This window comes from Centruroides vittatus, unplaced genomic scaffold, assembly GCF_030686945.1.
Source record: "Centruroides vittatus isolate TY-2023 unplaced genomic scaffold, ASM3068694v2 contig_359, whole genome shotgun sequence".
NCBI classification, from domain to species: Eukaryota; Metazoa; Arthropoda; class Arachnida; order Scorpiones; family Buthidae; genus Centruroides; species Centruroides vittatus.
Window position 1 is genome coordinate 77973 of NW_027122182.1, and position 65130 is coordinate 143102.

Below are 65130 nucleotides of genomic sequence, written 5' to 3' on the forward strand. Positions count from 1 at the left end.
GTTATTTTAGTTTGCCATTGTTATGTTTATTGTGATACTTGGATGGTATGGAATGACACAATTTTATTGCTCGTGTGGACAGAAACCGATGTTTTTCAACAGAAAATTATTGTTGAATTCTGTCTGCATGAGAATACAATTCAAGACACCCAAATTTTTTTCTAATATTAACTCTAATTTCTGATTCAGAACTAAATATGAAACGATAATTGGACCGAATATTTAATCGTGACACACTCAAAAACCATAAAATCATTTTCTGCTCACTGGTAACTTTGTATTAGTATTAAGTAATTTTTCTATTTGAATACTACTATCCTGCTAGTCAGATAGAAAGACTTAGTATAGGCAAAAATATTTTCAGATTCACAAGTGAAAACACAATGAAGTGAAGTTCTTATTTATATATGGTAGCTTTTGTCTCATTCTGTAATATAAATATCTCAAAAGTAGCTGTTTGCTTTAAAAACATTTTTAATATAGTTCTTCATAAAACTGTTTATATGGGCTGTCCATAAATTATGATCATATTTTTCTTGAAATTTTTACTCCCCCTTCCCCCATTGTCCCAGTTTGTCCAAGTTTCCGTAAACCCAACAAAACTCAATCCTCCTCAAAATCTTTATACATTTTATTATTCATAAAGTGATAAACTGTGTAAAATTTAATGAAATAAAACAGTGTCCATTGGAGTTCAATCCCTCCCCCTCTCTTCCAGTGTGGATGACATTTATGGACAGCCCTACATTGTTTACTGACAATTAACATCAAACTTGTCTGTAAAGTTGTTTGACAGAAATTCACATAACTTCCAAATAAAAATGTTTATATTTTTATTACATACAAGTAAATTATGTTAAATTATTAATTATAAAAGTCTTTTATATTTTAACAGTAGTCCTGTGATATCTTGCAAGAATATACCTAAACTTCACTTACAAGCATGGAAAGAGAAGAAATAAAATTATTTAAAAATAATTAAAGTACAATTTTCACTATTTTTTATAATTTTTATTTATCATTATTTACATTTCAATATAATATAATCATCACTTAAAACTTTTTTAAACACAAATTCTCAAATCTTTGTCATATATTTATGATAATAGCATGTCCTACTATTATCAATTTATTAATTGCTGGAATTGTTAACAAAATGACTTAGTCATGGTATAACTTTGTTGTTATCAGGAAAAGTATGATGTACAGTACAGGGGCAAGACACTACTAAAATCGAGAGCATATACACAGTGCTGTAACTAGGGTGGTGCCCAGGTACGGGGCGCAGACCCTGGAGGGGCATAGAAATGTCCTGGACCAAGTTTTATATCATAGTTTTGGGGCGTATAAAAGACTAATTATGACACTGCATATACAGTAGAGTCCCGCACAACGCGGGAGATTCGTTACGCATTATAGGAAATCGCGTTATCGAAACCTGCATTATCACGTGATTTATGAAAGTTTAAACCTTGGCCTATAAGTTAAAAAAAAGAAAACGTATATCTCTGATCGACAAAATTCGAGGGATGTTGCTTGCTTCATTTGCGCGTTGTATGGGACTCTACTGTATTTTAAATTGTGACAATGCCAGGCTACAACTTTTAATGTCATAATAACTTTTGTTCATTATTGCATGTGTTCCTGTGATGTGTTCATTGAAGAAGGAAGGAAAAAAAAAAAACACATCAGTACACAGCAAAATTTGTATTTGTTCATTTATTAATATTATAAAATATTGCATGATATGATACAATTACAAATAATGGAATGTATATTTACAATGTAATTTTATTATAAAATTACATATAATAGATTAAATTATCAAATTACTGACTGTCAAAGTTCCTTAAAAATATTACAATATTGCATTATCAAATAAATTGCAACTGGTTTATTATAAACAGGTTATTTATGTACACAATAAAAATTCATTTACAATAATATGAATTATACTTATCTATACAATTTCTGTTTGTATCCTTGTTTGTATTCTATCTAGAAAAAAAAAGTATGTCCAATAGAGATAAAATAACCAAGCTAGATAATGTTCTTTTTTAAAATTTGGTTATGTTAAGATCCTTTTATGGATACTTTGTCTATATTGGTGTATTAATAATAGAAAATAAAGAACCTATTATTGTTGTAAACATGTCAAAAATGCAAAAACAAAGTGTACAGATGAAAATAACGATATTTTGTTTCGACTTTTTGACTAAGATCTCCTTTATTTGCTAACTGAAACTACATCAGTGTAATAAGTCCTATTAATAAACAAGATCCAAAGTAGACAAAGATACAAACAGAAATTGATAACAGTAAGAACGTAGAGGCAAAAAGAATTTAAACTTATCTAGAATTTAGGAATAAATTATATATTAAATAGATTGAAAATAAATTTATTTATCCTTTTTTATTAAAAATGGCAAAATGAGTATCTTGTTAATTTTGCTCGACTGCATAAAATAAATAATGCAATTCTCTAAAGCAGCAATTCCCAGCCTCATCCCCCATTCACAAAAAGAAATGGTCATATGTCTCTAAACATAAATTGAAGACATTTAAATGCTATAAACAATTTTGAATGTTTTTATTCAAATTTAGTTTAAATTTGAAAAATTTCCAATTTAAATTTACATTTAGCAACCATTGCAAACTTCCTTTGCTAGCTCTAGTGTTGGGTTTCGTAACTTTTTTGTTCCTCGGACCCCTTTACCAGTCGGACAAAGGTCGCAGACCCCTTCTTGGATAATATTTTTAAATGCATAAAATAAAATTACAAAAGAAACTGATTAGGTAGAAATACTTTTATTAAAATAAAAAACATAAGAAAGCTCATATATTACTATATCATAACACAATAATTAACAATTTTTGCACAGCGACACAAAATTAAGATAATAGAGAGGTTGAGGCCGAAGTTTCAAATGCGAAAATGTGTATGTTGGACATTCGGCGCCACTTTCCTGTAAGCCTAAAAGTTTGACAATGGTGTTTGGACAATCAGTGGAATCATGCTTGACATTCCAAACACCATTGTCAAACTTCTAGGCTTACAGGAAAGCGGCGCCGAACGTCCGACGTATACGTTTTTGCGTTTAAAACTTTGGCCTCAACGTCGCTAATAAGTTGATTTGTACCCTTCCAAGCCCAAGAAGTACTGCTCTGAACAAACTGATAAAAAGTTTGTTATAGATTTATATACAGAAATCTTGTTAAAGTCAAATATTTGATTAATTATTACAATAATTTACAATTCTTTTATAAAAATTGCTGCAAAATAGCACCTAATTACTCGAAAAATTTGTACACAAATCGGAATTAATAGCATTATTAATTAAAAAGTTGTATTTCAAATTTGTGTCTTTATCTATCTGTACAGTTTATAATGATGATGGCAATGTGGTAATCTAATTGCATGGCTGACAAACATAAAAATAATGAGGAGTGTCATTTTTATAATTTACTTAAATTATTTCCTAAAGAACAAAGTTTCCCTAACAAGTCTTACAGAGACCCACGTCGGGTTCTAGGCAGAAGGGAAGACTTATGGCAACCAGGACTGATTAACAGAAAAAAAATGGTCTAATAATACCTGTAATGACAGTTGACTAGATGTTGAGAGAGAAAAGTCTGGCATAACTATGTTATAGTTAATTAATTATAAGTGCTCCAATGATTCTTAACAGACTACAGGTGAAGAAAACAAGTCAGTTTCTAAAGGAACTGTTAAAATTTTAAACTAGTACGAGAGTTGTGTGATTTTTCTTTGTAATTAACAGTGTTAGACTATTAAATCAATTGAGATAAAACATAAGGGAGTATAAAAAACTTTGGCAATTATAAAGGTCAAATGGCCAAGAAGTTGTTAAATTTTGAAATATGTTTTAGCCAACATAACATTTGGACCATAGTAAAAAACAACTTATATTTTTTGTATTTATTACACTCAATAACAGCTTAAGTTTATCTATATCCACCATACTCAACCTTTTTTTTTTTTTATCAGGCCACATACACATGTGGCCCTGAAGTGTAGTAGCTATCAAGATAACGATTATAATGAAAAATGTACGTAATTTCTCACTCATCCTAGAAAATTAGTGAGACTGTTGACATTGTGGACATTTTTTTTTGCAATTTCATTTAAATCAGGCTTGTAACTGCTACACGCTACTCATAAAACGGCATCCAGGTGTGAATCAGTAAGCTGATTTCTATATGTATTTTTTGCATATTTCCATTTTGAGTATGACGTTTCACATAGATACGTTGATGTGAGCAATGTAAGTAAAATTTGAGCACATTTTTTACAGTCTTATATTGTTTGGACACTATTTTCTGGAAGTCAACGTAATTATTTTCCACTCTCTTTTGTTCAAAAATAGCTTCCAGGTGTGTATTGTTCTTCATCTCAATAAATTCATCAAATAGCTCTGTGTAATTACGTCCCAATGTATCAGCCAGTTCTGATATTATTGCCGGTTCCAAAAGCCAGAGATTTTCAATGAGCAACAGTATATTTTTTTATTTTTCTTAATCATGAAATCTATGTTTAAATTCCTCAGATAGCACAGTTAAATAATTTGAAAAAATTGTATAGTTTTACTGGAGAAATATTAATATAGTCTTGTTTAGCTTTTGTCACGGTTGGAAAATTTTGCAGTATTTTGTTTTGTATTTCTCGGTAATAAATGTTTAATTTTTCTTCGAAGGCAAATATTTTATTCGCTATCTGTGAAATTACAGGGTGAAAATAAAATAAACCAGTATTGAGACTGTTAAGCTTCTCTGTAATGTCGCACAGAAACGCTACAATACACCACCACTCATCATTTTGCAGTTCACTGTAAATTTTATTATTTTGCCGTAAAAAACAGCATTATTTCTTTTCGCAAAGAAAAAAAAATCTTTCCAGAACTTTTCCCCTGCTAAGCCACTTACCGAGGTATGTGAAAAGTATAAAGGAATGGTTACTGGAACTGTATAAGAAGAAGTTAAATAAATTTACACCTTTCACGGGTCTAGCAGAACATTTAACATTTTTATTATAGAATTAAATGTTCTGCTGGACCCATGAAAGGTGTAAATTTATTTAACTTGTATGTGAAAGAACATCACTGTATTGACTACCCACTTCCTCTATAAGACTTAAATTTTTTCTGTGGTTCGGTTCTCATGCTCGGATATAATTCACTATATTTATGACAGTTTTCATCACAGTATCTACTTCAGAATTAGCAATAAGTGAAGCCAAGTTTTCCTGATGAATGATGAAATGAAATGTTATTAGATTTGTCAAATTATAATCTGTTTCAGTAGAGAAATAAATCCATTTTCGGATCCAGTCGTCAAAGGACAGCCATCAGTACACACACAAACTAATTTTTATATCTATCTTGTTCTGTTCTAGAAAATTGCAAATAGTATCGAGATAATCTTTGCCCCTGGTCTGGCCCTTCATTCAAAGGAATTTAAAAAAATCTTTGCAAATAGAATTTTGTTCTGTACAATATCTAACAAAACCCAAGCATTGTGATGTTGCTGAAATATCCGTAGCTTCTGCACGGATATTTCAGTCTTCAATTACGTTATCACAAATATAGTTTGCAGTATCTTCAATATGTCTAACACGGGTAGAATCTGAAAGCTGGATTTTTTTTATTTCCAAAATTATTTAACTTTTGTTACTGAATTTATCAAACAGTACATTGGAAGTGCTTAAAAAACATTCTTTCACAATTTCAGCTTCAGTAAATGGTTTCATATGTTTACCAAGTATGTAACAAATTTCATACGATGCCTTTGTTACAGCTGCATCTTGTGCTATTGCCACAGACATAATATTTTGTCGATGTTGCTATGACTTTTTAAAAAAAGCCAATTTCTCGCATCTTACGAGAGATCCCGGAAGAAAAGTATCATTGAACGATTTGTGTTTAATGTTAAAATGACGAGCAATATCATATTTTTTTTAATATAACACTTTCACGACAGATCAAACAAGTTGCTAAACCGTATTTGTTTCGCACTACAAAACAGTCAGCTTCCCATTCGTCTTGAAACAATCTATTTTCGTCAAACATTTTTCGTTTGTATTTGGAAGACACTCCTGACATGGTTGACAATAATTATAAATTACAGCTTCTCAAATAAAATGGTCGCTAATTCAATGTGATTTATTGTTTACTCAATTATAACTCTTAAGGTACTTCAACAATTACAGTGTCACATGACACAAGCAAAACAAAGTTATGACCCGTTATGACTTACGATTTTAAAATCACGTGTAGGCGCTATGAGTCTCAGTAAATTACTAAGTCTAGCTCTACTTTTACCGTCCCTTGTGGATCGCCGCCTGATGGCTACCACATGTTCACAATGCTCAGACATCTGGCGATGAAAACTTTCTAAGGAAGGAAGGACAAAAGGGACTTAGCGGTGTGGGTGGAACGACTGAATATATTTTTTGCTGCGAAAATTTCAAAATTTATATTTTGACTGCATTATTTACGAATCGCATCCAGGCAACTCACAAAAAGCTAAGTGGCCGCATGTGACTAGTGGGTTGTAGGTTGAGTATGGTGGATCCATACATAACAATAATTCTTGAATTCATTTTAAAAACAGTAAAACAATAAAATATATAAAGTAAAACAAACAAATGTTAAAAAATATCAAGAAAGTAATCATATTTATAAATTTTTAGTGGAAGAAAATTTGAAGATAAAAATTTTTTCAAACTAGAATATGCTTAATATAATCATTTTTGGACTTATCAGGTGTTATAAAATTGTAATTATTTACACTAAGGTTTACTGAAAGGTTATCAACTTATTAATATAGCCATCTTCAGATTTTGAACTAAAATTAAAACTTATTCCGAAATAAAACATTGTTTAAATAACATTTATTTTTTCTGGACTGTTTCTGCTCCGCGGGAACTAAGAAGACCTTTTTGTGGTCTAGGTAAGGCCCACTACTGGGCAACCAGGTGGTGAGGGAGAGAGTCCAACTTATCTGCGACAGATCCCCCCTCAAAAAATTCCTACTGTTGACCACTCGGATTTGATCTCGAGTCCTCCGGAGCAGTAGGCCGACTGTCTTAACAGCCACTGCACTCTAGCTGGCTCAATTAATAACTTGTCCAGTGTATAACTGAAGTAATAAATGCCAGCATAAACTGTATTGGAAGCAAGTAATGATTAAACACAATTGATATTTAATGTTAAAATAGTCATCGATCTTAATTAGTGATTTAAAATTATCAGCCATTTGTTGAGTCTGATAATGTGGAAAATACTCTAGCTTAAAAATATCTCATTATTTGAACAGGTATACATTTAAAATAGGATTTTGTCCTGATGCGCTGGCATCCAATGAGGCATATACAACTGGTTGAAGAAATGTTGCATAGAAAATCATTTATGGTAAAATGATTCTGAATATTAGATGTTATTGTTATGTAAGATACAATAAAATATACAATAATATATGAAAAAATATGCATTCACTCTGAATTGTTATCATGTTTCTATTTATTGCATTGGCTTGCACGTTTTTTGCAAAGTCACAGGTTCTCCTAATTCTTTTCACTAATGCACATGCACATGTTAGAAATGCACTACATAAATAGGATGATGATATAGTTTCTCTTACAAGTCAGTTGATTATTGTGAAAATGATTAGTGTAAATTGGCACAAAATTGTAATTTTATGCCAATTTTCTAATCATTTTCAAAGTCAGATGAGGAGACTAGATAGTCGCATCATGATGGAAGGGATGGGACTAATTTCAATGCTATCAGAAATAGGGTAACAATGCCAATTATAAAATTGTATAAATACATGTGGAACCAGAATGGTTTCAAACATATATATTATATATATATATATAAACACAAAAATCAAACTATGAAGCATAAACTAGGATGAGACAAAATATTTGAAAAATATTTTCAGTATTTACATTACAATCTTTGCAAATACTAAAAAATCTGTGATTTTTTTTCTACCATTCATTAACAATTTAAATATCACGAAGACTTACAATGTTCTTCGGAACTACAGCTTTTAGTACAATATTTTTAAAAAAATATGGTACTGCATTTTTATTTTCTTGTATAAAATGTCATATTGTGTATTATATACAAATAAAAATTTTACAACAAATTAAAAAATATATAACAAATAACAAATATATTGCATAAAATTAGTTTCAAATTCATTAAGTTCAAAATTAAATCAATCATTCCGAATCGGAAGATATAATATACATCCACCTAGGACTACTTTTATCGCTCTCCGAATCGGAGGTATCTATTTTCAACCAATTAGATTTACTTGTTTCTTCTTCTTCGGCCTCTTCAGAATCGGATGAAGTCAGGTACAATAATTTAGAGTCATTCGCCTCGGGAACGTAATTTTCGGAATTATCAATCTTTGGTTTTTTACTTACGTTATGTTGTGAAGCAGAAATCTCTTTATCATTAATTTCTTTATTTAGGGAATTATTTTCTTTATTTAAATTGTCATCGTCCCAAAAAAATTCATTACTGGTATCGTTCTCTTTCACACATCCATCTTCACGAAGAGCTGGAAATTAAATACTGTATATAATATTTATAACATTTTATTCAATGAGTTATAAAATTAAGGCTTTTCAAAGAAAGTTATATTTAATTTACAAAAACAGTTTATTAAGTAATAAAATATTAAGCAATTAAATATAACTGGCTCTTCTGGACAGCCTTATTTATATTATTATTATGGTAACCTTATGATTGTTAACGGTGTACTTGGTATATCTGATACAGAATTTTCTCAAGATGAGATGTGTGTTTAATAACTGCTTATATTTTTAAAGATTTGTACATACATTTTTAAACATTTGTTGTTGAAAGTACATGAAAGTAGTGAAAATGACATAAAATTATACAGTAGACCCCCCCTATAACACGGGTTCATATAACACAGCGAAAAAATTGCGATCGTATTCGTATAACATGCTAAAAGAGACTCGTATAACACAGTAAAACGTCATCGCCGACTCGTGTTGCGACAGGATTGGTCGAATTTGGACCAATAGCGGATATTGTACAAACCGTCGAGTTTAAATGAGCACTGGACCTACTAAAAAACATTTATTATTCAACAGCCATAAAAATAATATTTTTATTAATGTGTCCAAAGTTAAGTTATTTCTCTGTGAAAAATTCGCCGATCAGGAAACATGCACCTGCCGTTCGACGAGCCGCTCCGTGACGAAAACAAGCTTAAGCAATGGCATCGTCAAATGGTGCACACTCGGTAAGTAATCCTACAATTTTTTGTTTATAGCATAGTTTATATGGATTATTCCCAAAAAATTATACGTGACTTGGAAATGTTGAGTCAAATTAGTCTAGAATCGATTAATTTTATGGAAGAAAATCTTTCAAACAGCCGTAGCCCCTAACTGCACACGTGACGGGCTGTGATTGGCTCATGTATTTAAGTGACTCGTACAACACAGATTCATATAACACGGAACGTATCTACCGTGTTATAGGGGGGGGTCTACTGTATTTTACAAATCTTTTAGTCATTCTTTTCAAAAAGGAAAAAAATTAAATAATTAATTCAGGAAATAACGAAGTTTAATACATATACAAAAGAGAAAAAATTATTAAACAATTATAAATGTTATGATAAGTTTTGAAAAGTACCTTCAGTATAGTTTGATTTCTTTAGTAATCCTAAAAATATATTTTTCTCATTCTTCTCTTCTTGCATTTTATTACCATGCTGAAGACACGACAATAATCTAAGCAACTGAAAACAAAAAACTACAAGTAACTGGCAATTTATTAAGGCAAACTATGTTATTGGTAATTTTTATATGAAAAATTAGAAAATTCAGCGCAAGATTCTTCCACCATTCTTCCTAAACATCATGCTCTATAGGAGACGACATAAGTATATAGACGATACTTTCATCATGTGGAAGACAGTACCTGACATCTAGGCTTTCGTGCAAGCCGTTAATGATAACCCATATGGCTTAATAGTAGACATTGAGTGATCTAGCATCACTGAAGTCCATTTTTTGGACATAAACATTAAAGTGGAAGGATCCACCATCCTCACGTCATTATACCACAAACTGTATGCTGCCTCTACATACATACTGGTGGGTTCATGCAACCCATTCTCATACAAGGCTGCAGCCTTTAATACTCTGGTTAGAAGGGCATTTTCCCACTCATCCACTTCATAAGCCTAGCCACAGAGTTAACTTACATTAAGAAGATAGCAGCCAGACACGGGTATCCTACTCTAACACACCATCTGAGGACCAGAACCGATCCGGAAGATCGTACACGTGTCCCAGTCATGTTTAACCAATATGTTAAAGCAGTGTACGTGGAGATCGCCGGCAAGCATCAAATGCAAATAGCATATAGGAGATGTCCTACAATCTTCGACATCCTCAGAAACGGAAAGGAGGACCCTCCAGATAGTAACAGGCTTCCCGGTGTGTACTCCATCCCACTCAAATTAACTTTTTGTTTGATGATCCTATATCTTTCTAATATAGAATTTTTCAAATAGTCAATTCCGGAACTGCATTGTAATTCTTAATTTACCAAGTTTTCTACATGAACAAATTACTCCAAAACAATGCTTGCCTTTTCAGCATTTTTATTTCATAAACTTTTGTTTAATAGCTAAAGATCTAATATGACGATTTTAGTCTCTGTAATCCAAATTCTTGGTAGACAAATCTCACTTGCTGTGAGATTTGTCTACCAAGAATTTGGATTACAGAGACTAAAATCGTCATATTAGCTAATATACAGCAAACCATTTATATATATATATTTTTTTTTTAGCTAAAGATCTGTTTTTGCATCATTTTATCTCCTCTTCAGTATGAAATTTTACATTGTATCTACCAGTTTTGACCAGGTATCTTTCCAATAAGATAATCATAAAAGGATATCTTGCAAAAACTGATAGAGACAATGAAAGAAAAAGTTAAAGAAAAGAAGACAAAGGGATAAAATATTCCTGAAACACATCTATGGTACATGACAAGACAAGCACTGTTTTAGATTTATTATAGGAAACTCAGTATAAAAATTTTATTATTATTAAATTTTATAAAGGGCAAAAATTTATATAAAATGCCAAGAATTTTCATATACTTCTATCATAAAAGAATATATATTTTTTTCTTGTTTCTAACAGAGACTGTGTATGAAATCATGATATAATCATTTCTTTTTGAAAAAAAACAAGTACAGTAGAGCGTCGTTTATCCGAATCAGTTGGGGAGTGGGGTTGTTTGGATAACTGATTTTTCGGATAACCGATTATGTACGAAAAAATATATTAACCTATCGGATGTTGAAATTTTTCTCCGTTGCGTGTCGCTTCGGGTTGAATTTTCGTCGATTTTAAGCCTAACGAAAATTTTTATAATAATAACTGAGGCTATTGTATCGTTAAAAATTATTTCTTTATTTTGTACAAACAAAATGCATATATTGAAAAATATAAAAACAAAAAAATTATACTTTAGAAGTTAATCTAGTATCAAAAACGTTTGATTCGGCACAACACAGTCTGACTGGAAAGCTTTTGGTTAACTGACGTTTTGGTTGACCAGCTTTCGAATAAATGACACTCTACTGTATTCTAAAATTGAATTTTTTTATTATAAAAATAATATAGAAAACTTTTTTTTAACAACCTAATAAATTTATTATTAAAAATAACATTAGATAAAAGTAAAAAAATTGTCAGTGATATGAAGGCATTTTACCGAATACTTTTATAGAGATGTTTGCCATATCGTTTATCATCCACATCAATAACTGCTAAAGATATTTAAAGTGAAACTCAAAAATGTTTACACCTGTTAGCTGGAATAGAAAACTTCTCTCTTGAACTAAAAGGTGTTGCAGTTTAATGACAAGACAATACAAAAATATTACATTTTTGTATTGTCTTGTCATTAAACTTCAAAACAGAAGAAATCCAAGAGTTATTATGTAAAGGTGTTGCATTTTATCATTTTCTCTTGGCAGTCCAAACGGTAAACATGTTTCCGGTACACCCTGTATATTATTGTTGATTATTTAAATAAAATATTTACCTCATTTTCTGAATATCCAAAAGGAATTGCAATAGGGGAAATAAATTCAGGTCTCAAATATGAGATAATATCTTTTATCTCCGATAATGAAGAATGCTGGGAATAACAGACACGATAGCAATTACCGCCCACTTTTTCAATTATGTTCGATATGCACACGTGTTGAGCAAACCACATTACACTAAGTTTGACACGCAATACATTTTTCTGAAATAAAATATATTGATATATTCTTAAAAAAATAACATTTATATCGTTAAAAGTAAATTTTTACTTACTTTTAAATATTTATTAAAATGATATTTACATCTTACAAAATCATTTGAATCTCTGTTAAAAACCGTGCAAGCGTGAATTCTCGACTTTCTCGGATCACAAGTAACCGCATTCAAAATCTCACTTATTTGTTCGTATTTTCTCATCTTTGAATCGTCTATATGAATCTATTGATGAAGAAGTAGAGAATAAAATAATCTTTTTAAGTATGAATTTATACAAAGATTATTAAAACTTACTTTTGTATGAAACTTTTTTGCTAATTCCACAAATATATATTCGTATCCGTAGTGAGCGGGACAAAACAAATACACGACATGCTCCTTTTCAACTAACCACGGTTCAATCAATGTAATTAGGGCAGTCAAGCTTTCTTGTCTTGTAGGGAAATACATGGCTTCAGGTGCACAAAATGTACAATCAAGATATAAACTGCTTATAACCTTTACTCTAATGAATAAATGAAGAAACAAATGTAATTAATTTTATTTTATTTATTTAAATTCATTCTTAGATTCATATATAATAAATATTCATAACAGAATTTTTCCCCTCTATAATTTGAATATTTTATAGTTTCTGATAATTATTGAAGTAAAGAAACAGTTGTTATGTCTTGCCCTATGAGGGGAATTTGGAGAGCAATGGGACCCAATATAACTGGGACTGCTCATGAAAAATTCCTGGGGACTCATCCAGGTTCAATTCCAAGTCTCTCAGAGTAGTACACCAATGCCTTAACCACTTAGGCCAGGGATGGCAAACCTATGGCATGCATACCCAAAGAGGCACGTATAGAAAAATCTGGCACGTAACGTATCATATGATTTCGATTGATCATCTGTCTTTTTCAATAAACTTTTTGTACATTTATTCTAATTAAAGCATATTCATTTAATTTCTTTAAATATTGTTATTCAAAGTCTAAAACTTTGGCGCACACAAACATCTTTAAAGCTAAGTATACTTACTATATGGCATGCAGGCTCAGAAAGGTTTGCCACCCCTGACCTAGGCTATCAACTGTCTATTATTTATTCAGTACAGTTTACAAATACAGTTTTATTTCCTTTTGTCGAAATCATGACTTTATTTTTAGTTTTGCTTTTTTTCCACAATGAAGTGATAATTTAAGACAGGGACGGGCAACCTTTTTCTATGCAAGGGCCGCATTTTAAAACTTTTGAACTGACGCGGGCCGCATACAAGAGAAAAGAAAAAGAAAAATGCCGGTAAATCACAATTATTTATTCATATGTAATTATAAATTAGCATATGTATACTTAATTTAGCTTCTGGAACTGATGTAAACGTAATATATCCGAAATATTTGGTTAAATATTCGTCACTGCTAGTTTTAAATTAGATTCAATGTGTTTGTTAAGCGGTTTCTTGTTTTAATTTTTACTAAATTCATCGTGGAAAAACTATTCACATACACAAGTTGTAGAAAATAACGTTTGAATTTTTGCTGCATACTTCGTTAAGCTGGGAAATTGATATATTTATTCATATTTTATGTGACATGGGCTGCCGGTTGCCCATTTCTGATTTAAGACATCATTCTAGCCACATCCCTTTATTCTACTGGAAGAAGGTTGTTAAAAACAACTGAAAATATTTTAGTTATTAAATTTTTGCTGCTTCTTCAAGTTTATTTGAACGTGCTTATCGTTTGTCAATATGCATTTTGGGTTTCCACCTCCCTTTTGTTGGCATGATGCACAGTTTACACACTCATTTTGCTTTTTGTTTTTTACATTAAAACTAACCTTCAGTTTGCCAACATCTGTAACAACAGTCTTTTATTTTAATAACTTATAAAAAAGAATATATATAATTTTATGTTAATTCAGTTAATAAAATCCATCTCAAGTCACAGAAGTTTTTGACACTCACACTTTGATATTTGTCGGAAGATTTGGTTTTGTTGAAAGCCAAATTTTATGAATTTTCTTTCACATTTTTCTTTTTAATTCTGATTCTGGATTTTAACGTAATAAATATATGAAATCCAAAACGAAACAGTCAGACATATCCACATTCACTGCCACATTTTTTGCACTTAAATCTCCCGGGTACCATTTTAATTACATGACATTTCTTTCACTCTTTTTAAATTTTTATATTTATTTTTATGTATAATTGGTAGTAATATTTAATATTTATAAAAACAAAATTGATGTGAATTATCTCATAGGAAATGTGTGAAGTAACTTTTCTTTTGCAGATACCAACTACGAGATAATTTGGGAAAGAAATATAATTTTTTATTTTTTAATGTTTTTCAATACTTATTCAAAAAAATTTACACACAAAATTGATTTGTCATTCATATTCAAGGCACAAATTAGCCACATTCGTAATATATTTACTATGAAAATATTCATATCTGACAATCAAAAGAGAATATCAAACACATATTGCATTTTAAAATACTTTATAGTTTGTTCTATAATGCCCAATCAATGTGTCATTCTTATTCCCAACGCCTGCTAGTCAGTTATAACTACAGGAAAAGTCATACAAGGCAAAACTTGCAGGACAATATTATACAAGTTATCTTGTAGATGGCAGCAGCTGTTAAATTGTTAACTATAAGACAATTTGTTGTTGGCAGTCAATGTGTTAGAGAGAATTTGCTAAAGGAATGGAAAATACTGTATAAATAAAATGTGATAGAAAAATATGAAACAATTTCAAAGAAAATTACTTGAAAGAAACTTGCAGAAGACTAATTTAATTTTTAAAAAACAAATACAGTGGACCCCCGATATAACGCACATGTCGGGCGGGAAACAACACCCGCGTTATAAGGTGAACCACGTTATACCGAGTGGTGCGGTGTAATGCAGTTTCCCTCTTTACTTTAGCAATAATGTCAAGCTTTTCTTTCACACTGTAAGCTTTTCTTTTACTCATCATGCATATAATAATTAAACACTATTCAAACTACATTCAGGAACTCAATGCATACACAATTATTCAATACGCAGTAACAATAAAATGCGCTACTCACTAACGCCGCACGAACCTGTATAAATGTGTTTGAGCTTATCGCATCGTGAACATTACCTGCACTATAACCGAGTGCGCGGTATAGTGAGCAGCACTATAATGAAGGTCCACTGTATTTCAAATTTCTAATAATTTGAACTTTCTAAATTCCCTCTGGTATTCAAATTAAAAAGATTTAAAAGCATTTTATTTTTACCTCTTAAATTTATGAAACTACAAAGTATAGAAATTTTTATAAGAAAATGTTTAACCACTATTAAAACTGAAAGACTTAACTTCTTATTAAAACTCTTACAAAATATTAATTTTTAAATAATTATATTTAAAATATCAATTAAATAAACGATGACAAATGCATAATTAACATCATTTAAATAATTTTGAAAGTAATTATGCTATATGTCTAAAATTAAATTCTAAATAAAACTGGCTTACTTTTCAATAGAAGAATGAAGTAATTTAAATTTCCTTATATCCTTTATGGTGAGACGGAAATCTCCTGTGTATAATACATTTCCGTTGCACCCTTCAATTAAAAACCTAAAGAATATAATAATTAAATAATTATCTGAATTAACAGTTAAAATATAAACGTACACAAAAGATACTTACATTGCTGAACCAGGACAATGTCCAGCAGGAAAAATTGTCACAACTATCTTTTGATCCTATAATTAAAGTAAAAGTTAATTTTTAAATCTCAGTAAATGAACTCAATTTGAAATATTTAATTTTATCTAAATTTAGCATAATTAATTTTTCATTAATGTATCACAGTAAAACCAATTTACATATTTTGCATTGATTGTTAGTTATTTTAACAGAGATGGAAAGATGGAATGTGGCAAGGACTCTTCTATTATCTTGAGAGATTTATGTTGAAGCTAACTATAACCCTTCTTAATATTTATCAATAATTTAGGTTGTGATATGATCAATACTCCAACTGAATACAAGCAAAAAATGGCTTTCAGATCAGGAAGCATGAAACAAAAAGTTGAATGTCTTTGGAGCCACACTTGGAACTTAGAACCTTTAAGCATAACGTACGAGGCATGTTTTTGAAGTAAGTACCATTTTGACATTAAAAAGCACAAATGCAATATTTTTAATAATTTTATTCTTACATAAAAGCCTGTACCTTAATCTACTTTTCAACATAATTTCCTCTAATATTAAGGCACTTTTCATATCATACAACCAGCTTCTGAATTCCATCCTCATAAAAACCTGCTGTCTGATTTGCTAACCAGTGCAGCATGGTGTTTTGACCATGTGCAGTGCAACATCATCGTCATAGCACTGACAGCCTAGATGCCTTTTCAGATGGAGGAATAAGTGGTAGTCACTAGGTGCTATACAGAGGGTGATCAAGTTGTTCCCAGCCATGTGATGTGATAAGGTCTCGGGTTCATTGCGCCACGTGTGGATGGGCATAGTCATGAAACAAAACAATCCCCTTACTAAGCTTGCCAAGCCTTTTGTTTTGGATGATAAAATCGTAGAGAGTCTGTTTTCTCAAACTTTTGCATCAACTTTCTGCACCAAGTCTTGAGTAATGACAGATGACCTACTACGCTCCTCATCATGACCATTAGTACGATCATCTTTAAATGCTCTAATCCATTTTCTTACCATTCCATCACTAATAATGTTTTTTTATACATCTCACTAAATTGCCAATGAATATCAGCTGCTTTCATGTCTTTTGTATTAAAAAAAACAAATCATTGTGCATAATTCACAATTGGCAGGATTTTCAATTGTCTGAGGCATTTTAAACACACACAAACAAACGTAAATGAACAAATGCTTCCGTAATGGCGTCTGTGGCTAGCCAACAGATGTAGGTACTCAGCTCACATTCACAGAACACCAACCGCAGCACTGCAGTGGCCCATTTTAAAATGGTACTTACTTAAAAAACACGTCACATATATTCCTAATTCTTATATAAAAATTGTAGAATTACTTTGGATTTATATGAGGACTTGATCATAAAATAGTTAAGACAGTAATAAATTTGTTGCAGCTAAAAATGCAATTTCTAGACCGTAACATGAGAGAAGTCTCTATATGAGAAGACTTATGATATGTCCCTAATGTTTTCATCCAAATGGATGTGTATAAGATGGAGCCACCAACATTGACAGTGGAGCTCAGAAGATTGGACATGTTCTTTACACATGAAGTCATGGCACAGTTTAAATATGAGAGTATGATTCACAACATACTGTCAACTAAGGACACACAACAACCCATTAAATATTTGGGCAAGATCATTTTGATATTTTGTTTTTCTGATCGTACTGTGCAAATGTACAATATGTACACTGTTTAATATGTTTCCATTAAAATTTGTATCAATTTTTGGGAAAAAAACAGTAATTCAAAAATTCAAGCTCTCTGTAGAACTGCCACAAATTTTCAAAATTGAAAGCCAAAAAATTGCTGTATTAAATCGGGCTATATTACCACTATTATTAATAATTAAATACTGGCAATTTTGTAAGACCAACAGTTGTATTAAAGCCAAACAATGGCTTTAATACAACTATTGTCTTAGAGATATTTATATATTCAAAAATTCAGCAACTAGGGCAAAATTTGGCACCGATGTTCCTTTAATATGCATATTACATATGTTTTCTAATCAATTTTGGAGTTAAGAAGCAAAATAAAACAATTTTATTTCAATTACAGTTGTGATTACAAATGTGGAATGTGGAACTGCTGATAGGGCTCTTATACCCTTCCAGCTACATGCTCTAGAAACTGCATTTTCTACAAAACATTCTCAATGGCAGAATATGGTTGATTTGCATGAAGTTGCCTCAAATGTTAAATTCTGTCTTTCCCGACACTGTCCTTAGATACTCCGAAAACCAAAAGTCATAATCAAAGAAGATTTTGTGGCTCCTTTTATACACAAACTTTGTTAGGAAACATACAAACTATACAAATAAACAACAACAGCCAACCCGTAACATATAAAGCTACCACCAACCAAAGCCGAAATTATCGGGCTGGAAACGGCCGTCGATGGTTGTAGCTTATGCTTAGATATACTGGAAGGGGAGATCAGACCAAAGGTCCGGGTAGCATAACTGGTAACTTGTCTGCACTGTAAGCAGGAGTTGCGGGTTCGAGTCCCGCTTCAGACCGATTCTTTTCTTCCAGTTCAGTCAAAATTATTTAAATTATTTAATTAAATTATAATTATTAAATTTAGCAAGAGATGGCACCTAACGCCACACTCTAATAGCAAATTATCTTGTAATTTATAATTAATATAGCCGTTTCCAGCCCGATAATTTCAGCTATGGTTGGTGGTAGCTTCATACAAACTATGCACATTAAGAAAGCAACAGTACCAAAATTAAAATTTGAATTAAAATTTTTACCTTAAAATCAAAATCATATACTCAGGACAGGACATAACCAAATTTGGTTAAGATTTTACTTAAGAATTTTGGTTAAGAACTTATTAAATAAATGCATTATGGTTTGATGACTATAATTATAAATTTCTAAAAGCATTTGTACATACCGTATTTGGAACAGAAATTGTTATTGCACTTTTAACTGGAATAGTTTCCTTAAAAATAAAAACAGAAAAAAGATTAAGAAAAGATATTATTTTTATTCAGTAACATAAAAAAAGAATATCCAACTAACTAAAATAACAAAAATTAAAATAAAAAGTAAACATATTATAATATAAAATTGAATGTATATACATAGTTGAGCAATGAAAGGATTGTACATGTTCTTTTGTTACTATAATAATCTCTATTAAAATCAATTAAAGCTTAAATAAGAACTTTTTACTGTTTTCAAAATTCTTAATGTTTATTAATTATACAGGGTCTTCCAGGAAATGAATAGCAATGAATGCTACCATTTTAAATCACTGTAATTATATAAATTATTATTCAATAAATATGCAATTTACAATACACTGAGAGTGTCCAAGTTTCATCTCCCATCTTCATTCAGATCGTCTTATTGTCTACACCTCTAAGAAGTGCCATAAATAAAAATGGTGACTCCGTGCAGAGAGCATTTTGTGTTTTGTGAAGGTATATATCTATCCTAGAAAGTCGGAATAACTCATCAATGTGCAACGTGAGTTATCTGCAGGGGCTAAAGGAGATGCAGAATCATGGTTGCTTTGGAAGAAATGACAATGGATATACTGTTAAAAGTGTAGAAAGAATTTGAGTATCATGTAGTGCTACGCGACTATGTATTATTATTATTATTATTTTATTTTCTCGGTTTCCTTTTTTGTATGTATCGGGTTTTCTTGGTTTGTACCATGTCGCGTGGATTTTTGTCATGATGTCACCATAGTACGTGAAAAACTTTCTGATTGGTCCAGAGTGGGACAGTAAATGAAGCGGACTTCCGGAGAGCGGGAAGTATAAATTGAGGAACTTCATGTTTTAGGACACTTTTTGGTTTTTGGTTGCAGTGTTCTGGCCACGTGTGGACACGAGATCGAGGCGCCAAGTGCGGGAGGTCCGAGAACGGAAGGAAGACGAGATTGGAAAATCCGTTCGCATCCAACTGAGGACAACGTAACAGTGGAATACAACTTAGTCAAGAGATAAACGACTGGTGGAGGACTCATCCAAACAGATTAGTTTTTGTTTCAATTATCTGTATGTGGTGTAAAATTGTCGTGAGTAATTTTAGTTTGTAAGTTTTCTTTTTCTCTTTGTTACGCGCCATATTTTTCCACTTGTCATTAAACTTCCCGAAACCCGAAGGAGGAAAGAGAGGAAGCGTGTAAACGTGTGTGGCAATTGATTATATACTCGTATATCACGTGCCTCTTGTCAATTTTGTGATAGTCCGCGTTGTATGTAATTATTGCTATTATATTAAAACTGAATTAATTTAAATGACAAATACTTGTTAAGCCGACTTGTTCGTTTTTTTTTTTCTTGTCTAGCCCTGCAGACCTCGTTCTACTGGGGCATTTACAATCGGTTGAATATATGCTACATTGAGCAATTGTAATGAGCAAATATAAAATTTTAATAGTTTTCCAATGTTTTAATGTAATGTACATTACAATGTTCTTGAATAATAATTAAACATAATTCCAATAATTTAAAATGATAGCATTCTTTTTGGAAGACCATGTATTTATTTAATTAATTTGCTTCATTAATTATGAATTATTATATAATAGGGTGAAATCGGGGGTGCCTAAAAAGACGCCACCCCTTCGATTGTCACCAATGTGTGAGATCTCGGGGAGGTAAGAGGGAGTCGTACCTCTTTTTCCCGTGACTCACTTGTCAAGGATGGCGGTTACGTCGACGGCGCGTTACGCGTTACGCGAGTGGAGGAGGAGGACGGATGGGGTCGACGATAAGGCGAAGCCGACAGTCAAGAAAGACACCATTTTATAACAAAAACAAGATTTAATACAAGCTAAACGAACTAAAGTACACTTCTACCCTCGTATACAAAAAGGGGCCGGAGAGAGAGAGTTTACAATTATTTTTCATACCTCTTAACAAGTCCGTAATAGACGGAATCCGGAAAAAAAGTTGTAGACTGTCGTAGACGGGCACTCAAAACTGTAGAATTCTTTAGAACTTTAGAAAACATCTTTAAGTTCCGTAATAGACGGAGTCCGGCGAATGGAGTCGTAGAAGCTTTTTGTGGGTCCGGAGGATGCCGCAGTGTACTGTACGTCGTACTCGAAAGACGATCGGAGAGCCCCTTAGGGGGGGAAGGAAGCGTCTTTTATAAGTTTTTGATGGGAAAACCTGTCACGTGATCGAAAACGAATCGCTATTAGGGCCATAGGTGTTCCCGGGATATTAAATAAACGACTAGTTCGGACGCTAACTATAAACCATCGTGCAAGATGATCTACCTGCTCCGAAGGAATAACGGTTTGTTGATAGTTAGGGGACAATCGTTGCCATTCGAGGGTCAATAATTTCCCGGGTATGGAATGTTGTTGATTAAGTTGTTTATAACTGGAGTGAACAAATTCAGAAATTTCTAGGTTTTTAACTTCCAGATTTCACATTCACTCCATGCTTTCTTTAAAATCATCACTTAGTTAGTGTGATTTTAAAAGATTTGATTCATAAGCAGGGGGTTAGAGGTATGTTTACAATTTAGATTGATATATTACTCTCTCTCGGAAAGGATTAGGTAATAGGTGACATCATTGCGATAATACATAATATCAAAGTTGTTTACAAAATATATATCCCGACGCGTTTTAGACGCGTGACAATATTTATTACTCGAGGTTAGGAGAGGCGAGCGTCTGGAGTTCTTGGAAGTGGTTGGGTGGGTGGATGACGTCATCGTTGACCTAGGGTCGAGACTGCAGTTCAAAGTTCACATGAGTTGAGACTGTTTGGTGGAATTTCTTTGTTCGCTGGAATTGGGTGGTGTGTAGTACACTATCACCATCTTGGATGCTTGGATATAAATTGTTCTGGATGGGCAAGAATCGTAGGTAAGTTGATAGAGTTGTCCGTCCACGTGGATAAATTAAATTCGGGTGGATAGTTCTTAATTTGGTGAATCGGGTGTAAAGTTGCGTGAGTCAGCCATCTTCGGTAAAGGTGATGAAGACACTGTTCTCGGATTTAAAATAAATGTTAATAATAAGTCATTCTTTTGAGTTATGAATCCTTGAATTCCGGCTAGAGGTATGCAAGGTTACATAAAAAGGTTATTTTACTCTCTCTCTCGTTAACATAAGATTCAATATATATCTAGGTTAGTATGAGAAAAAAAAATCCCGTTAAAGAGAGTTAATCTACAATTCTAGGATACGAACTAAATATTAGAATCGTTCGCGACAAATCTATGAATATAGGTATAAACGTTAGTACGTTAAAATGAGGAATAAAAGGGAAAATGGCGGTGTGGGGATGACCTTGTTAATAGGATTGAACAATAGATTTTTGTTTTCGTGGAGTCGGGTTGCCTCGGGGGTTTTCTTCGTGAGAAGTGCCCGGTGGAGTGCTAGGTACGGGCGGATTTCCGTCTCCGTTGAAGGCGGTTTCTTCGAGTTCCTCTTCCGGCGGAGGTCGGTGACTAGTCGCACGGGTCTTCTTGCATCGTGAGTACTTCTGGCATCGTGAGTAAGTGCGATAACTATAACATAAACAAAGTCCCGTGAGGATAGCGCCTAGACAACCAGCAATAATGGTTATTATTAAAGATGGGTAAGTTATGGGAGATGATTTTGTTGGCTCCCGTAACAGGTGATTTAGGTCGTATTGGACGTTGTTCAAAGAACGGTCTGCTAATCGAATATCGTAGTCCGATGTGAGTTTCGGGAGGTCAGGATCCTTAAGGCGTTTTTGCAGCAACAGGATCTCAGATTTGTTGACGATTTGTTCTAGCTGTGGCACTATTAATTGTTGTGCTATCTCCAATTGTATGGTGGTCTGCATTCGGAACGGCGAAGTAAGGACGAATCCAGGTACATAGCCGGTGCATGCGTTTGGGAGATGGAGTATTCCCGTTTTGTTTAATTTATGAGTAGTGGATGAAAATGGAGATTGTTGATGTCGAGTGGGACATCTAATAGTTAGGGTGAGAGGATTTGGAATAGAATAAATCCATGATCCTAGTTGATCAATCCTCTTAAAAATTGGCGGAAAGTGTGGAACGATTTGGCGGGTACAAAGGTCTTTGACCGTGACTTCGTTGCCACTAAATAGTGCATATTCACAACTTTGTTGAGGGAAACGTCGAATAGGTCCGTCTACGGAACAAATAGGAAAGTGATCCATTTTGCAAATTATTAATTCGTAGTGTTGTAATAACATATAGGACTGTCTGTCCATGGATAAGGCGACTATAGGATAATTAGTCTGGATTTGGACGAATGTATTTAGATCAGGTATGTATGTAGGAAATTTGATAATTTCGTACATATCGAAGTATCCACTAGGGGTGATTAATGGGATCTTAGCAAAGATTCTCAACTTGCCAGGTACTGCTACAGCCAGGGTGGTAATCCACTGGTAGTATTTAAATAGCGTGTCAGGTCTTATAGGTTCGACCATTGCGTAACCTTCCGGAAGCTGTAGTTGAATGTCTCGGAGGGTACGTAACATGATTTCTCGTGATACGAAATAGGTGCTTAGTTGACCTTTTTCTAGTATATCAATCGCTTCTCGTAAGGCTACTAGTTGGAGATGGAACTCTTGAATAGAGAATTCGAGTATCCGACTAATTATTTCAAACGCAAGTTCGTAACTATAGCGATTTAATAACTCTTTAAATGATTCTTGTCGTTTGAATAACACGTAGATTTGGTGTCGATTATTTTTGCTGATATTTAGAGTATCATTCAATAAGGTGGCTTGTGAGCGCAGTAAATGAATAATTCTCTCGTTTTGCTCATTGATGTTAGAGATTTCGACATTTAAGGTCGTAATATCCTCGGAGGTAGCTGTTCCGAAGAGGAATTTTAGAATTTTTCCTCCGCCGTGTATTAAACTTCGGCGTAAAGTGTTTAGGGCTGATAGGTCTCGATATTCCTTATGAAAATCAAGAGAATGAGGTTTTCACAAGGAATGACTCTATGTTAAAGTCCTTTCTATATTACTTTTACTTCTACTCTCGAAGTGCGACTAATGTCCTATCAACATGTTATAAATCGTTTACAGGCTTAAGGAGGAGGATGACCGACTAACGGCAGGAGAAATAAGTCGAGGAATTCGACTGCGAGTGGGTCTCGATAGAACCCAAGGTCGATCAGCAACTGACCCTTGACTGCGACGAGCATAGGGTGGAGTGGTCTCCTGTTCTTCTTCCGTTTCCGGTTCGGAAACTTCGCGTTCGGGCTTGCGGTCATCTCTCTCACTTTCGCTCTCGCTATCCGGTTCTGTCTGTTCTTCCGGTAGCGAAGGGAGTATGGAGGACTGAGTGAAGTCATCCTCAGAGTCGGATAGCTTGCCAGGTAGTGGCGTGGCCGTTAATGGGTTTTCTCCCTGTGATACCATAGGTTGATCGACAGTCGTGTTAGTGTCATCTTGCTGTATTCTAGGTCGCTTTCTTTTCCTATGGGCTGCAATTATTCCTCTTGTGCTCCGGGTTTGTTGATTCCTTTTCCTTTCGGCGGGAGTAACTCGTTCATTTCGGAAGATGTCCGAAGAGCTTTCATTTAGGGTAGTGATCTGAGAGAAGTTTTTCTTCCTGTTACTAGTATCTCTTCGCTTCCTTTTCTTCCTGCGCGGCCGTCGGGAAGTGCAGAAATGAACAGTCCTCTGATTGGGTAAAATCACCTGTGCATTAGCAAAATCTAGTGTTAATTGTAGGGCTTCGATGAAGTCTCGTCCCAATATCCCGTCACACGGGTTTGTGATCTCGGCTCGCACGATGGCACATGGCATGGAAAATTTCTTTCCCCGTAGTTTGAACCTGGGGGTTGCTGTTCCAATAGCGGTGGTTGGCTTCCCTAAAGGATTTCCTAATTTTCGTCTAAGTCCAAACTTTACAGATGCTTTTCCCTTCAATTTGTTTGCTAGGTCATTCGATATGATCGTACATTCTGCTCTAGGATTAATTTGCATCTTCACAGGAATATTATTGACATAAACCAATATAACAGGTTTAGGTCTTGAATAGATTGTCGTTAGTCCTATCCTGCCTTTCCATCTCGTGTCGCTTTCCTCTCCTGATGAATCTGTTTGAGGAGGAGAAAAGGTTCTACCTGAATCAGTATAGCGTCGTTTCCGCTCAACTGTAGGATTTCTTCTAGGTCTATTTGGAGGTCGTTGACCTTTGATTCTCTGAACTTGGCCTCTCCAGCGATTTCGATCCTCTGCTGGAGACTGGGATCTGAATCGAACCCTATCTCTATCATTGTTTGGGTCATTACTGTTATTATATCGGTTCCGGTTCCGATTTTGATTAGGTCGATCGAATCGGCGATTAGGGGCGTTCGACCGATTTTCGTTGCGCTTAAGAGGCGGATTATTATAGGAATTGTTATTGTAGGAGTTAGGAGTATAGCCTCCTCGATGATTCCGGCGAGATATAGGATCTCTAGAGCCGAAACGAGGAGAGTTTCGGATTAGTCCGTCCATTCTAGCCTTTAAGTCCTCCATCGCTGACGTTACTTGCGCTAACTCCTCCTGAGCTGAGGTTTTATCGCTTTCCCTTACTGTTCGCATGATTCCTCTTGGATGCGCGGTGAGACTTTCAATTGTTTCCTCACTGATCGCGGCTTTTAGAGCCTCATCGAATGTCTCAGCCTCACGGCTCATTACGCGCTGCCGGATTCTTATGTCTATTCCGTTCAAAAATTGCGCTTTAAGCCTTTCATCTAACTCCTTCCTCTGAACTCGTTCAATAATCGCGGTCTCAGCGGCAGTCGCGCCAGGCTCCGGCGTAATTTCTATCTCCATCGCCAGTGCTTGGAGTCTAGCAGCATAAGTCTGTACGTCCTCGTCCCTTTTCTGCACGCACGCATAAAATTTAGATAATCGAAAGGAAAATGGCTCCCGTTCAAAACGCGCTATCATCAATCGCTTGAATTCGTCGAAGTCATCCACTTCTTTTATTCTTCGGTCCTTTCGGACGAATTCTCTCGCGATACCCGTAAGTTTTAATTTTGCCACTGCCAGCATCTGGGCCTTGGACCATGCCGCTACCTTAGTAACATCGGCTAACGAATCAAAAAAGTCCGTTACCCGAGGGCCTCCTGCTTCTCCCGAGAATACGGGTAATAGGGGTATTATTCCGCCTAAACCTCCCAATGTAAGGGGATTCGGTGCCGGATTAGGATTTGGGTGGGCTGGCCCAGCCGCATCGCGGGGATCGTCTTCCATTATGTTTTTCGTTAGTTCTTACAACTAGGTCGGAGATTCTAATACGACCCTACTCCTATGATTCCTAATTCAACTCAATTCGACCTCTCTCCCGACTGTGGCTGTTTTTCGCCTTATCGATTTTTCGAGAAAGTCGAGACCCCACTCCTGCAAACCAATATGTGAAATCGGGGGTGCCTAAAAAGACGCCACCCCTTCGATTGTCACCAATGTGTGAGATCTCGGGGAGGTAAGAGGGAGTCGTACCTCTTTTTCCCGTGACTCACTTGTCAAGGATGGCGGTTACGTCGACGGCGCGTTACGCGTTACGCGAGTGGAGGAGGAGGACGGATGGGGTCGACGATAAGGCGAAGCCGACAGTCAAGAAAGACACCATTTTATAACAAAAACAAGATTTAATACAAGCTAAACGAACTAAAGTACACTTCTACCCTCGTATACAAAAAGGGGCCGGAGAGAGAGAGTTTACAATTATTTTTCATACCTCTTAACAAGTCCGTAATAGACGGAATCCGGAAAATGGAGTCGTAGAAGCTTTTTGTGGGTCCGGAGGATGCCGCAGTGTACTGTACGTCGTACTCGAAAGACGATCGGAGAGCCCCTTAGGGGGGGAAGGAAGCGTCTTTTATAAGTTTTTGATGGGAAAACCTGTCACGTGATCGAAAACGAATCGCTATTAGGGCCATAGGTGTTCCCGGGATATTAAATAAACGACTAGTTCGGACGCTAACTATAAACCATCGTGCAAGATGATCTACCTGCTCCGAAGGAATAACGGTTTGTTGATAGTTAGGGGACAATCGTTGCCATTCGAGGGTCAACAATTTCCCGGGTATGGAATGTTGTTGATTAAGTCGTTTATAACTGGAGTGAAATAATTTAGAAATTCTAGGTTCTTAACTTCCAGATTTCACATTTTAATAGTTTTCCAATGTTTTAATGTAATGTACATTACAATGTTCTTGAATAATAATTAAACATAATTCCAATAATTTAAAATGATAGCATTCTTTTTGGAAGACCATGTATTTATTTAATTAATTTGCTTCATTAATTATGAATTATTATATAATAGGGTGATATCTGGGGGCTAAGCATATTTCACATATATATGTTATATTATTGTTATTTCAATAAAAACAGATTAACTTACTATATATGGTGCTAGATGCATGTACTTATGATCATTCATAAGAAGAGCTTTTGATACTTCAGACATGTAAATCTTCACATCATCACTGAAAATACAAATATTTAGCATATTAGAAACAATATTAACCTAATTCTCTTTGTGAAGAATTAAAAAAAAGTTTAAGATTCTTTAAATAAAATAATTTTAAGCTGTAAACAGGGTAATTCTAAATATATACAAAAAATTTCAGAGTCTGATTCTTTAAATAATTTCAACCATAAACATGCATATGAAAATATGTTCAAAATGGCATAGTTGTAATAACTGTTGAACCAACAATAATACAAGATACTATCCTCTACTGTATTAGTTGTTGCATGAATTCACATATACCATAAATGTGTGAAATTATTTCACAGGAAGTGGCAATGCAATTGTGTAATTTGTCAACGTTTTCAATAGGACCACACATTAAACATCTTGAAACTTTAAAACTGTATTGTTTTTAAAATATGTTTGTATGCACTTTTATAGTTTAAATTATTTGAAGAATCAGTCCTTGAAAATTTCATATATACTGTATTTAGAATCACCCGGTGTATATATACTTTTTACTTATAATTTTTAAACATTTTACTAGAGAAAATTTTTATTTCAACCTCTTCTATATAGTAACATTAATATCGAACTATATTTATTCATCTTTTTTATTTCTAATAAGTTGTTATAATAAAAATAAAACATCAATTATGGAAATGTAGGACATACAAATTACAAGTCTTGTGTGTAATGCCACACATATAACTGTAATGTCATCACAAATTTCTCACTATGCAGTAATTTTTCAGATACCTTGTATTAATATTTTTAAATACTTTTAATCAAATTTATATCTTATATACACAGTTAACTTTAATTTTACAAATGTTGTTATATAATTTCAAACTTTAAAAAATTTTTCTGATAGTCAAATTATAGACTGATGACATTTTAACTATATTATTTTTTTAAAATGTACAATGGAATTTACCTTAGAAATAATCAAAACAAATAAAAAATTAAAATTTTTTTATGGGTAAGGCGGATACAATATAAAAATTAGCAATAATTGCATTTAATTGAGGGGAGCATTAGTGAAGCCTTTTCTTTGTGGCTTAAAGAATTGTGTTCATTCTCAAAATACATTTGATTGATTTTGATTAAACTTTACCATCTTCCATTAATTGTGACAAAGAATCCAAAAACATAATAAAAAAATGAGGAACTTGACATCAGTTTCATGATATAAGGTCATAGCACGAGTGTTTGTGAAAAAGTGATATTGCACAACTGTACGCAGCGAAGCGATACCACACAAACTGCATGATTTTGTCATGCAATGTTCCACAGTCACTAGCATCCCTATTATGGGCTTATAGAATTGACTTTTCCATTTTCCATTAATTGTGATGAGGAATCCAAAAATGTAATGAGGGTACATTTAAATGAAAAAATAAAAATTTATGACTTTGTTTTCAATACACAGATGTATTAAAACAACAATGTCTGTGCTCTCTGATGCAACTGAGCACATCTAATGGAATTTAGGCCTAGAAATCAAACAGGACTGTGTGTGCCTAATGGAAAATAGGCATGAAAAATGAACAAAAAACAAGAACAAAGCATTCAATCATAACTGCTTCTTTATTCTTAGATCGTCTCTCCATGTTGGCAAGTGCAAAGATCACCTCTCCATACCCGGCCAATGCAAGGATCATGTCTCCCATGCTCAGCGGGTATGAGGGTCACTTCTTTTGTGGCAGCAAATGTAAAGTTCACCTGTCCGGTCTGTCAGGTACAAGAATCACTTCCTATGCCTAACAGGTGCAGGAATCACTTCCATCTTTCTGGCTCCACTTCAATTCTATTATGATACGACAAAGTCATACGTCTGCTAGTAATAACATATTTAAAAATCCTGAACTTAATTCTAAGTGAAAACTTTAAATATAATTAAAATACAGTTTATTAAAACAAACAAAAGTTAAATTAGCTAAATAATTTACCTTTTCTTCAATCTTTCATGAAACTGAGTTGTATCAAGTCCTTTCATATGATCTATAAAAAAAAAATGTCTTCAATTTCTTTTTTTATGCAATCTTTTTCATTGTTTTCATTAAATTTATATAATTATATCATGATGTATGTTGGTACATATTGGAATGTGAGAAGTGAAAACCATAAAAAAATGTCAAACAAAAATCAGTTTTAATACAAAATATAATCATAATATTTATATGAACTTCCAATGCAAATTGGAAGTCAAGTTGTTACATTCAAATAACAGATTTGGTAAACCTTAATGATAAAAACAAGATAGAGCATAGCATCATATATTCTAAAAGAAGGTACTTTAATAGAGTTAAAACATATAAAGTATGATCTTTTATACTTCTTTTACGAGCCAACCAGTGGCTGAGTAGATAAATCCACTAAACACTGGTAGTTGGTTGTAGGTTTGCACCTCGTCAATGAGCTGGCTACATGGAGTTTTCTAGGTTTTCTTCACATTTTTAACACCTAAATAGGGAGTTTCCCTTAGAAAGCGTTCCGGGAGGCATCCCCATTTTGTATGATCACCCATGTGTTGTGTTCTCTTATACAGATAAACCTTATAATTCTTTTCACTTTATTAAAATACATTTTATTACAGTAGAGTATTTTATAAGAAGCCCTATTTAGAGACAAACTTTAAAATTCCACAACTCAGACAGCTAAGGCATACTTGGTGTCCTATTAGAGAAAAGAAAGTAAATATGTATACTGATTGCAAAATGGCAACAATCAGTAAGACCTAATCACAAAGGAACAAACAAACAGAAGAACCAATTTCAGAAGTGTGTGAAGCTCACAATATGTAGACACGTAATCATTTTCTAGCTATAGGTATATATTAAAATAAAAGTATAGTGTGAAAACAGTATCTCATCATTGGTCCACAAAGTTCCCAAATATGGATCACCAGACAAGTTCTGTATTTGCAGAACACAAGGAAGAGACTAAGGGGATATCCACAAACAAGATGAACAGACTGCTTAAAATCTGATCTCAGGTAGTAGACAGAACTAGAAAACAACTGCAGGAAGACAGACACACTCGTGATAGGAACTTCAGCAAAAACCTAATAGATTCAAATAGTCAGAAGGTTTTCCTTTGTAAAGATTCCTATTCTACAGAAAATATTCCAAAAAAAATCTGGTTCTATTCAATTCACATATTACAATATAGTATTTAGAATTTTAGAAAATCTTTTCATTCAAGTAGTAAAATTTAAATGGTTCTGTTATCTAAAACAAACTATAGGGCAGAGGGTGCCACCATGATTTTGGTGCACTGACCGAACTTCGCTTTCATACGTTGTCAAGGAGAGATGTTTTTCTTTTTGTTCCGTGCTGACCTAACCTGCTGTAAATAGTACTGCTGTATATATCTAGCAAATGCGATGAATAAAGTAAGAGATTTCGCCAGGATCAGCATCTCCGTTAATCTTCACAGACAAATAAAGGACTCAGGACACGCGGCCAGGATTGAAGCGATCGTCGTCTAAGGCAGGGCCGAATCCGAACCAATTCTACTGAAACACACCGACGAATTTTAGCCACACCACTAAACTGGTGACCTGAACGTGATTCAAAAACAAAAAAAAAAAAAAAAAAAAAAAACTCGAAGACGGAAATGGAAGAGAGAACCGTTAGGCCTAATCCTGAACATGGGACTGACATGTGCCTGGCACATGTCGCCGTCAAGGTACCGCCATTTTGAAAGCCAGATTCCCGCATTTGGTTCCTTCAGATAGAGACTCAATTTCGAAACGCCGGAATATCGTCAGATCAAATGAAATTCGATACTGTCGTTAGTTGCATCGACGCGGAAATCCTCACGCAAGTTTCGGACATTTTACTCAATCCGCCTACATTGGGAAAATACGAACTTATCAAAAAACGATTGATCTCTGCTTTCACAGACAGTGAGACCCAGCGCACTAAGAAACTACTGATAGAAACGGAACTCAGCAGCCGTAAACCCTCACAACTACTCTGTGAAATGCGCAATCTGGCCAACAAAAAAATCGACGAGAATTTTTTGAAGACTCTGTGGCTTCAGCGCCTACCAATCAACATGAGAAGCATCCTGTCGGTTAGTAGTAATGAACTATCAAAATTAGCCACTATGGCCGACCAGATTTGGGAACTCAGCCATGGGCCAACGACAGCACAGCTTGTCCCCGTAGCATCAGGAAGCACACGCTGTAGGGAGCCACTTCCTGCCTTGGAAACCCTGCAAAAGCAAATATAAGAACTGTCACTGCAGGTAGCCGCACTTAATGAGCGAATATATCCACGTGCGAGACAAAGAAACACTCGATCCAGATCAAGAGAGAGATCAAACAGTCGACGAGCTCCTTGCCGCAATATCTGTTACTACCACGCCACATTCGGGAGAAATGCCTACAAATGTCGGCAACCATGCGACTTCCAAGAACAAAAGGTCGCAGTTGAGGAAGCGGAAAACTGACCCCCCGACTCTCTTTGGCGACAGGGACACCTGGGATTGAGCTGAGTCGCCTTTATATAAGTGACAAGGATACAGCAACCCTGTACCTCGTGGACACAGGAGCAGACATTTCTGTTATACCCCCATCCCCACAAGAAAGGCGCAACTGCAACAAGCTTGAGCTTTTCACAGCAAATGGTTCGACAATCAAGACTTATGGCCGAAAGTTACTTAACCTAGATCTTGGATTATGAAGAAACTTTCCGTGGATATTCGTCATAGCCGATTATTGGCGTGGACTTTTTGTCTCATTTCAACCTGCTGGTCGATAGCAGCCGCTGTCGGCTCATTGATGGGATTACAAATCTTCACACGAGCGCCAAATTCCTTCCTTATGACACATCCTGAATCCAAGTACTGAAAGACACCTCTATATACCAAAAAATCTTTGGCGAATATCCATACTTAGTGCGACCATCAATCACCAACACCAACGAACACAACATTGTACATTTCATCGAAACCAAGGACCCACCTGTGTTTGCCAGACCACGAAGACTCTCGGCAGACAAACTAAAGGCAGCCCGCAAAGAATTTGAATTTATGCTCCAACAGGGCCTATGCCGACCTTCAAAAAGCAGCTGGGCCAGCTGCTACACCTGACACAGAAAAGGTCGGGAGATTGGAGACCGTGTGGTGATTACAGAGCACTCAACAGCATTACCATTCCGGATAGATATCCAATTCCACTCCTTACAGATTGCAACCACATTCTACGTACTATGAAGATCTTTTCATCGATATACCTGGTACGCGCTAACCAGCAGATACCCGTACATGAACCCAACATTCCTAAAACCGCTATCATTACTCCCTTTGGCCTGTTCGAATTTCCCTACATGACTTTCGGACTACAAAATGCAGCTCAAACCTTTCAGCGGTTCATGAACATGGTGCTCACCGGTCTTGACTTCATTTTCTGTTATCTCGACAACATTCTTGTGGCTTCACCAGATGAAGAAATGCATCAACGACATCTTTGCACTCTCTTTAGCAGATTAAACGAGTACGGGCTGTGTATCAACCCTGCTAAGTGTACCTTTGGTGCCACATCTATACAATTCCTAAGATACATGATAATGCCAGAAGGCTTGCATCCTCTACAATCAAAAGTGCACTGCATTCAAAATTTCCCTCGACCAGAGACAGCTACAGCACTGCGACGATTCCTTGGAATGATAAACTTTTATCACAGGTTCATCCCAGGATGTGCTACGTTGCAGGTTTCTCTTAACGCCATGTTAATCGGCCATACCAAAAGCAGCACCAAACCTCTCGTCTGGTCGGAAGAAGCAAACAGCGCCTTCAACAACGTGAAGGACGCCTTAAGCAGAGCCGCTCTTCTTGCCCACCCAGCACCGGAGGCCAGAATTTCCTTAACCACAGATGCATCAGATGTTGCCATGGGAGCCGTCTTACACCAAGAGCTTGACAGCGTTAAACAGTCCCTTAGTTTCTTCTCCAGAACCTTCACCAAGTCTCAAATGAAATACAGTGCATACGACTGAGAACTGCTAGCCATCTACTCTGCTGTCAAGCATTTTCGACACCTTGTGGAGGGGAAGCAATTCGTTATCTACACAGATCATAAACCCCTCATGTTCGCCTTCCTCCATTTGGCCAAAGCGTCACCTCATCAACTCCGTCAATTGGACTATACCATATTTTACGGACTATAAGACGCACCTTAATTTTTAAACAATTTTTTAAAAATTTACCTATAAGACGCTACGGACTATAAGACGCACCTGAATTTTGGAGGCAATTTTTTCAAAGAAAAAAGTGCGTCTTATAGTCCATAAAATACGGCATATCACAGTTTTCAACCGACTTACACCATATATCCGGCAGGGACAACGTCGTAGCAGACTCTCTGTCCCGCATAAACACAATTGGCACACCATCCATAAACTACGACGCCATCGCAGACGCACAGCAGAATGATGAACTGTCTGAATTGCAACAAAACCCAGGTCTAAAAATAGTAACGATGCACCTCCCAAGCTCATCAAAACCCCTGTACTGCGACGTCTCTACCGGCTGCTGTAGACCGTACATTCCCCCTTCTTTCCGATGGGAAGTGTTTTCGGCCACTCACAACTTATCGCACCCAGAAGCCCATGCAACATCCAAGCTGGTCACTCAGAGATACATCTGGCCAAATATGAACAAAGACTGTCAGACATGGCACGATCTTGCATGGCCTGCCAAAAGGTGAAAATCCACCGACATACACATGCACCTCTGTTGAAGTTTCTTGTTCCAAATTCACGATTCAAACACATCAACATCGACTTAGTCGGTCTGTTACCACTCTCAGAAGGATCGAGATACCTTCTCACTGCAGTCGACCGATTTTCTAGGTAGGTGGAGGCAACACCCTTACCAGACCAGACAGTGGACACAGTCGCCAAGGCACTGATCCACACATGGTTTGCACATTTCGGCGTTCCTACAACGATCACAACAGATCAGGGCAGACAAGTTGAAAGCCAGTTGTTCAGATCACTAAGCAACTACCTAGGCTTCCAAATCAACCATACCACTGCCTACCACCCCCAGGCCAACGGGCTGATCGAGAGACAACATTGCACTCTGAAGGCAGCCCTGTCAGCGCATCTACAACGATCAACCCCTTGGACGGCGGCCTTACCACTCGTCCTCCTAGGCTTACGCTCGGCCATCAAAGAGGACATTGGAGCATCCCCAGCCAAGCTGCTGTACGGCACTCCATTACGGCTGCCAGGCGAACTTCTAGTGGATTCTCCAGTGGTAGAGAAGACAGAATTCATGCAACAGCTGCAACAGTTTCTCCGCACGCTAAGGCCGTCCCCAACATCTCAACATGGGAAGCGAACAACCTTTGTCTCTAAACGGCTATCAGACTGTTCGCATGTCTTTGTGCTCAATCCAGCTGCACACCCTTCACTTCGTCCAGCCTATCTTGGCCTGTACCGTGTACACCGCTGCTTCAAAAAGTTTTCAATATCGACGTTGCGGGCTCTCCTAAAAGGGTTTCGACAGATAGACTGAAACCCACATTCCTTCTAAGCGAAGACACTGCCACTGGAACTTATCCTACAAGCACAGCAACACCATCAGACTGCCAACATACATCACCCGCCAAGACGACCGGAAGACAAACCTCATCGGGGCACACTATCCGTCTACCCGTACGTTTCTTGGATGTGATATGTTCGCCCACTGGGGGGGAGTGTATAGGGCAGAGGGCGCCACCGCGATTTTGGCGCACTGACCGAACTTCGCTTTTGGACGCTGTCAAGAAGAGACGTTTTTCTTTTTGTTCCGGGCCAACCTAACCTGCTGTATATATCTAGCAAACGCAACGAATAAAGTAAGAGATTTCGCCAGGATCAGTGTCTCCGTTAATCTTCACGGACAAATAAAGAACTCGGGACATGCGGCCAAAATTGAAGCAATCGTCGTCTAAGGTAGGGCTGAATCCGAACCAATTCTACTGAAACGCGCCGACAAATTTTAGCCACACCACTAAAAAACCAATAATTTTGTCATCGTTCCAAGCATAGTCTCTAAAATGTAATATTCAATAAAGAGACTTATTGTGCTGCAATTTGAAAAAATTGTAGACCTATAAATTTTCACTGTTGTCCGACCACCTGTCTTTCCTTAATCTCAAGAACAGAGCAAGATACATGAAAGACAAGAACAAATATGAAAACCTTAGGGGTAGGTGGCCCCAATTAACTTTATATGAACTTCCAATGCAAACTGGAAGTCGTTATTTCAATTCAAAAATTTCTCCTGAAAGGTGTTAGATAGATAACTAGCACAACTCTATTGTTAAATAAAAAGTACAATGTACAGGGACAAGATACTACTAATTTGAGGTAGCCAATCCAGACTTTTGACTGTTGTTTTCAAATTCAGTGTCTCAATTTCAAATTCAAAATCTGTAAGTAAAAGTACCTTTGTTTTTGTTAAAAAACAAAAAGTTAAAATTTATTGAAAAGTGTAATCTAATATAAAATAATGTAGGTAATGCAAATATTATCTTTCACAACACAAGCTAATACAATATCAAACTTGCTAACTTTATATTATATGTGAAGCTGACTTGATATATATAAGAAAGCCTTTGCATTCCAAAATCAGCCTAAGAAATAAAAAAAACTTGTAGAACTATTGTTGACAAAACTTGTGGCACTTTCAGATGCAGAGAGGCAGTCACATCAGGTGGCACCGTAAGGGGGTGGCATAAAAAACACTTAAGGGGCAGAATTTCAAAGACTTGCATCATACTGAGAAAATCTATCACACAGCCCTGGTATGATACATGAAATAATAAGAATTATAGCCTACATAAGCCTAATAATTTATATAAAGGATGGCATTTCGAAGAATTGCATCATACTGAGAAAATCTACCGCACAATCCTGGGCACTTTTAAGCATTTATTCAATCTTCGTTCTGTTAATCACAATAATAGGTTTTAATGCTGGCTTTTTCTACTAGAAAGATTATTAGTAGTATAAAAGTAGAATATAGAGTAACAGCACATTGTATTATAAATAATAAAAATTACATAGAAGTTCAGACAGTTAAATTTTAACAAACATGACACTAAGAAAACTAATCCAAAACACCAGATTTAGTGTGAAAAGCACTGAATTGACAACACTGGATATTTTTTTCTTTTTTATACTAAGAGAAGTTTTTAATTAAGCCTATCATGGGTTTGATCAGACCCAGAATGGGGTGGAAAACTGTCAACTGAGCTACTGCTAAGTGGACAACAAAATAAGAGATGAGTAATAGACAAAATCCAAAATTTCTTGTTTTATTTATAAAAATCACCATTCTTTTCTGTTAATCTACCCGGTCAATTTAAATAATACATTTTAAGAAACAAGTTAAATGAGTTAAAAGGACGATTTTGTAATTAACAAATGTATTTATACATATTACATACTTTATATATTTTTACAAGTCTCATACAACAATTGATATCTACCTCCAAAATTAACAAATATACATAAAAACAAAGATAACAATTACATAAAATTAAAAATACATTACATTATACATTAAATACAATTTAAATTAAAACAAAAAAGTATAAAAGTTCTTCAAAAAAATTTGTTTTCAAAGAACTGCTTTTTCTTTGATGTGTTTTATTAACCCGACATAAAATAATTAAGAATGCTTCAGTACATTGTTCCAAAACATTTCCTTTTCCCAAGCTGAAAATAACTCATAACTTGTACTTCATCAGTCTTAACCATATTTATATTTATATATATTTTACCAATATTTACAAAAAAATAAATAAATAAAAAATATTTGCTAAATCATATGCTTGCTAAAGGTGCAAAACTTTTTAAGTTTCTGTTGCCACTTGATCATCGGCATTGTGAATTGCCCAGTTGTCGCATACCCAAATGGGGTGGCCAACATATCCAGGATGGACCACCACAAAAAAACTCCTGGAATTTTTCATTCAGATTCATTCTTAGATTTCCCAAGTCAATATGCCGACATCTTAACTGTTCAGCCGTCGACTGCCATCAACACTTGTTATATTATCATCAACACTGGCGGCATTGAGAAAGAATCATGTTGTCAGACTTTCAGATCAGAGTTGTCATACCAGAGAGTAGAACATCTCACATATCCACAACATATTGTGGCTAAATTTCACACACAGCAAGTTTTCTAGTAAAAAATTAATTTTTCATAATTTAATCAGATTTTTACAGTTTCCACTGAAATTCTTGTACAGTACATCTGGCAACATGAGATCAAAGAAAATATTAATACAGTTTAAGGAATGTGGGCAATTTCTAAAAAAACTGATAAAGAAGCAAACTTGAGCTTTTTAGCAGTGTTCGTTTGTTTGATTGTTTTGTTAAGTTACGGCAACACAACACTCAAGCAATCTGCCTAGGGGATACCTTCCGGGAAATCTTTTTAAGGGTAACTGGCATCTATTTAGGCGTTACAGACATGGAGAAAACCCAGAAAACTCCACATGGCCAGCCCAGTCTGGCGAGATGCAAACTCATGACTGTACAGTAGATCCCCCTATAACACAGTAGATATGTTCCATGTTATGTGAATCCGTGTTGTACGAGTCACTTAGATTTTACAAATACATGAGCCATTCACAGCCCAAAGCAATTAACTTGTTATATTTAAAATAACTTCGTTTAGTAATCAGGCTTAAGGCACTACATGACAACAATTTTTATGGCTGTTGAATAATACAGTAGAGAGTCGTTAATCCGAACCTCGGTAATCCAAATCGCCGGTTATCCGAACAATTTTCAGTCGGACTGTGTCGTGCTGAATCGAACGTTTTTGATACTAGATTTACTTCTAAAGTATAATTTTCATGTTTTTATATTCTTTAATACATAGAAATAATTTTTAACGATACAACAGCCTCGATTATTATTATAAAAATTTTCATTAGGCTTAAAATCGACGAAAATTCAACATGAAGGGACACGCAATGAAGAAAAATTTGATCATCAGATAGGTTAATATATTTTTTCGTACATAATCGGTTATCCGAACAAATCACTAATCCGAACAACCCCAGTTCCCAATTGATTCGGATTAACGACTCTCTACTGTAAATGTTTTTTTCTCACAAGAAAACTCAACTTTCCCGCCTAAACTGTCCATATATATGCGTGCTGCTGGACGGCAGTCATCCAATCAGCGTCCTCACTACGCTGGTAGCTGTCAAGTAGGTCTGCTGCTTGTCCACTATTGGTCCAGATTCAATCAATCCTGTCGAGACACGAGTAGGCCACGACAATCTGTCTTGTTCTTTTACCGTGTATATGAGCCTCTTTTAGCGTGTTATACAAATACAATCACAATTTCTCTGCCGTGTTATAGAAATCTGTCTTATATGAACCTGTGTTATGGGGGGTCTGCTGTACTCCCAGTGTTCGGGGAACAAAGCTCAGCCACTGGTAGGCAGCAGTATTTGTAAATCCATATTTTTAAGACAATGCATTAGAGGTGTTAAGTTATTTCAAAAAGCAGAGAAATTTAATGTTACCACCCGTCCGGTTTTCACCCGGACAGTCCGGGAATTAACTCACTCTCCGGGTGAACTATTAATTTTGTCCGGAAATTTCGTAGAAATTGTGAAATTACGACGAAACAAAGTTCTTGCAAATATTTTTTATAAATTTACACCATTTGAACAGCAAAAGACCTCACACTCACTGAAACTCATCTTCCATTCCGCCATGTTACTCTGTTTACGCGAACATGAGACTCGCAACCTCCCTCTTTTTTTTCTTTTTTTTATTTATTTATTTTTTTGCTTGTACGTCCGTATACGTCTTCTGTGGAGCTAAATTATCTGTTCTTTCTTTCTTAATTTAGGTTACATACGTTACTCCTACCAGTGCCGTAACTAGGCAGGTGCAACAGGTGCACCCGCACAGGGCCCACTTGAAAGGAGGGCCCAAAATGCATGTATTTGTTTTATTAATTTCCCAAACCTAATTAGTTAAGGGGCCTAAATGCAATTTTTTGCACAGGGCACAGGAATGGCTAGTTTGCCTAATGCACACTGACTCCTACGCAAGTCCCTAGTCCCTAACTGTAACTGATTTAGAACCGGCAGGCACGTTATTCTTTGCATTGTAAAATGACATTGCGCATGCATCAGGAACTTCTGTTCGAACAAACCTGACCTGCCGTCCGGGTCCAAGGTCCTGGAATATATTCTAGGACCTTGGTCCGGGTCAGCGATTTTGTAAAGGTGGCAACACTAGAGAAATTGCTAGCTGAGGTTGACAGACTGACAACTGCTTCCAACCATGGATTCTCAACCTGAAAGACTGAACTGAATCATAAATACATATAAGAATTAAATAATTTAATTGTATAAACAACTTACAGCGTGCTCAGCAGAAGATAATACAAAAACTAAACAAGCACCTGATCACTCGCTGAGAGATATTTATTCTTAACACAAACGTTTTCAATCCAATCAATGGATCATCATCAGGTAAAAATAAAACATTATAAAATAGAACAAGTTCAAAATACAAAAAATATAACGGCTAACCAATATTTTGTATACACTATTTGTTTGTTATATATTAATATTTTATTTCATTATACCTTCTTAAGCCTTTTTTCAAATTTCCGGTACTAAGTACTAACATTAACGACCACTTAACTAATGTTTTCGATCGCCTCCGCGATCTTCGTCAGGTTTTATTCGACAGTTTTCGAGATAGAATGCAATAGAATTCTTTCAAAGTTCAAACGATCGAACCGCTCACCGCGTGCCATAATTGCGAACGATCCAACTTGTTTTTAATGCCTATAATAGCGATCGAAATAGGAGGCGATCGAAAACGTTAGTTAACTGGTCGTTAATGTTAGTACTTAGTACTGGAAATTCGAAAAAAGGCTTAAGAAGGTATAATGGACATCATATGTACCGGTATGAGGATTGTTTCTAATATTTTATTGTTAATTTTAGCAGCATTTTTATTAATTTGTTGATATTTAGAAACGTTATTGTGCTGTTAGTTACATATTGGTTAGCCGTTATATTTTTTGTATTTTGAACTTGTTGTTCTATTTTGTAATGTTCTATTTTTACCTGATGATGATCCATTGATTGGATTGAAAACGTTTGTGTTAAGAATAAATGAAGCGTGCAATGCCATAAGGTTGTAAATGCCATAAGGTTGTAAATGCCAAAAAACAAATTTTTCAGGAGAGAGAAAAAACACTTTTTCTAATGAACAAACTTTAATCAAATGCTAGAAAAATTATTTTAACAATTTATAGTTTGGAATAAAACATTGGGTTTAATTTCAAACACCTACGAATAATAGTAAGGAAACAAAAAAAGTTTAAAAACAGGGTTAGAGCCATAACGTTGTAAATGCCAAAATTGTGCAAGTGCATAAAGTTGTAAATGCCAAAAACGATTGCAGTCATAAAATTAATGTTTCTACAGCTGAAAAACAGTTTTGAATACCAAAAACTTACATTTAAATTATTAAACACAATTTACAAATTCAATATCAATTTTAACATTAAAAACTGACAATAATTTATTAATGACTTGAACTGGGCTGTAATCTTTATCAATAAGGTATTAATTTAGTGTAATAAAAGTTAAAACGTATTTAAAAACTTCAAATTTGAAAGATTAATGTAAGTCCAAATATCATTTTGAAATATCAAATAATAAAGTGACAGGTTAACTATTAATAAACTGGCATTTAGTTATCCGGTTCTGCTAGCATCTCCTTGAAATAGGTTTGTGCTATTGGATTTAAAAATGGTATCATTTTACCAATGTCAGGTTTCTTCTTTTGAGGAATCCCAAAATGGGAGCGAGCAAGAGGAAGTGGAAGATTTTTGAAATCATCAATGCTAACTCCATCTTTCAGCACATTAAGCCCAGTGCACCATCTTGCTGCTTTACCTCCATCTTTAGCAATCATAACTTTACCAAAGTTATTTGATGAGAGTCTAATTTGGGATGCTGTTGAGATTCCCAGGTCTTTTGTATTCAAAATTGCGTGGGCAATCGATTTAAAGTCATGAAATTTCTCAAATACGATGCAGGTAAAAGGGTTTTTGGTCCCTGCACTTTTAATGATGTCCACAAGATCCTTTAGTGTGTAGGCTTTGCATTTTTTCCTCCGTTTTTCAATTAGAGCAAAGTCTCGATCACAGCTGAGAAATGTGTGACCCTTTACAGGGTATTTATGTGTTATTTCTGAAAATACATTATTGGCCAATAACACCAGATACATGGCTGTCACGTATTGATTTTTGTTTTGACCAACACCATTGTCTGTCCACAAAGTCAGCTTCTTTCGGTCACCAATAGCAGCCTCAGTAGTAATATAATGGTATATACAGGATGATATTTCCAAAGACCCTCTTCCTCCAAAATTCTCACTCCACAAACACATGCATCCTTTCTCTTTAATTGAATCGTGAATTCCAAGGTTGTAGCATGCCAATTGTTGAGCATAATACATTTCAGTGTGTGTTAATTGTGGTATATACATTTGCTGCTGCAAGTCAAAAGATATAACATACGAATCTGAGGTTTTAGCATTTTTTGTGTCATCAGACATGTCTTTTGTGGTTACTTCAGCTCTGTAATGATGTAATTCCAGTTCTGTTTTTGCTGATGCATCACCAGCTTTTATTCGTACATCAAGGCGGTCACAAGTTGAGCAAGTGTCCATGCGAGGTCTTTGAAAAGACAGATTGAATTTGGTCAGGAAAATTTCATTGTACCATTGTCGAGTAACTGGGGCTTTGCTCCCAGCATACTGTTGACAATATTTCTCAAGGAAGGCTCTATACATTCTGCTAACATTGAGATCAGGTGATAAGTACATTTTATCTGTACTTTTGGCTCGAGCATAATGACTTTCTTCACTTGGAAAACTCTTAATGTGCTCAATTATTTTTTCCGTCCACAACTGCTTTTCAGTACATTTTCGCTGGCCTCCTCTTTGATCAGTAGCATCCATTTTTCCTTCCAAAATCTTTTCTCTAATCAACTGAATTCTTCTTGCAGTAACCCCGAATGTATTACACAAAGTCTTAAGACAAACTCTTATTTCACTTCCACCGGGAAGAAGCAAATGATAACTGAAAGAGTGTTGCCTTCTACTTCCAGAAGGATGGTGGTACTTCCCATATCGTCTCCTTTTTATCATCTGGGGATGAACAAGTCTTTGAAGATAACTCTGTTGCTTATTGTAGTCAGCCAGTTCATAAAATTGTTGGAAGAGTTCCTGACGGTAAGCCAACGTTACGTTTTTGCAAGCGAAGGAACACTTGCATGTCACCTGTAACGTAAACAAAAAGTTTGACAAACTTGTTGGAAACAGTCATATACAAGTTGTTCACCCATGCATAGACACAATAACTATCCATATCTTGCAAATCTCAAATCTACGTCTATATTTTTGAAGTATTAAGTCTTTTACTTACCCCTGTTGGTGGATCCTTTCTCGGATTAACTTTCTGTGATATGGGAGAAATGTACTCTAAGCCACTATTTTTTTGTTTCTTTCGAATGTTCTTCTTCCATTTTTCTGCACATTTCTTTCTTCTTTTAGGTATTTCATACTTTAAGGAATTCATTTCACTCGTAAAAAACTCACTGCGTTACAAATTGGAATAACAAAATGATGTAAAAGTAAACCGTAACATTTTACGCGCCAAAAGTCACGTGGCTTGCGCTTTGGCGCTTAAAACGTTATGGCTTGCACATAACGTCATCTTCAAAATATAGCCACTTAGAGCGCCACAATCGCCACAATATTTTTTTGTAGGAAAAAACATTGCATTTAAAATTCATTTCTTCAATAAAACGAATTTTGAGAAAAATGGCATTTACAACCTTATGGCATTGCACGCTTCAAATATCTCTCAGCGAGTGATCAGGTGCTTGTTTAGTTTTTGTAATTTAATTGTAATTAATTAAATTATTCAATACAAGATGTAATTAAAAATCTAAATGCATTTTATGCAACAAATTTTATTAACGATTATAACTGTAAAAAATTGGGTAAATAAGCACCATTACTCACGTGATTAAATGCAAAGTAAGCATACATTACATTAAATTATTTAAAAAATTATATATTAAGTAAATCATTTACCTGTATGGCAATGAGATAATAAATAAATAGTAGAATTTAAATTATTAATTTCGAAACGATCGATAGATATTCCGGGATAACCTTTAACGAACCCCTCGAAAGTACACATGTTTAAATTAATCTGATTTCGGAGGGAAACGAAAAGTCAGTAGATTAACTCTCGTCGGGGATTTTTCGGTAGAAAAATTCAGATGCGTAATTCAAAATCTCGCAACTTACAAATATTATAAGTTTAACTTTTTATTAATGTCTAAACTTAAAATTTTAACGATTTTATTGTCTTTATAAGACAATTTACTAATCGAAATTCAAATATATTTTCGTGGATTAACAGATTATTCCCTTCCGGTAGGGAAATGTTTTCTTTTAATAAAGAGAAAGAAAATGAAATTAATTTCTATAAATATTTTTAGAACATTTTAGTATAAATAGTGTATATTTAATCATTAAGTATATATTTTTAGAATATTTAGGGAAAAGTGACGTCATATTTTTTTTATGTAATTGACAAATTTAGTAGCTATATACACGTGTATGTGTTGGGTAGTTGTTTACTTTTTACCACCGATTTGACAAGAAAATGTTTGTGAGAAATATTTTAAAGAATTGCTGTGGAAGAAATAATATTGACGAGGTGAAATCTCTGCTTAGGAACTGTCGTAATGATTTTATAAGTGGATTGCGATATAAACATAAAGCTGCATTCGTCGAGGAATTTGGGAAACCTCTCGTCATTAAAGAAACTACTTTAAATCAAAAATTAAAGGACAAAGAGGTTAGTAAATGCCGTAATATATTTTGTATAAAACAAATATTATAAGTGTATTTTATTGAAATTAACAAATAAAATTACAGCAACTTTTAATTAATAACATTACTCTGCAACTCTTATCAATGCGAAAACAAATTTAGGTTAATGTTACCCTTGGTGCCAAGATAGCGGCTCGTCTCTGATTTCAGCAAGGAAACAGTGGGATGCACGTTCTAACCTAACCTAACCTATTCTAATAATTTGGTTGCTAATAATTATGGTAATTTATTAGAATAGGTTAGGTTAGGTTAGGTTAGGACGTGCATCCCACTGTTTCCTTGCTGGAATCAGAGACGAGCCGCTATCTTGGCACCAAGGGTAACATTAACCTAAATTTAAGATGTGTAAATTACAGATAATTTAAATAGCATATTAAATTTCTCAAGTGTAAATGAATATCGGTACAAGTGGATGGGGTGGTTGCACCATTTGCCAGGCTTGCTATTTCTCGAGCTGGCCCTGCACATGTAGAATTCTGTAAATTGAAGTTTTGAATCCTCCCTTCTTTTGCTCACCTCCTCGCTCGATCGTGCTTCATATAGAAAATAATAATACAAGGCAACTCGATTCAAGTTTTGGAGAAAAATCTATGGCACGATGCCACTTTTCGTCAAAATTTTGCTAGAGATGATTTAGGGACTTTTTTAACGAGTCCGTAATGGGTTTGGCCAGGTCCACGATGGGGCGGCCGGGTGGTGAGGGAAAGGACCCGACGTATCCGGACAGACTGTCACTTGAAGAATTCCTGGGTCTTTTTTGACCAGTTGAGATTTGATCGCGGGTTTGCCAGAGCGGTAGACTGCCACCTTTGACCACTCGGCTGTCTGGTCGTATACTAGAGGTGACTGACTGCGGGAGTGAGTGATAGGAGAAGTCAAAGCTTCAATTTACAGAATTCTTCACTGTACTGTGTTATCTTTAGAAAATTTTTTCATAACGTCATTTAAAATTTTTCAATTTTGTAATTAATTTTCATAACTAAGTTTGGTTTACTTTTTACAAGAATTTTGATTGCTATAAGATACTAACTGATATAACACTTTAATTATTGATAAATGTATAAATATATGATGATTTTGCAGGTCAGAATTGCTGTTAAAAATTGTGGTGTAAATATTTCTGATTTACTAATAAGTCAAGGAAAATTTAAGGATAAAGTCAAAACACCTTTTATACCTGGTAAGAATATTTTATATATTTTACTGTTCAATATATCCACATATATGTTTTATACATTTAGTGGCCAAACTGGCTTGAGAGCTGCATGTGGCTCTTATACATCCTTATTGTGACTCCTATATACTTACACAATTTTGTTTTATAAACTTGGTATCTGCTACTTACGTATACATAATATTTCTGTTAATTTTCTATTATGTATTATAATATGTAGGATAAGTGTACCTTACAACTTAACCATGAACAGACAACTGAAAGATTAGAGTACATTCATAGAATCAAGGAATTAAATGACTGTTTACCTAATCTAGTATAAAGTATCAATGAAGCAAAGTAAAGAAACAATGATTTTTACCATAGAACAGTAATATATGTAGTATTTTAACTACATTTAATATAAACAGAAAATATGGCTCTCATGTATTTCTGATAGATAGTATATGGTTCTTATCATGGCAAGATTTGTCATAATAGGAAATGTATTACTTAGGATCCATGTAACAAAGGATTTGTACAATATGAGTATTACATGCATTTAATAGAAATATGAACATATATATCAAATGATGTATGGAAAATCTAAACAGATAATTTCTAAAAACAAAATGATATATTTAATGAAATATATATGTAAAGAAAAATTCAAATGAAGTTGTGCAAACAAAAATGTCTTACAAATAAGGAGAAAAGCATGCTAATATACATTGTGGTGAACACTCAGACGTACAATACAATACAGGGTTGTACACAATAAAATATTTTATTAACAGTTTGCATGGTTCTATATACACTAGATTCTTTAGGATCCCAACTATACAACTCCAATATATACAAGATTGCTGTGATAGATCTTTGTATGAACAAAGGAGGATGACACATTTTTGCAACAATGGTTCTTTCCTGTTGACATATTTTTCTGAAATATTATAACTAACTTAAACTATCTTAAATACCCTAACTTATATTCTAAAAGAAAAACAGAGAAAGTAAGGATGAGATGAGGGGTAATAATAATAAGAAAAAAGTGCTGGTGGGGTACCCGGGTTTTTCCTTTCTTTGGTCTTCACGCTTCTCAAAATGGGGACTTGCACCGAATTCACTTTTCACCGTCTTTTTCTCTATCTCAGATCTGATGATTCCTAAGTATTCACCAAACTTTTGATTTTAGTGTCCGTCTATTTCATTCGTTTCCCTGCAGATGACCTAAGGTCTCCTCCTCATCTCACTCAGCGACAATGACCTGGACCTTTTCCTTTTTCCGTTTGCTTCTTCTGAACGCTAGCTCAAGAATGCTTATCTCTCTCACCGACTCACCTCAGGGTTTTTACACACTATTGTTTTTCGGTGTAATTCTCCGAAAATGTATTTCCACCAGCAGGAAGGAAAGATCATTAGAAAGTTTGAGAAAAAGATATAGAACAAAAGACTAAGGAAACTTAATATTAGACTTAACACTAAAGACATATATACAAAATTATGGCGTATCACCACAATATTATAGTATTTAATGACTATATTCTTTAAAACAAGAGATTTAGTTAAACTAGAATTACACTGAAATCAATTTTGCATTATCAGCTTGATCTCATTATATAAAGAGAAGTAACATTTTTCAAGCCTAAATATTCATCCTGATAATCACTCATTGTGTTATGAAATAGGGTAAATGTGGGTAAAATGAGACAGTCCAAAAAATGGAAACATATGAGACAGTTATGAAATTTGACTTAATCTGTGTCTGATCTGTCCTGTACTAATTCAAAATAAAGCTCATTTAGTGCTTTTTAACATATAACTTTTCTGAATGAAAATGATTATGGTTTCATTGAGTATTTTTAATTTTTAAGAAACACTACAAAAATAGGTGTTAAAACTTTTCTGTCAGTTCAACTAACTTTTGGTCTGTATATGTCTGCGAAAGACTGGATATTTAATTAGAAATTTGTATGTAGTATATAAACACAGCTTTCAGCTGCTGGTTGTTTTTATTGCATATATCATCTTTTGTCTGAGTTTTGTGCATTTCAAAATGAGATAAAAAATGAGACACACCAGATTTTATTCACCCAGTTATTAATCTCCATGAAACTTTTTTACTTTTGTTGTGCTGTATCATAGTAAAAATATTTCTTTGTTCTTATAGGTGTGAGTTTTGAATGAAATAATAAAGATGTCGAACAATTATCAGAGAAAAACTAAAAAGTAGGGTCAATGTGGATAAATATGAGACACGTTTCAAAACTGATGAGTATTTAATCTTATCTACTAATATCGTGGAGCAATGTTTTATGCAAAAATGTCTTGCATTTAACCTGTAGTACGTCATTATTAACCTCCCTGTTGGCATAGGCAAGCCTTTAAGGTGATTTAATGGCTGCCTCATTTTTCATTTCTCAGTGTCTCGTATTTTATCTTTTGAAGGTAAAATATGAGACAGGGAAAAAAATTGTTTGCTCGACATTTCTCATATATACAGAAAAAATGAATACTCCATTAGATTTTAACACCAACTGTAGACCTTGTCATGTATTTCTCTTTGTAAAATACTGATCCTAACAAATGCTGTTACAAAAGTTTTGAAAAGTGTCTCATATTTACCCACATTGACCCTACAGCCGTGGTTCTCAATCTTTTTGAAGTTGAGGAACACTAAACTGTGACATTTTTTTTCTACGGAACACTTACAATACAGCTTTAAAGCAGGGATGGCAAACCTTTTCCTTTTTGGAATCGAGAGCGCACTCGGTCTAGTACAGGACGTCATTGGCATTTGCTGATTACTTTCCCAGGCAAAAATTATTTTACATTGTATTGATTTTTATTTTGCAACAATGTTTAATTATATATTTGATTTTTTTGCAGAACACTTAAAATAGGTTCAGGGAGCACCCATGTTCCATGGACCACAGATTGAGAACCATGGCCCTACAGTATAAAAAGCAGATGAAATTGGAAATATTATATAGCATTTATATTAATTTTAATAAGAGTTGTTTAACTGGATTCAATCTACTGCTCTGGGAATGCATTGAACTACTACTTTCCCAGAGCTTGTATCCTTAACAGCCTTGGTGATTTGGCTGTCAAAGATTTCATATTAACCTATTATTGTTCTTTAAGTAATCTTTAAAAATATTTTTTTAATTTGCAATAGTTGTAATTATGTATTAGATAACTAGTAGCAGATTCTGTATTATTTTTGTTAATAGTAATTATAAAATAATCAGTTTTTGTAATTTATATCAAATGTGCATTGTTTATTTATTGCATAACTATCATTTACACATACACAATTGATTTAATAATACTTATATTAAAAAATAATAAATACATTTTAATTATTCTGAAGGATTTGAAATATCTGGTGAAGTTTTAGAAGTAGGTTCAGGAGTTGATGATATTTCTGAAGGAGATAGAATTGTTGCGTTGAATAAAGAAATTTTAGGAGGTTTTGCTGAAGAATGCATTGCTTCTGAAAATGTAAGTTTGAAACATTAATACTTTCTCTGTGTCATAAAAGCCTAAAAACTACACGCCAACATCAAACATAGAGGGTACTGTAGCCTTATGTATGCCGTTCAGAGGGATCCTACCTTTCTCTACTGTATCTCCTCTCCCTTCTTCTTCCCCTCTCCTTTCCCTTACTCTCTTTTCTGCCGGCTAAACACTTTGTGTATGGCCAATGTCTTTCTTGTGTGTATGTATATATGTGTCATAAAAGAACAATGTTGTTGCTACTTGTATACAATTGTATGTCATGATTTTTGAGGACATTTCTGGCTTCAGTAAAATAGAAAAATCGGGGATACCATAGATTGCACCCTATGGAATTTTGGGACTTTGAGTATATATTTGAACTCGGGACCGAGATGAGTTCGACATCCATTCTCCACAGATGCCTTATTTCCTGGGCGAGTTCTGTGTACTTGCCGATTTTTTCAGTGCATGTGTTTTGTATTCAATATATTGTGAGTGTTTGGAATGGATATGTCTATAATGTGTGTGAGTTTATTGTGTTTGTCAATGAGTGTGGGTCTTTTGTGGTAAATTGTTCTATCTGTGATTACAACTCTGTCATAGTACATTTTGTGATGTTATTTTCAAATACTGTCTGTGGAACATATTTGTAGTATGGTTTGTGGATGTCTAATAATTTCTGTTTCTTTACAAGCTTTTGGTGTACAGTATTATATTTGCTACTTGATTATATCTATTTAAATAATCTGTCTGTGCCAAGAGCAACCAGAAGTGATGTATTGCATAGTTCTGGAATGATGTGACATTTTCTGTATTTTTCATTTGTGAGTGTTGTATCTTTGGGTATGTGTGTTATTATTTATTTTTTTTTAAAATAAATAAATAAATCGGGCAGACTTCCCGGGCATGAAGTTAATTTGGCGGGCCTTCCGTTTCGACCACATACAGCATCTAGAGGCTTGGGAGATTTATAAAGCCAGCGTCAATGGCACCTGCATCAACCACAAGGACGGGGACTTTGTCGCCTATGCATGGAGGTTCCTGTTTGAAGAATTCGAACGGTGCCAGGAGGAGGGGTAAAACGCGAAACGTAGATTATTTATCTTACAAACAACACCGTTCTGGCGGTCGTGGGGGGATAACCTTTTACTTTTAGTTCTCAACTTGATGCAGGCTTCAGTGGAGGCCAAAAATGTTTGTTGATTCTCTATACAACACTGTGAAAGGTTTCAGACTGTCTCTGTGTTAAATAAATAAATATTTTAAAGAATTATAAAAATGTTCATAATTGATGAAATAGTTTCACAAATGACAAAACACATGCCTCACAATAAACCTTTACTTGTAGGCTACTGCTGGAGTTGGAGTTTTATCCTCTCTGTAGTCTTCTGTCAGAACTACCTATTAATTCTCATAATAAATATTAAAATTATGTACGTTTTTATAGTTTTTTAAAATATCTATTTTAAAATGAAATGTGATAAAGCCCTTTTATAAGAAAATTTTACAATTTAATATTTAATATTATGTAAATTAATGGGCACTTCTGATGGAAGACTACGGATAAAATAAAACTCTTACTTCAGCAGTAGCCTCCAAGTTTGTTGTGAGAGGTGTGCTTTGTCATTTGTGAAAGTATTTCATCAATTATAAACATTTTTTGTAGTTTCTTAAAATACTTATTTTTAAAATTAAATGTGATGATGCTCTTTTACAAGAATTTTTTTTTTCAATTTTTGTAATTTTAATATTTAACCTAATTGCTAATTATATTAAGTAAAGATTTGTAAATTTTTATGCTAAAGATTTAACTAAAATTGTTAGAAATTTACCGATTTTTGATAAGTTACTTGCAATGAACTTGCACATTATTATTTCAGGTTCCACGTTCTGCTGCAGGTAGATTTTGAATTGAATTGAAGCAGTTATAAATTCACTAATTATTAAGTGTCTGACAGATAGTGTTGCCACCTTTACAAAATTGCTGATCCAGACGGCAGGTCAGGTTTGTTAGAAGTTCCTGACGCAAGTGCAATGTCATTTTACATTGTGAAGAATAATGTGCATGCCGGTTCTAAATCAGTTACAGTTAGGGACTAGGGACTTGCGTAGGAGTAACATATGTAACCTAAATTAAGAAAAAAAGAACAGATAATTTAGCTCCATAGAAGACGTGTACGGACGTACAAGCAAAAGAAAAAAAGAAAGGTTGAGAGTCACATCACATCACACGTCAGCGTAAACAGAGTAACATGGTGGAACGGCAGATGAGTTTCAGTGAGTGTGAGGTCTTTCGCTGTTCAAATGGTGTAAATTTATAAAAATATTTGCAAGAACTTTGTTTCATCATAATTTCACAATTTTTATGAAATTCCCGGACAAAATTAATAGTTCACCCGGACAGTGAGTCAATTCTCGGACTGTCCCGGTGAAAACCGGACGGGTGGTAACACTACTAACAGACAATGACATATCTATGTGGTTATAAATTTACAGATCATTAAATTAGAATAATTAACCATATTATAAGCCGTACATTTTGGAATTTTTTTTGTGATATTAAAAATACATGAATAATGCTATTCTACTTTTATATTTAATACTTTTTGCATTTTCTTGAGTATGAATTGAATTGGATCTTTTATCAGAAATAATTTAATTATTAACACACTATTGAGTAAATTGCTAATTATTATGTTAGAAATTAATTAAATATAGTAATATTATATTTAAATTGTAGGATATTTGGAAAATACCTCAAAACATTAATTATGAAGATGCTGCTGCATTGACTGATTCTTATGCGACTGCTCTTATTGCAGCAAGAAGAGTTGATCTGAAGCCTCAGTAAGTTGTATTTTTTTTAAATATTGGTATAAAGTGTACAAGTATTTTTATATTGACATCTCTCTCTCTCTCTCTCTCTCTTTCCTCTCAGTATTACTTAAAAAGTGGCTTAACAGTGATTTCGAAATTGGTAATTTTATGAAATTGATTATGACGATAGGAGTTAAAAAAATTGTTTTTTTTTTTGTATTTTTACCATAAAATGAAAAATGGTTCTGTATTTAGCATAATAGAGTTGTTTTGTATAATTTGTATCAATCATTTTCTGTAAGAAATGAAAACTAATTACATTAACAATGATTAAGTAAATATAAAATTTAAAACATGGCCGACGGTAATACATTTAATTCTTGTAAAAATAAATATATAAAACAACGTTTTAACAAATTACTTCGTTTACGTTTATCATCCGTCGTTCGCTACCGTCGGCCATGTTTTAAATTTTATATTTACTCAAATTGTATTTTAAGAAAAATTGGCGATAGCACCAGAGGACGTTTTTTTACCTTTTTTGCATTTTATTACGGTGGTAGCCGCCTACAAAGAAAGGTTGCCTCTGTGGATGGGAAGATGAGGACTTGTCGGCCGGTAGCGAATGACGGATGATAAATGTAAATGAAGTAATTTGTTAAAACGTTGTTTTATATATTTATTTTTGCAAGAATTAAATGATTAAGTACATTTCTATTATTGTGACAATCTGTTTTGAATATAAAATAGATGTAAAAACTGAAAAGCCTTTAATCCAGCATTCAATTTTGGATAAACAAAAAGAGTAGTCGCATGTGATTTGAACCTGACAATAGCTAATTAAACAAACGATAAACTTCTATTTATCCAAAATTAAATGCTGGATTATAAGGGTGTTTTGGTTTTTAACTTCATTCAGTTCGATACTGAACTAGTTTTTACAAAATAGTTCATTCTGTCAGAGATATTGAAATAAATCTCACAAAATATTGCTAATATGTATATTACATTAGTTTTTAGATACAAGCTATTGTAATAGGCAATCATTTTCAGGAAACTTAAAACAAATATTGCATGAGGATTCAAGATTAGTGTTAGATAATTCTTTTTTTGACTCTCTCCATCCTATGCACATTAAGATGACCCTTTTTTAATACTCATAATGAATTTAATCAGACCAATAAGGGGTTGTTGGGTGGTGAGGGACATATCCAAATCATCTTACTCTCGGAAATTTCTGAGACTGTTCAGACTTGAATTCAAGTTTCCAGACCAGTAGGTTGTTGTCTTCACAGTCTTGCTACTAGACGTTGTAGAAAATTAAATTCTTTTCCTAAAAAATCCTTTTTATGATACTGATTATTAAATAAGATCTGAAGCAAAACATAATTTTGTGTTCTCTTCACAGAGATACTGTATTAGTTACAGCTGCTGCTGGAGGCCTAGGTTTGGCTGCTGTTGACGTTTTCTCGAATTTATTTAATGCAAAAGTAAGTAAACGTTTTGAATTATAAGAAAAATAATTTTGAGTCTTAACAATTTGTGTATTTTTATTTGAAGGTTTTAGGTATTTGCGGAACAGAAGACAGAGCTGCTCTTGTTAGAGATAAAGGAGCTTTTTCTGCAATGACATACAAAGAAACTAGATTTATGGATGTCATAGAGGAATTTACAGATGGGAAAGGAGTTAAAGTGGTATTTGATGCATATGGAGGAGATATATTCAAGATGTGCCTTAAAGGGTGAGTTTTAAAGTAAAATACAGTTCTGGACTTTCAAACGTTCAACATTTGAACATCTCTATTTCATACATTTGTTTGTTTTCTGTTTATACTTTTGACATTTTAAATGATTGTGCATTATAACAAATTCACTGTAAAATATAACAGTTTCTTACCATAATAAGAGATTTTTTGACTTCTTTCTGTCTCTCTGCAAATGGAATCTCTTTTTTAATAATATGCAACTTTCTTGTTTGACTTTTATGTTTGTAGGAATGCTTTACATTTGAATATTGGGGACAGTATGTATCAAAATACAAATTAAAATTTTTGTTATTTAGTTTATCAATGGAAGGAAGCTTGGTTGTTGCTGGATTTGCTTCTCAACAAATCCCTGACTTACAAACTAGTGAGCTGCTGCCAAAATCCTGCTCAATAATAGGTGTCTCTCTTACTCAGTACCGTCTCTCAGCCAATGAAACTTTTCGAGATTCTGTACAAGAAGTGATAGATTTACATGAGGAAGAATACATAGAACCACATGTTTCTGCAGTATTCAAGTTAGATGAAGTAAATATTTATTTATTTTTATCTATTTTAAATATTGCTCTTTTTACATGTAATTTAATTTTTCATTTTTATTTCAACAGATTAATGAGGCATTCAAATTTTACGAGGACAAAAAATCCACCGGAAAAGTGGTTATAGATTTGTGATATTTATATTTCAATGATAAATGTATAAAATGAAAATTGATACTACTGCAATGAATTTATTTTGAATGATATATTGAAAATTGAATGTTGAATTTGAATGATTATATTTTTAAAATTTAAGCAAGCAATATATTGAAGCTTTCTAGCAATGTTTTTTGCAAATACCGTATTTCAAAATAATGAACATACAATGTATAATGATTATGTAAATAAAACTTTGATAAGACTTGAGTACAGAAACTGTAATAAATTGATATATAAATAATCAGAATCATATTACAATATTATAAATAATAAATAACAAGTTACATGTATGCACTGCTTAATGATGGGGATGAATTCTGTGAAATATGTCATTAGAAAACATCATAGATAAATCTATATAGTGCAGTCACTACTCACATAGGCTATCTGTAACACAATGCTAAGAAAATTATTACAAAAGCAGCTTTTAGCCCTTGGTATAATTAAATTAAATTAAAGTGTCTACTAATGTATGGTAGATAAAAAGTAAGGGCTTATCATGCCAGTGATAAATAGCACAAACACTCGGGAATCAATGTGGAACATTTAATTAGATATAAAGAGATGTACAGTAAAAACGAGTATGAATATATGATGTAAATATAAACCAAAATGCATTTTTGAACTATTGGAATAGTCCCTCTTCAGTTGGTATTAATATAAAATTATTATACATTACGACTGTTTATTTAGTTAGCACAGTTTTATGCTATGAGCAGTAAACATTAAATAGGTAATTATTTAACAAGAAAATTTTAACATCATCTGCGATCTCGGTTTCTTTTTTATATTTGGAAATAGTTCTATTATAAATTTTCTTGACAAATTAACAATAATGTTTCTTTTTATAAACAATGGAGTATGTGAGTGAAAGTCCATTACTTTATAAGAATTTATGTAACATAAATTGTAACATTAATAATGTTGATATTAAATACTATTGCTTATATAATTTAGAATTATTTGTTAAGTCCAAGCTAAAGACCAGTAGGCTGAAATATGAAAACATGGCATTAAAGGCACAGAAGAATTTCTAAATAACTTAAAGCAGGGGTTCTCAAAGTGGGCGTTACCGCTCCCCTGTGGGCGGTGAGTAAATCTAGGGGGCCGCTGGAGGCGGGGTAATGAGCGGTGACCAAAGGCAAAAATTGGGGTCACTGATGGGTTAGGGGGTGTTAGGTATAACTTTATGGAACAAAGGGGGCGGTGGATCGAAAAAGTTTGAGAACCCCTGCTTTACAGTAACACATTTTTGGGTGATACCTTACCCATAGACTACTCTTTTTACTCTTGACTTATAAAATACGGTCTGGTTTCAGGGATTTAAACATTGGGCTACAAATAGCAGATATTTGTAAAGCTGTATGCTATTACGTTTTGGTAAAATAGTACTTTTTGGACCCGTTCTTAAAAAATTTGATTTACATTTCCAGGAATTCTGCGTTACATTTTATAAAACCTCTCAAGCGATCACAGAACACGTGCTATTTACTTGAAGTTTTTTAATATTATTACTGCTATTTATTATTTATTTAAAAAAGTGCCATTCTCTATTTATAGCCGTATTTCGTTTACTTAATAAATTACGTCGGTTACTTGGCATTTGGCATATTATACTGAAACGCTTGTATATAAACCTCGGAAATTAGAAATTCATTAATTCGAATTGGAGAATTTTTCATTCTTCAATTTCAAATTGAATTTTGAAGTGTTTTATTAATAAACATTCTGTCAAATAATCAATATAATTTCAATTTCTGCATTACAAGGAACAAACTGCTTTTAGATTATATTGGCTATATCTAGTACGAAATGACGTATTTCATGTAATATATCTATGGTTCAGCCGTAAAACTCTCTTTTAAGATTGAAATTAAACTTATGTAATGTAAGGCGATTCAGGTATACAAGAGAATTAAATGAGAATTTCTAGAATTTGATCCACAAAATTCGGATAGAAGCATTCATACAATTCTTATCTGGTATAATTGAAATATTATTGATTAAATTAAATATTTCAGTTTCTTTACAGTGTTAGATAATATTAAATTTGTTATGAAACTTTCATTATAAGAATATAATACGAAATACGAAGGAAGCAAGTGTCGCGCACCACTACCGTAACTAGGGCAGTGCCAGCGGTGCCCAGGCACAGGGCGTAGACCCTGGGGGCGCAGAAATGATCTGGACCAAGTTTTGGGACGTAGTTACAGATGCTCGCACCGGGTGCGTGAAAGGCTAGTTACGGCGCTGCCGCACACTTGTTTCCTTTCGCTCCTTTACGTTTACTCACCGCTTAAGGATTTTCATTAATAATGGAGTAAACACAAAATAAATAGATTGGTGCTGTAATATTCAAACAGCTAATTTATATAAAGACACTAATAAAGCGTTGTATAATAAATACCGATTTACTCGATTAGTTTTATAATCGATATGTATTATAAAACGATAAAGAAACTGGAGTGCTTTTCTCTGCAATTTTAATTTTCTTCTAGAAAATCAAGGCAAATAGAACGATGCATTTAAACGAAATTTAGCAGATTTGCTACTAAATTGACTTTTTTAATTTCTGTACACGTTGATATCAGTGGATTTGGTTAATTGATAGAACGAATCAAGGCCATAACATATAACAATGGCGTACGAACACCGGATATGTTTGGATTATATTTTAGCTCCAATTCTAAAATCTGCTAAAGTTTACGGATTGGATTTCTGTATTCGATGCAATTGCATGGAAAGTGAAAGAAACACGCAGAAAAACAATTACTTTTCGACGTTATTCTTGATATATAGCGGGGTCATCGAAGTGTTTTTATGGATAATGAGCATTTCTTCACATTATAAGATTATATGACATGAATTTATACGTTTTACGTGTAACGTACATGTATAAAGATTATGCCTTTTCAGCGGCAGTTGCCATCGCTTTTTTATCCGTTTATGTCTCTGTCCAATTCAGCATTCTGAAAAAGAGCAAGATTTCACTTCATTGCCTAATTAGTAGTTACCAAGGAGAATGGAAAATCATTGAGCAGTACAAGTTTACTTGATTAGTAGTCTTTCTGTTTTATTTTTTGTATCCATGGTACTCAATATAATGGCTGCGATTGTGTATTATCCAACAATAAAGTCACTAAACGGTACAGACACGGAAGCCTTCTTATGTGTCTTCATTTACTCACTTTGGTTACTATTTGTAGCAGGACAAATCATATCGTTGCTATTAATATGTACAATATTATTGATTACTTTGGGCAAAAGATTCATAAATTTGTCCGCAGATCTATTGAAATTAAACGTGAAAAACCTTTTCTCCTTAGAACTGAGTTTAAGAACAAATGCAGTTAATGCACTAATGTGGAAACACCAAGAACTTTGGGAGTACATCGAAATGGTTAATGAAAAATGGAGTATTCTCATACCATTTATGTACACTCATTTTATGTATGCCACCTGTTTTATTCTGTATGCCACATTATTTGTGAACATAGAAATGACTTTGAAGATTTCTTTTGCAATCATTTCTCTCGTATTTCTTTTAGGATTGATTTTAGTGAGTTGGAATTTATCGTTCTGTACAACATTGGTAAGTATTTAATACTCGAGAAGTGTTTGAAAAATTTTAAATTTTTAACTATTATAAAATGGCAAAACGCTTAATTTTGATGGTAGGGTGGGTTTTATGAAAAACTGTAGAAACGAATACAAGTGAAATCGTTATTACGTCTGATCCTACTGGAGACATATACGACCCCTTTATCACTCCACCGCTTTGACCTTTAATCCCCAAAATTTTAGAGCAGTAATTCCCCTGTCAAACAAACCACCCTGCAGAATTTCATAAATTTTCGACAAAAAGCACAAGAGTTATTAAGCTCTCGAGAGGATAAACAATATCGAGCGCAAAGAAACAAGAAAAGTTTCTAAAAAAGCAAAATTAAAAAATAAGAACAAATTGTAAGTGCATTGTCATTGGTACAGATATTGAAGTAATAAAGGAACTGAAGAGAAAGAACGAGTATCAATGAAGATTCTCACATAAGGGAAACAAAAGTTTCTTCGAAAACAAATAGCCCATAGAACAAGACTACTTGACCTATGTGCTACTTGTTTTTGAACCAGACACATTATCGCAAGAAGACTCGTCTTTGGGATGTCAAAAGAAAACGAAGAAGAGGACATCGCGACAGAAATATTTTACCAAAATGAAAAATTCAAGTTCAGATATTCTGTAGAGCAGGGGTCACCATTTTTTTTTTTTACACAGCAGGCCAAGTAGCTGAAAGAATGACGAACGCGGACAACATAACCATTTTGTTCAATATAGTATACTGAATTCCAGGACTGTGGAGTCATGTAAAAATCTACCGACTCCAACTTAGCTTTGACCAGGGGCGGAATTGTTACCAAAATTGACCCGGAAATTCTGATGTCATCACCTGACCTCAAGATAACATATTCAATAGAGTTCTAATAAAGATAAAACGTAGAAACTTTTTTATTCCAATGCTAAAAGACTGCTTTAAATTATGATGCATTCAATATATAAACATGTATTCGATAATTTTTACATTCCCGGCTGTTATATATAACACAGATGAAAGTGTAGCGATCGGTCAAAAATGACCCCTCTGGAATGTTTACATTTTTGGACTCGGGACACCTTGAAATGTCGAGATATGCAAAAGATTCGAGTTTTTTCTGTATGTATGGATGTTAGACTGTATGTGATTTTGTTCCCTCTGTTTGAAGCCTAATAACTTCTGTGGTTTTTCAATCGGAGTCAAACGGGTTAACACAGGAGTTATTAAACTTCAAAGTAGTTGAACTAAATCGTGCCTCCATACACATTCTAACATCTTATACGAGAACATCTCAACGGGTTTTACTGTACAATTATAAAATCACAAAAAGCTTAATTTAAAGGGTAAACACGAGTTTTATTATTTTTTTAAATTATGAACTCCAATAACGAGTAAAATATTCATAAAGTACGACCGCACTGGTGATATGACACATGACCCCTTCTACGTCTCTTCCCTGTCGATCTTTTATTAAGCATCAAAATTTGGTAGCATTAATCCCTTCTTATAAGCAAGCTTTACCGATTCTGAGATATTGTTTAATATCTCGGAACAGGAAATAATGAAATTAAACAAATTAAATGCCAACACACGCGCGCGCGAATTTTTTCTCTTTAATTGACATTTTTGGGGGGTTCGAGAGGTCTACAAGCGTGTAGATTTGCAAAAAGAACTTGGAATCAAATTTGACACGATTCCAATACTTTTCAGTTTTATATACATAACAAACTGGAAAGTAAACTGGGGGCCGGATCAATTAGCGGGCCAGATGAATTCTTCTTTTTTAGTCTTCTTCAGATCCGGCCCGCGAGATCCTAGTCTTCTTTTCCATGTTTCCAAGTAAAATCCTGTAAAGCGGAGTGATTCCTGCTATACAAGAACTTACTAAGAAACATGGAAAAGAAGACAAGCAGATTGGTTATCCTTTTTCGTTGTACATTCTAATATTTTCTTGACAGATGTTATGAAATTACATTCTTGATTTCATGAAACAACGTGCAAGATTTCAAGTGTTTGGATCATTCTTGAAAACTTCTTCTAATTTCAGTTATAAATATATAATTAATAATAATTGTGATCAGTGTGATAAATTAACTTTTTTCCGTTTATGCATTTAATTGTAACTGGCTATTATTTAACAAAAGAAGAATCGTCGAATGAAAGGATTTATAATAATTTCTTTCTTTTTCAGATGTACGACAACTTCATAAATATTGAAAAAATTTCTTCTGTGGCCTTTCCTCTGGAGTTTAAGTTCAAGGTAATGGCTACTGTTTCAATTTTATTTATTATTTAGTTTATAGTAAAATTTTTGCTTCAGATGGACGATTTTATGAAGAGATTTGGAAGGAATCCAATTGGTATATCCGTTGGTGGATTCTTTTATATTAAGAGAAATTTTGTTATCAGAGTAAGTATTGAACATCACTAATACGGGACAAGGTATACACTCCTTATCGTAAGTTGTGGTGAAATGAAATTTTAGAAAACATAAGAAAAACTAACATTTTATCGAAAATTAGTAAGAATTTAATTACGTTTAATTCCAATTTCAGGTAATCAGCGGCTTATATTCCATATTGTCTTCACTTGTGCAAATTACTGGAGTATTATAACGCGAAAATAAGTGTCTTTTGCAGCACAGAAACAGCACAAAATCCAACACATAATGCAACTGTTACGTATTATTCACTCATTTGATTAAAATAAGAAAATGACCAAGTTTAATATTCTTTACTATTCCTCCAGATCTTTATGAGACTTCTAAGGATGAGAGCCGGGGGAGGGCTCTGCTAACACCAGTGAGCATAACACATTGTCAGAAAAAATTAGTGACATCGATGAAGACGACAATGATGTTTCTAGTGATGATTCGTTGGGCAACAAGTACAAGTAAAATAATTGCTTCACGTGACGAAACGATGGCTCTGATATATCCACACGTGACACGAATATCCTTCCACAAGAGTCGCAGGTAACTGTGTCCAAAATCAGTGGACAGCCAGCAACAGAAGCAGAAAGACTAGCTTCCGTCGTCCCAAGAAAACCAGAGCAAGTTCTGCTGTCATCAGTGTGATCAGAAAATTACCTCGAGACTATGCACTCTGGACTCGCTCTCCTTATCAAATTTTCTCGAGATCTGTCACGTGGAATTGGAGTAATTTAATATTAATGTTAAAGAAATTATCTTCGTTTTCTCGGTTATGCAAATTCCATCTTTATATTCGAGGTTAACAATTCTTTAATGTGAAAATTAGTTTAAAATTATAAATAAAATCTACAAACATATTACTATTTAAGAATATAAGTAAATGTTTCTGACATTATAAACTGATTTATGTTGGGTAGACATTCAAATTAATCAAGAAACAAAGAGTTTGTTTCTAACTGAACCGTTCGGTGTTTTTTCTTTTTATATTGTTGGTACAAACACATTATTTTAGAGAAAATAACAAATGGACAGAGAGAACGAAGAAGATGCAAATCTTTCTAGAAATCTGATGATGCGACGACGTTTCTATCGATGTGCAGCCATTGTTATTTACTTCTACCTCCTTTCATTCTTTATTTGTCCTCACGATGTGACAACTTAATACAGTGGTGGGCAAGCAAGAGTTCAGTGGGAGCCGAAATGTAGGTTTTGCAAAATGCATGGGAGCCGCAGTTCTGTACTGTCGTGTCAGATAGTATGTTAAGACTGGGAAGGATAGCACTTTTAGCAAGAGCCGCATATAACTCAAAAAGAGTCGCATGCGGCTCTCGAAGCCACATTTGCCCATGCCTGACTTATTACATTCGAAAAGTTTTGCGATTGTATCTATTTTTGTTATTTTTGAACTATTTTATTCTACTTTTACTATATGCATGTATAAAGATAAACAAGTGGTTGAGGATTTAGAAAGTTGAACGAGTACGTCTTGGTACGATTCTGAAGTCTTTATTCAAATTAAAATCGAGAGAACATCAAACGAAATCTTCAATGATTCGAGCAAGTTTTCCCATTTTCTACATGAAAACGTCTCATCGACAATTTTTAGTTCTTATAAAATATTCGCTGCTCTACTCTGACCAGTAGAAGCCTAAAAAGCACTATAGAATTCCAACTGGAACTGGAATTCTAGAGTTGGCTATAACTTGTTTAACTAACTGAAAGGGTTTCGTACTAAATTCATCTACATTGTACTGTTTCCTATAAACTGATTTTCCACATTATCCGAGGTGAATTGTAGAAGACTTTTTTTTTTTTCAACGAATGCAAGAGAACGTATTACATTGTGTTGTGCTGGTTATTTTTACACCTGTGGAAACCTAACGACTGGAGTGTCCGTTCGGGTAATATCGAGTGTAATCGGATGATTCGGAAGTGCTTTTGTTCGGGATCATAAACGTCTGCAAGAATTTATAGCGATACGTTAGAAAAAAGTTGTACAAAAAAACAGAACGTTGTGTTAATAACGTTTGCGCCAAGACTCTTAAAGAAGAAACGATCAAAACGGCAAATAACCCATCGAGTGATCTGGCTAGTGTCATTGGTACAAAGGCTGTTCACACGTGAGGCACAAATTCCAGAACTGCAATCGGAGAACACATTTGGAAAATCTATCTTGACAATTGCAGTTAATGGACACTTTGTCGACTACGGTTCTGAAATTAACATCATGGATAAAACTACGTACGATGCCATCGTACGTAGTTTATCCCTACAAATCAGCTATGTATAGAACGAGTCAGATCGTATGATGGAAGTACTCTTTTGCACCAATCTTACTGAAGAACGCACCATCTTCTGTCACAACATCCTCAATTAAGAACCGTTCTAGGTAGCAACGAGAGAGCTCTCAACTTCCTCGGAATGGATGACATGCTCCACTTCGGATTTTTCGCTGCATAAATTTATGACGTTAGCCTGTGTTAAAAGTCACCGGAAAATTGCAGGGCAGCTTCCCAAAAGTTTTCGAAGAAGGACTGAGACTCTGTAAGATAATCTTCAAGCTCAGAAATTATCGGTGCTCTTATTACAGTAAAATTAGATTTGACACACAAAAGAATGTGCCGTGGTAATTATAAATTTAACGGTAACGGAACCTTAGAATCAGAAGTTTATACACAGTTAATCGGGGTCTTATGCCACTAAGTCCTTATGCTTTTCATATTCACGCTTATTACTTTTCCGGTTGTGTTTTATATAACATGGGAAATATTGGTCAAAAAGCTATTAGTGAAAAACTGACACCTCAAAATTGTTGCATTCTTGGACCTCGAGACGTCGAGAAATGAAAAAGAAAAGAAAATTCGGGTTTTTTTCTGTATATACGTATGTTATTGTGAGTGGGAGACACGATTTTGTTCACCTTCGTTTGAAAGTTAATAACGCCTGTGCCTTTTGTCGAAAAATGTATAAAATTTCCAACGAAGGCTTGTGTATTAGGGGGATTGATGCCATTAAATTTTAGTGATTAAATGTCGAAGGAGCGGAAAGATAAAAGGAGTCGTATCTCGAATAAGGTCGAACTTAATGACGATTTCACTCGTTATTAGCCTTTACAATTTTTGTATAAAACTCGTTTCCACTCTCATAGTTAACCATTTTGCCATTTTATAATAATTAAAAAGTATAAATTTTCATTATAAAATTTCATTACAGATGGTACCACCGAATTTAAATGTCGCCGGGAAATTTAAGCGATCAATTTTCAATTTTCAAGCTTTATTTCTTTAAGAATAAGTTACTTGAAAGAACTCCAAAAATGTTAAATTCAAGTTTTTCTTCACAAGTCACTTAGCGAAGACTGTAGAGAAACACACTACCGTCAGTGAAACGGTAATTGAACTGCAATTTGAAAACACTGTAGACCTATACACTCTTTCTTTCGTCTGTTTGTTTGTCTGTCTTTTCTTTATCTCGAGAATGATGTTAGATACATTAAAGTCGAAAATAGATGTGGAAAGCTACACTCCCGAGGCTGGATTAACTACACACGATCTTGCGTTTTTCACCGGAAGTGACGTTATTTCAATTCAGAAATTTTTCTGTACAGAGTTACGTACATGACCAGTATAATTCCTATATTAACTACGATACACAGGGGCAAGAGACTCGTAAACTGAGAGCATTATAATGTAACATTTTAGCCCGGCATTGTAATGATCTCACAAAAAATAATTGCCCGTTTCACTTATATGTTTGCAGTTAACTCAAATGCGTTGAGCGATTTTAAATGAGTATTGTCACATTTTACTGCAATTAATGTGGCATTCATTTTTCGCTAAAGGGTGTTACTTAATTGTAAAATTAGTGACACGTGGGCCAATTGCTGGGGATAAATCTCACGCAAATTAGACTTGATTATTTCGAAATATTCACAGATCGATTATGAAGATAATGTCGACAAAATTATAAACAATTGTGTATAACAAAATTGGGTTACGCATCGGAGTTGTAGTAATTCATCTCTCTTCGTGTTAATGTAGATCCTTCAGTAGCATCAATTCTTCGACAAAAATATAAAATCTTTTTTGAAATTATGAAATAAATTTTAATATATCACATATCTGACATTTTATACTTTTATACGGTTTAATTTTTAAAAAAATATACAGAAAATCTTCATTAATTCGATCTCAGATAGTTCGATTTCCGTTAGTTCGTAACTGTACTATTTGTCCCAGCAGGGGAAATAGCGATTTACGCGTTAAGAAATTCGGTTAGTTCGAAATAGGGCTAATTCGAAGTAAAACTTCTGTCCGAAATTCTGTCATATTACCGTGTTAACTCGTTCGTCGAGATCGAAGTGTCTCCATGCCATAAGAGAACAATCGCCCGAGAACAATTCTAATGTGGAAAATGTGACTTTCCTTTACGTCTTAAAGGAAGTCAAAATGGATAATAAGTTTAAAATGTCTTTGGATATCAAGAACACCTACTCGAGTATTACTATTGATAGAATTGTTAAGTCTGTCAAGGCTATAAAATGTGTTGATTGAATCACTGAACTTGTTTTTGTCTTACTGAACAATCATTTTCAATTCAACGAAAAATACCATACACAAAAACCTGGGATACCTATGGGGTCCACAATAGGCCCTATTTTAGCTGAATTAAGCATTATTGATATTGATACTTTTAT

General features: G+C 34.2%; 3 protein-coding genes across 3 annotated transcripts in view; 2 read left to right on the plus strand and 1 right to left on the minus strand.

Moving 5' to 3' along the window:
* The window catches only part of LOC136974888 (chorion peroxidase-like), an 11408-nt gene extending 10449 nt beyond the window's left edge, over positions 1-959 (plus strand). Inside the window, exon 11 of the mRNA XM_067269859.1 lies at positions 896-959. The gene's annotated coding sequence lies outside the window, so the exon portion shown is untranslated. The remainder of the gene's footprint in view (positions 1-895) is intronic.
* Positions 960-8074: 7115 nt separating this feature from the next.
* Positions 8075-43821, minus strand: LOC136974889 (protein artemis-like). Its single transcript, XM_067269860.1, has 11 exons — positions 43669-43821; positions 29452-29503; positions 27428-27512; positions 18987-19034; positions 16049-16104; positions 15872-15976; positions 12658-12868; positions 12421-12585; positions 12143-12349; positions 9708-9813; positions 8075-8595 (listed from the first exon to the last, which is right to left on the minus strand). The coding sequence occupies exons 1-11, from the start codon at positions 43775-43777 to the stop codon at positions 8249-8251; spliced, it is 1491 nt and encodes a 496-aa protein (XP_067125961.1). The 5' UTR covers positions 43778-43821; the 3' UTR covers positions 8075-8248.
* A 352-nt stretch (positions 43822-44173) lies between these two features.
* On the plus strand, positions 44174-54620 carry LOC136974967 (quinone oxidoreductase-like protein 2 homolog). Its single transcript, XM_067269962.1, has 8 exons — positions 44174-44443; positions 45562-45658; positions 49008-49138; positions 51876-51982; positions 53361-53442; positions 53513-53694; positions 54015-54243; positions 54324-54620. The coding sequence occupies exons 1-8, from the start codon at positions 44249-44251 to the stop codon at positions 54387-54389; spliced, it is 1089 nt and encodes a 362-aa protein (XP_067126063.1). The 5' UTR covers positions 44174-44248; the 3' UTR covers positions 54390-54620.
* The last annotated feature ends 10510 nt before the right edge of the window (positions 54621-65130 follow it).

What these genes read in the sequence shown, in the direction of transcription:
- LOC136974967 (XM_067269962.1), top strand. Translation starts at nt 44,249, where the DNA reads ATGTTTGTGAGAAATATTTTAAAGAATTGCTGTGGAAGAAATAATATT. An exon ending in CAAAACACCTTTTATACCTG is followed by an intron (nt 45,659 to 49,007) that starts GTAAGAATATTT and finishes ATTATTCTGAAG; the next exon opens with GATTTGAAATATCTGGTGAA. An exon ending in AGAGTTGATCTGAAGCCTCA is followed by an intron (nt 51,983 to 53,360) that starts GTAAGTTGTATT and finishes TTCTCTTCACAG; the next exon opens with AGATACTGTATTAGTTACAG.
- LOC136974889 (XM_067269860.1), bottom strand. Translation starts at nt 43,777, where the DNA reads ATGTGTACTTTCGAGGGGTTCGTTAAAGGTTATCCCGGAATATCTATC. An exon ending in TGCATCTAGCACCATATATA is followed by an intron (nt 19,035 to 27,427) that starts GTAAGTTAATCT and finishes TTTATTTTTAAG; the next exon opens with GAAACTATTCCAGTTAAAAG. An exon ending in GAAATCAAACTATACTGAAG is followed by an intron (nt 8,596 to 9,707) that starts GTACTTTTCAAA and finishes TTTAATTTCCAG; the next exon opens with CTCTTCGTGAAGATGGATGT.